This window comes from Meriones unguiculatus, chromosome 14 (assembly GCF_030254825.1).
Source record: "Meriones unguiculatus strain TT.TT164.6M chromosome 14, Bangor_MerUng_6.1, whole genome shotgun sequence".
Lineage (NCBI taxonomy): Eukaryota > Metazoa > Chordata > Mammalia > Rodentia > Muridae > Meriones > Meriones unguiculatus.
The window spans coordinates 69,206,834-69,267,781 of NC_083361.1; the positions used below are offsets into that span (position 1 = coordinate 69,206,834).

Genomic DNA, 60,948 nt, shown 5'->3' on the forward strand with positions numbered 1-60,948 from the left:
TCTAGGACTTTGGGTAGAGAGCTTTGCACCTTAGGCATAAAGCAGTGTGTTTGGTGATGTCTCCCGCAGTGACAAAGGTGGAACTGGACTGTCTGTGGAGGAAGCTGTCTGCCTGTAATGGGTTAGCGTGCAGTCACTAGAAGAGTGAAGCTTTTGCTTGCTCACATGGAGGTAGTCTCCAGCATATGTTATTAAGTGTAAGTGCAGGCTGAGAGAAGTGAGCATAAGCCATGGCAGGCAGTTATCCCACAGTCTTTAAAAACATGCATAAGGTGTTTCCTGGAGGAGCTGTGAGACCCAGCCTTCCCAGTTTTCTCTCTGTTGCTGTGATCAAGACCAAGAACAGTTTGGAGAGGAAGGACTTTATTGTAGCTTACACTTTTTGTTACTGTGGGCGGAGACCCAAATTTGATTCTCAGCATGCACATGGTGGTTCACAACTGCCTATAAATGCAGTTAAAGAGAATCCACTCCCCTCTTCTGACCTCCTCAGGCAGCAGGCGTGCACATGGTACATATACACACATGTGCAGGCAAAATACTCACACGTGAGAGAAAAGTAATAAATCTAATAAAAATTTAGAAAACAACTTGGGCCATCCCTGGAACCCACAGTAGAGGGAGAAAATGACTCCCAAAAGTTGTCTTCTGACCTCCACATGAATTCCATGGCACAGGTGTGCTCTCCCTCATGAGCAGAAGGTACATCTGGGCTGGCCTCATCTCTGCTCACACTGTTTTCTCTTTCAGGTGAACCATCTGAAAAGAGCAGTCAGCAGAGTAGCAGACGCTCCAGGCACTAGCAATGGCGCAACTGTTCCCTCTACCAAAAGGCACAGGTCCGTATTTCAGTGTGCAAAGTGCAGCTTTGCCACAGACTCAGAGCTCGAATTCCAGAGCCACATACCTCAGCACCAGGTGGACAGCTCCACAGCCCAGTGTCTCCTCTGTGGCCTGTGCTACACGTCTGCTAGTTCCCTCAACCGCCACCTGTTCATAGTCCACAAAGTGAGAGATCAGGAGGAGGAAGAGGAGGAAGAAGAGATTGTGGAAGTGAAGGTGGAAGCCACAGACCCAGAGGCATGCTCTGCAGAGGAGGTGGCCATGGAGACTAGAGAGAATGGACTGGAAGAATGTGCCAGTGACCCTTTGGTGGCTGACCTAAAGCCAAGGAGGTCGCTAGGCCTGACTCTGGACGAATACAGTGCCCAAGCCCCTCAGAATCAACCACAGGCCTCTCAGGACCAGAACAGCCATGCACTATCTCCTCAGGTGTGACCAGAGGCCTTGTAGCCATCCGTCAGGCTGTGGTGCCCTCCACCTGCTGTGCAGACTGTGGGAAATAAAAAGCTCTGCCCCAGTGTTTGTGTGGCCACTGTGCTCTGGAACAGTGTCTGTTCTGAGCTGTAGGTTCTGGCTGTCTCCCAGCCCCAGAAAATGTGGGGTCACCCAGAATCCCTCATAGCTCTGAATTTGTTTCTGTTATTTATGGCTTAATGCTGCTTCTTGGTACTCCAATTCTCATTCACGTCTCTCCATCCCCAGGCTACTTAGGTAGTGCAACCTCAGTGCTGTCAACTCAGCTTGCAACCTCTCAGTAGCTGTGCTCTGGGCTCCCTACCTGCTGTGTTCAGTTGGAGACACCTCAGAGTTCTATTTCCCTGCACACACCAGCTCTCCTTCCTGCCTTCAGAGCCCACAAAGGAGGGGAATGAAGGGTGCTGGCCGTTCCTCTGGGAACTCAAGCCCAGCCTGGCTTGGTGAGGTCCCTTGCTCGGCCTTTCCTTCCTGTCTTTTTTTGATTCTTTTCCCCAGAAACATCCTGAGGACTTCTCCTATCACACTGATCATGTCTCTGTGGGTGGGAGAAATGGCAGTACACTCCTGTGTGGAACTGAGGAGAACATGAAGTATGGCTAAGGCAGGCAGGTGCCAAGAGCCAGACCCTCTGTGGGGTCTGTGCCGGGTCTTCCTTCTGCTGCTGTCCCGCAACCCCTGACAGGCAGGGCGTGGGCACACAGACATTGGGATGTTTGTATTCTTGCTCCTGTGCCATTAGGGAGGCTGCTGCCTCAGGTAGGCCGGCCCTCCTCCTCTCAGCTACATTCTTGTTGCTCAGACTATATTTCAATAAAAAAAAAAAAAATCTTATCATGCAGGTAGGCTCTTGTAATTCTCTTCGGGTGAGCTAGCCCTTCCCTGCTCCACCTGAGGTTCTTCCCAGACAGCCCCGACTGCCTCATCTGAAGGAAAAGTGTTTCCTGGAAGCTCTAAATTCTGGAGCTCTGTTAGGAAAACCGGGGGTCTTGGTTCCCTGGAGATCTCTCTGGAGCAAGGGAGCAGGGCTGTGAATAGTGGTCGAGAGCTGCCTCAAGGCCTCTGGTCTAGTTGCATTGACCTTAAGGCCTCTTGATATTCTCTGGGTATCTTTCTGTCAGAGGGTTTTCAACCCAAGAGATTCTTGGTGAGGGCTGTAGAGAAGGAACTCTGTGACGTTCATATAGCATTCAGAGACAATTGCCACTGCCACAGCAAACTCAGACTTGATAGAGTTGAGATTAGATGAGAGGTGGGGCCTGCCTGAGCACAAGGAACAGGTTGTGGGAAGGTGTTCTCTGACCCAACTGGCCTGGGTTAGGCCCACCAGGATCCTGTGCAGCACAGGGAAGGGGTACTGGCTGAGTTCTTAGACTTGATCTTTCAAGGGAGGCATGACACTAATTAGGAATCCAATTGGATAAATATGCATAACCTTTTCACAATCGAGGACTTTCTCCCTTTTCTATCAAATGCCAAATTTTTAGTGAAAGGCTAATGGAAACAGTTAGTGCTTGCCTCAGATTCAGAGACGCTCTGCTGTCCATACCATTTTAATGAGCATTCTTCCTGGCAAGGCCTCCACCTTCCTGCTTCCCCAGCTGCCAGTTGAGAGAAGCCAGCCCTGTTGAGCAGGCCCGGAGCTAACCACTGTCCCTTTCCCAATTCCATCACCTACTCTGGTTTCTCTTGAGATCCTATCAATCTTTCACCTCATGCTAATCCCCATTGCAGGGAGCCTCTGCACACCCCCTTCCCCCATCATTCATGAGAGCAGGTTCTTAAGGAGGTAGCTAGAGGGCTTTGAGCTGTGTGGCTGCACTTCCTCCCACTCAGAAACCATGGGAGCTGGAACACAGAAAGTGGAGAAACTGTGGAGCGACTGTCCTCGTGCCAGATCCAGCCGCTTGGAGTGCTGAGCCATGGCTTGAGCTCTTGCTGCTCTTAAACAGTTCCTGGCACGCCTCGTCCTCACAGGCTCTTCCCCCTCAGAGCAGAACTAGGAATCCCCATCCGGCTCCTTCAAGACTTGGATGAGATCATGAGTGTGCAAGCACTCCCTAGTTTCCAGAATAGCCTGTGGATATGGGGGTTCTGTGCTTCTGGACCTGGGGGCTGGCACATCTCTCATCTGCTGCTCACCATGTGGGTTATCAGTTAAGGCTTGGCCTATCCATTATTCAGTGATGATGAAGTTAGCATTTCCAGTCCTCATCATGCCCAGTGTCTTGTTTAACTCTTACCAGAGACTTTAATTCTCCCAAGGCTCTCAGTTCTCCTTCTATTTGACAGAGAAGAAAATGGCCTCAGGTTAAATGACAGATACGGTGGGCCACCTATGCTGATGGTGCTGAGTCAAACCTGTCAGCCCCTGTGCTGCCTTAGTGACAGGGCTGCTCTAGCTGCTGCCAGCCCGTCAGTGGTGTGGAGCCATCCAGAGCCCACCCTTCTGCTCTCCAGTTTGAGCTGTGTGGCTGCACTTCTTCCCACTCAGAAATCACGGGAGCTGGAACACAGGAGGTGGAGAAGCTAAGGGTGGAGCGCTGTCCTCATGCCAGATCCAGCATCTTGGAGTGGGAAACCAGGAACTGCTATGGGAAGCCTGAGCCACGGCCTGAGTTCCTGCTGCCCTTAACCAGTCCCGAGCACCCCTAGCGTCAGATTCTCCATGGAGTCCACCAGTGCCTTGTCACCCCAAGGAGGGCCCTGCGTTTGCATATGCAGTGTCCCTGATGTGCGTGTTCACTGGGGTTTACTTTGCCATCTGAAACCCATCATTTCTGGAGCACTGTCTGGAAGAGGTTACCTAACTCTCCTGGGGAACGCACAGTCCCTCAGTCAGTATCTCCTGATCTCATCGTGTTCTTTAATGCACTATTGTTTATCATCTGAGGATGCTCGCCGTGACAGGTATTTATTTCCCTGCTGCAGCGAATGCTCTCCTGATCAAGTTAGAAATTACCATCCGAGCACACTGAGGCTTGACAAATGACTCGTATTTATTCTTTAACTGCTTTGTCTTTGTAAAATGATATGCCGAATTGCCATGGATTAATTGTTGTAAAAAAAAAATTGCCTCTTATATAAAACAGTCTGGGTTTTAAAAACTTGATGGTTGTGTTATGGCCCCTAGAATTCTACATTTTGCCTTGCCCCAGGCTGAGGAACTTCTGTCCTGTTCACCATTGTACATTTAGCACCAGGTAATTAAAAAAAATTTTTTTTTGGTTTGGAAAAAAAGATACATACACATTCAAAACCACAAGGCATTTGACAATACAAATGAATACACAATAAAAAGTAAACTTCCTGATGGAGGTTAGCCTCCAGTGCCCTCACCAGAGTTCCTCATTGTTATCTCTATCTTGTGTATCTTTTCAGAGCAATTCTATGCATTTATGAGTTTATTAATATGTATATTTATATATCTATTTTTAATACAAACAGTAGCATTCTATACGTCATGTTCTGAAGCTTGCTTTTTTCACTTACATAGTGTTACAGAGGTTGCTCAAAACTTAGGCCTTGGGCCAGTATAAGTCTTTAAAAGCTTCAAGACAATTTTTTTCCATCTAGTGGTGGTTTAAAAAGTGTGTGGATGAGTGGATGAATGTGTACACGAGTGAATAAACCGGCTCAATTAGTAGCACATCCATCCACAGAGTTCTCGGGCTGACCTAAACAAGGAGGACCTTCTGGGCCCTAGAATATGTCCTTTATCTTCTCCAAGATTGCCGCTCACCTTCATCAACACACACAGCAGCTTAGGCAGTGAGGACAGGACGCCTGGGGCCATGACTCCTAAATACATAACCTTTATTCAGGTCTCCGTTTAAAATGCCTTTTTATTGGAAAGGGATGAACCACTAACATGGCGAATGTAAAATGTGTTTAGAACCCCCCTTTTAGCAAGTGGTTAGCGCTTTTGCATCACCTTCCAGTCCTTTGGTGCATTCATAGCTGAATTTATGGTAAATTATAATTATGATCGTAGCCATTAATGTCCTAAAGTATTGGGCATACTAGACAAGTGCTCTACCACTGAACCACCTCTCAGGCTTCTTTTGTTTTATTGAGACAGTCTTGCTTTGTAGCACAGGTTAGCCCTGAATCCTGCTTCGGCTTCCTGGATAATAAGCTTATAGGCATGCAGCATCACACAGGCTTCCTAGCTTTTCTTGGGTACCGTCAGGAGCAGTGTAAGAGGATGGAGGAAGCCAGTAATTAAAAATGCTACTTCTTGATCCCTGTTTGACAGTCATTTGGCCTCAGGTTCTCTCTCATCTGCCGTGTGTGTGTGTGTATGTGTGTGTGTGTGTGTGTAAGCATTCTACCACCGAGCCATATTTCCCGTATATTTATGTCAGGTTTTTGCATTTACATACTGGGCTTTTTTCTGTTGCTTTTGCCTTTTGTTGAGCCTTTCCAAATTGAGCTTTCTGTCTATTGATGATTCTCAGGCATCTTCAGATCCTGTCATCCAGGCACTTTAGGGACCTACATCTGGATGAATTCTTGAGCTAGTTCATTGTATAGTATATTGGCCTGTAAAGATGCTTTCATTTAGCTGGCTGTGATGGTGCACACCGGCAATCCCACACTTGGGAAATGGATATAGGAGGGTCTGGACTTCAAGCCAGCCTGCATTGCATAGTAATTTTGAGGCCAGCCTGGACCACATGGGACTCTGTCTCAAAAAAATTTTTAAAAATTTAAAAAAGTGTGTGCATAGAGACAGTTTCAGTCTGCAGCATAGACTACTGTGAAATTCACTGTGTGGTTTATGCTGTTCTCAAACTCATGAGGCGCCATCTGCCTCAGGCTCCTAAGTGCCAAAAGGACAGGTGTAAGCCACCATATCCTGTGTGCTTTGATTTTCTTTTTATATTATTTTCAAATTTAAGTTGTGTTTAGTGCAAGAATACTATAAACCGATAAATATGTTATTGACTATCAAATGGATCACAAAAATAAGACAAGGGCACTTATGCCAATTCTAATTGGGAGGAGCCCCATCACATTAAGTATTCAAGTGACCATTGACCTGTAGTACCACTAACTTCAAAGGCCAGTGTGCTGTCACACATAGATAACCATTGTCCTGGTCCACTGGACCCAAAGTCAAAGTGTACTTGTTTGGTTTTTGAGATTAAGTCTGTGCTCCTGGCTGTCCTGGAGCTCACGCTGTAGACCAGGCAGGCTTTGAACTCACAGAGCTGCTCCAGCCTCTGCCTCCTGAGTGCTGAGCTTAAAGTTACGCTACGCTACTATCTAAGAAGCTCTGCCTATGTGAGTTTCACATTTCCTTCCTAGGCTAGTTCTGAAGAGATTTCTGGTTATGATTTCAAAATGGAGCCAAAGCTAGGTATGGCGTCACACGTCTTAATGACAGCACCGGGGAGGCAGAGGCAAGATCATGAGTTCACGGTCATACTTTCCTACACAGTGAGGTGGAGGCCGGCCTGTGCTACAATGATTCAAAAAGAGGAAAGAAAAAGGTATAATGTCCCGTGCCTGTAATCCCAGCTCTTGGGAGACAGAGGCAGGAGCATCTCTGAGTTTGAGGCCAGCCTGGTCTACAGCGCGAGTTCCAGGCCAGCTATAGCTGTATACGAAAGACTGTCTCAAAAACCAAGCAAGTGATGGAAGTGAAAGAAAGCGGTGGAAGGCCAGGTCTGGTGACACGGGCCAGTGATGGGGAGGAGGGCTGCGAGGTCAAGCCTGCCTGGGCTGGAAGCTGTGATAGGACTTGGTGTGTGGCTCAGTGGCAGAGCATTTGCCTAGTGGGTTCAACCCCTAACATTGGGGGGTGAAAAACAAAACATAATGGCGTAGGAGGCAAACGGGCAGGTGGCGGCTGGATTTGTTAGCGGCATCCCTTGCGTGGGCAGGAAAGGTAGCAGTTGCTACCGAGAGGCATTCAAAATGTTAGAAGAGTGAGAAGATAGCGACATATAGGAAAGGGAGACTTAGCCACTAGAAATTGCTTCAGAAAAGCCTTGGTAGCAGCAAGCCTGTAATCTTGGCTGCTTGGAGCACTGAGAGAAGGATCAAGTTCCAGATGAGCTTGGCTAACTTGGTGAGAAGGGAAGGGAAGGCTGGGGATACTGCTGAGTGTTTGCTCATATTCAGTCCTCAGGATGGGGCTGGGGAAGAGGATAAAAAGACTTGATAGGGAGATGAGAGAAATAAGGAAGAGCTGATAGGAAGAAAAGGGCCGGTTTGCCCTAAAAGGAGGAGCCAAGGTTAGGAGGCTTTTCTAGGCTCCGTTGAAGATGAGTCGGTTTACTGGGCTCAACTAACTGCTCCCCTGTGACCCCGGTTACCCTTTCCTCTGGAAGGAGCCTGGGCGGGTAGCAATGTGGCAGTGTGGTGGGCGATGAGAGCATGTAGGCTAGAGAGAAACCCAGCTGGGTCGCCCTGCTCTGGAGATCCAGATTCCCCTTCCAATCAAACTAGAATCAGAGTGTCCTCTTGTTACCAGTAATCCTTTAATTGGTGTCCACTTACTCCAACACAGCTGTGGCCACATCTCCAGTCCCTGGATAGGAACATGCCAGACTGGCCAGCTCATCCCACAAGGGCAGGACCCAGAGGCTCCACCCTCTTGGGAGAGAGGCACAGCTGCCTAAGCTCTTGGAGGGAGATCAGACAAGCATTCAAGAGGACTGTGCTATGGCCGGTGGTGCAGGCCTGTAATCCAAGCCGCTCAGGGGCTGAGGCAGGAGGATGGACAGTTCAAGGCCTGCCGGGCCAACAATGAGCTCAAAGGTAGCCTGTATAGCTTAGTGAGAACCCTGACTCGAAACACAAAAATCAGAAAGAAGCCAGGGATATAGCTCAGTGCTGGAGTGCTTGCCTAGCCTGTGTGGGACACACACACACACACATTTGCACTGCAATCACTTGAAGATCAGCTTGAAAGGACAGCCTACAGTGTGAGGTAATCTCATGGATCGAAAGAGCAGCAGATCTTGGTTCTGTAGACTTAGGACTTGACTTAAAAGTAAAGAGAATGAAAGAGGAGGCGATAGAGGAGGGGAGTGGAGGCTCACAGATGAAGTTGGAGTGCTGATGTTGAGCCAGGCCACCAGTCTGCACATCTTGGAGAGGAAGCTAGTGATGTCATAAAAGAAAACCCTAACTGAGCTTGGACCCAGTCCTGTGCCACAGCTTGTGGGAAAGGTCAGCTGTGCAAGCTTGAAGACCTGAGTCCCGTTTCAAAAACCCACATGCCTGTAATCCCGGTGCTGGGGGATGATGGGAGTGGCAGCAAGAGGATCCTGAGGACCCACTGGCCAGCCAGTCCAGCTCAGCGAGCTTCTAGGAGACCTTGCCTCAAAAAGTAACCGCGGAGAGACAACCTCTGGCCTCTACATGTCCTACAAGGTCAAGTGTGCACACAGGCACACCTCACACATTTAAAAAGAAAAAGAGCCGGGTGTGATGGGGAGCATCCTGGAGGCAGAGGCAGGCAGAGCTCTGAGCTGGAAGCCAGCCTGGTCTCCAGCTCAGCCGGTTCCATGTCAGACAGACACCACATAGTGAGACCCTGTGTCAAGAGCAAAGCAACAGCAAGGAGGAGATGTCCTGTGGGCGCTGTGTCTGCACATCTGCAGGCGTTTATGCCAAACGAGGAGTTAGGCTTCCATGGGCCCAGATTGAGCTGCCTTGGAATGGAGTTTTACTTGGAATGAAGGAAAAATGAGGTGAGCCGCACATGGCAGAGGCATGTCTTAGCCTGGAGCTAGGTGTGCAGGGCCGGGCGCCTCCGGGATGAGCATTCTAACTAGTGCTGAGGTCCAGTGATGGCAGTGTGGGGACGGAGGAACAGGCGTCATTGAGGTAAGTTCCCTTCTTGTCAGCCCTGTTTGGACACTGTCGGTTTCCTCCCTTGCGGCTGCGGCCTCAACTTACTCCTGTCCCAATGTGGGGGACTCACTCTGCTCTCTAGGAGATGGAATTAGCCCTCAGGCACTAGCATCTGGCCGTTCTTGTTGAGCATAGCAGTGGGATTGCTCTGCCCTTGTCTGGGAGGCCATTGTCTGTACTTTGTAACCCAGGTCAGCTAACCCATCACAGCTTGATAAGGGAGCCGGGTCTCTTTGAGCTCTTCTGAGAAGTTCAGCAGTGAAAGGAAGGGTCAATATCTCAGGGAAAAGCAAACGCTTAATAGCCTTCACAGTCTGTAGGGAGGGAAGCCCGGCAGGAGGGGGTAGAAAGCTGAGGGCAAATTGCTGAGAAAGCAGGATTCTGGGAGCCTTGGAAGGGAACAATAATACACTCTGAAGCAGAGGTCGGTGTGACACAGGATGATAGCGCTAGCCTGTTCTTCAAAAACAACATCACTTTGCGCTGTGGGGCTTTTGTTTAGTTTTCTGCTTCAGTGTCTCCTTGCGTAGCCCAGGTTCACCTTGAACTTATAGTTCTACTCTGCTGTTTTCCCTTTGTTTTCTGTGAGGGGCCTCAGCATGTAGCTCAGGCTGGCGCCAAGCTCATTAACAGTCATCCTGCTTTCTCCCTGGTGCTGCAGTTACAGGCAAGAGCCCCCAACCCAGCATTCCCCCCTCCCTCACGCTTTGAGGGAACAGTTGGCCAAGGTGAGTGAGGCAGGCACAGGGGGAAGTCAGAATTTAATTTTTGTTTATAATTACTATTTACAAAGGTTTGTTTTACTGAATGGCGGTTCTAAGACAACACTTTGCTCCAGCTGTGGATGGCAAAAGGAGCCATGGCAGAGGCCAGATTTTAAATAGGGATGGGAGAGAGTTTGCCATCATCTCAGCCACAGGAGCAGCTCGCTTTCTTCTTTAATTAATACCTTTCTGATTTGAAGTTTATGGGTATTTTGTCTGTGTGTATGCGCACTGTGTACACGCCCACAGAGGCCAGAAGAGGGCGTCAGATCCCCCGAAGCTAGAGTTACAGATGGTTGTGAATCACCAGGTGGGTGTTGGGAATTGAACCTCGGTCCTCTGGAAGAGCAGCCGATGCCCTCAGCTGCTGCATCATTTCTCCAGCCAGATTTCTGAATTCCTCCTGTGGCAGGAGGTACAGCCCCACAGCTTTTGCTTTTGGCTTCTCCCGTTTCTTTGCCCCTTGTTTCTCCTTGAAAGTCTTCTCTTCCTGATCCATCTCCTGGCCCATATTTTTTTTTTTTTTTTGAGACATGGTTTCACAGTTTAGTTTAGGCTAACCTAAACCTCACTATATAGCCCAGGCTGGACTTGGACTAATGGCAGTCCTCTTTCTTCAGCCTTTTGAGAGCTGAAATTACATATGTGAGCCACCACACCCCACGTTGTGGGGTCTAACTTGGAAGAATTAGAAGAGGAAAATGAAAAGGTCAGTTTTTGAGACTGTGAAATAGATGGCCAAGCTGCTGAAACCTGGGGCACCATAAACACTGGTCCTCCCCTGAGCAGGATGGAGTCCATAGTCAGAGTCTAAGTCAGGCACCTATAAGATGGACTTAGTAGAAGGTCCAGGGGCAAGGACCTGACTCAAGATTCCTGACTCAAGCACAGGTTGTCTTAGTCAGGGTTTCTATTGCTGCAATGAGACACTGTGACCAAAAAGCAAGTTGGGAAGGAAAGGATTTATTTGGCTCACACTTCCACATCCCCGTTAGTCACTGAAGGAAGTCAGGACAGGGGAGGAACCTGGAGGCAAGAGCTGAGGCAGAGGCCATGAAGGAGTGCTGCTTTTTGGCTCGCTCAGCCTGGTTTCTTATAGAACCCAGGACCACCAGTCCAGGGGTGGCCCAACCCACAATGGGCTGGGCCCTCCCCCATCAATCACTACTTAAGAAAATGTTCTACAGGCTTGCCTGCAGCCTGATTCTATGGAGGTATTTTCTTAATGGAAGTCCCGTCTCTACGATGACTTTTAGCTTGTGTCTAGTTGGCAGGAAACTACCCAGCTCACAGGTGAAGTTACTGTCCGTCCATCCCCTGAACATTATGTTCCTATGTGTGTGGAGATGGGAGCTGGGGGGGGGGAGATAAAGAATAAATGAAAGAGCACAGGGACTGGAGAAGGGAGGTTCAGAGCTGTTCCCAAAGACAAGCTTAGGCCTGGGCGGGCGGGGGAAGGATAATGGGCTGGCACTTTAGAGGCAGAGGAATCCCTGGTGACAATGCTGGAGTGGCAGGCAGTCAATTGCCTTGCTAAAGGGAAGGGAGGGTGAAGGTCTCCGAGAGGACAAGGTCAGTTACCTGCTGCCAGGCTGAGTCACCAGAGAGGGTGACGGCGGGACTGGAGCCTGGTGAGCAGCACTCAGTGTGCGATGGCTGTTTTTCTGTTTGGGGGTTTAGGTATTTGTTTTTCTTCTGTTTTTATTTTGCATGTGAATGTTTGCCTGCAGGTATGTATGTGCCTGGTGCTGGTAGAAAACAAAAGAAAACATCAGATCTCGGAGACTGGAGTTACGGATGGTTGTAAGCTACCGTGTGGGTGCGAGGAACTGAATCCTGGCCCTCTTAGAAGAACAGCAAGTATTTGTCACTGTTGGAGCATCTTCTAGCCCCCTTCCCTTTTCTAAGACAGGGTCCCCTGTAACCCAGGCCGGCCTCAAACTTCTTTATAGCTGAGAATGACCATGAACTCCCGATTCTCTTGCTAGTACGTCCCGAATGCTGGGATTACTGGTATGTATGTCTCTAGGATCCCAAAAGAGCAGGATCTCTGGGGTGCACTGAATCAGGCAGCTCTAAAGTCAGGAAGAGACCTGATCTCAAAAACTACAGAGAGGAGGCCAAGGATGGTGGCGCACACCTCCAGTCCCAGCACTCGGGAGGAAGAGGCTGGTGGATCTTTGTGAATTCAAGCCCAGCTCTACGTAGCGAGCACCAGTCCAGCCAGGAGTAGTCAGACTGCCTCAAACCAATAATAAAGCGGGAAGCTGGCAGGATAGCTGAGCACATAAAAGCTTGTTGCCAGGCCTGACACACTAAGCTTGATCCCTGGAACCCTACATGGTAGGAGAGAACTGACTCCCTCAAGTTGTTCTATCACCTGCACACACATTGTGGAAATACCTGTGCCCACATAGACACTGAGCGCTGGGAAAGATAAATAAATATTAAAAAAACAAAACCAAACAGTAAAGCAGCCAGGTGGTGGTGGTGCACACCTTTAATCACAGCGCTGGGGGACAAGGAGACAGGTGGATCTGAGTTTGAGGCCAGCCTGGTTTGAAGAAAACGTTCCAGAGCGGCCAAGGGATAGAGAGAGAAGCCTTGTCTCAGAAAACAGAAAACAGAAAAAGTGGAGAGCAATTGAGGAAGCCAGTTGACACTGGCTTTTGGTTTCACACGCGCATACCCGTATGCACTCACACACAGAAACACCAGGAAAGGTGATCGTGGCACCCACAACAAATTCAGGCTGCCCTCTCTCACCATTCATCCCTAAGAGCAAGCACTGACTGCTTCCCGCACTATTGTCTCCTAGGACAAAGCCGGAGCCCCTGCTCCTCCTGGCTCTCAGCACCACCTACAAAGCTCCAGCAGTGGGTTTTTGAGATTCTGTTTTTTTTCTTCATGCTTGAGAGACTCACAAGGACAGACTATAGCATTGATTCTGTACCCTCAGCATCTGGCATAAAGCCTGACGTGTGCTAATTATGACTGTTAAAAAAAAATCTGCTGAAGAGCCATGTGTGGTGATGCACAGCCATCATCCCAGCGCGTGGAAGGCTGGGAAGGGGGATTCACGGATTCCAGGCCAGCCTGAGGTGCACAGTGAGAAAAACCAAATGGACAGGGGGCTGGAGGGATAGTTTAGCAGTTAAGATTTGGTTCCCAGCACCCACATGGCAGCTCACAACCGCCTGTAACTCCAGTTCCAGGAAACCAGATACCCTCTTCTGAACTCCAAGGGCCCTGCATGTATATGATACACAGGCATGAAGTTCATGCAGTCAAAATACCAATAAACATTAAAAAAAATAAACACACACACACATACACCACAAGCAAATAAAAACAAGCAAAACCTCCTTGCATTCTGAATGAACAAGCAAAAGGTCAAGGATCACAAACAGATTACCTACTCCCCTTTACAGAGAAAAACTGGAGTCCAAGGATATCGCCCTCAGCCACAAAGCCGCTCTGGGAAGTTGCATTACTCTCTGGACCTAAGCCAGTGCACACTGGACAACACTGTGCATGCTCTCCCTTCTGTTGGTGGACTGTAAACCTCAGGGGACAGGTGTTCCCTGTCTCTCCATCCCTGAGCTCTCTGACACCCCATGATCGGCTTTGCCCCATCATCAGGGACTTAGATGAAGTAATGTCTGTTTAAATCTTCAGATCACAAGAAAGAAGGGCAGCATGAGAAAGATGAGTTTTAACTAAACCAAACAAAAAAGGATTAGATTTTTGCCTCTCTGGGCTGGAGAAATGGCTCAGTGATTAAAAGCACTGACTATTCCAGAAGCCCTGGGTTCCATTCTCAGCACCCACAGGTGGCTAACAACCATCTATAACTCCTCTTCCAGGGTATCTACGCCCTCTTTTGGTCTCTGTAGGCATTGCATTCACATAGTATACAGACACGCAGACACACAATTAAAAAAATAACTAAATCTCAAAAACGTTTTATAGATTGTGCCTTTTGCATAGAGAGGACTTTAGAAGCCCAGAAAACATGGGGAAACAGTTGCTCACATTGAAAAGTTTTAGACTGTTCTCACAGCGCGCTAAACTAGGCCTTCAGGCTCCATCCCCTGCCTGGTGACTGCCTTTCTGCTTCTCCATCTCCTTTCTATGTGGGCGACATGTGCATCTCCTATATTCCTGCACACCACTGCTTCTATGTGAAATACTCCGTTTTCCCCCAGCGGAAGTAACCACTGTCTCTCTGTGCTTTTATGCCCCTCTCTCTAGTTCTGCAATCACGCATTGACCCTTGTAGCAAGTGTCTTATGTGTTCATCTCTCTTACTATATTGTAAGCTTCTTGGCGGCTGAAGTCATGCGACCTCAATCCTAGCCTGACATATGAGCGCTCAAAAGATCCAAACAAGAAACCCAAAGTTTCACAGAAGTTGGCAGATATTTGAAGGCTGGTGCTGTGGCTAGAGGGATCGTCACCCCAGTATCCCCAGAGACCCAAGAACAAAGACGAACGGGGCCCGGAGTCACAACACAACTCCTACAGCTGAGGCTCAGGGATCATTGTTGAAGAGAGGGGGTGGAAAGAGGAACACGAAGCTTCTCTAAGACCTTGTCTCCTAGAAATGTCAGAAGCTTCATAGACATGAGGTCTCACCAACATGGCTGCCCAAACATGGCCTGAACAAGGAGAACACAAGTGAAGATGCTAACATGGAAGGGGGAAATCTCACAGGGCCTCAACCCTAGACAAAAACCTCCAGGCAAGTAAGGAATGCCAAGAGCAAGACAAACAGCCTTCCCCAGGGAAGGGTGCCAACTGATTTCTCCAATACCAATGGTCATCCCTGAAAACACATACCCGTGATATCATGCAGAACAAGCAGAGTGCATTCATGTATGTTAAGGAATGCATATATATACACACACATGGATGTACAACAATTAAAGAAAAAGAGGCCATAAATTTGAAATACAACAAGAGGGAGTACAAGGAAGAGTTTGGAGTTAAGGAAAGAAAATGGAAGGAAATGATGTTAACATAAAAAAGAAAGTTTCTGCTGCCAAGCAGATCTGATGACCTGAGTTTTATCTCCAGGCCCTTTATGGTGGAAAGACAGGAGAGACTTCCATAAGTTGCCCTGCTGTATATAGGAGTGCCGTCCAAACCAAACTGCCGCCATCTTAATCAGGTCAGCCACGTCTGCTTGCAAAAGATCATCTCAGCTGGGCTTGTTGACTATTGAAGGAGGTGTGGGGAGGGTCACAGGTCTTTCACCCAAGTATTCAGCTGCTTCTCCCAACTGGTTGAATGCTATGTATATATGTATGTATGTATGTATGTATGTATGTATGTATGTATAAGTATGTATGTATATATAAAAGTATATATAAGCATGTGTGTATGTATGTATGTATATATACACATATGTAGGTGTATATATACATACATACCTACATATGTGTATATGTTTTGGTAAATCAGAATGATGGCACACCTCTGTAGTCTTAGCACTTGCCTTAAAGCCAGGGCTGAGAGAGAGAGAGAATAAAAGGCTGTTTTGGCAAAGAGCTTTAATTGGCACAGGTTGGGTCTGTGGTCAGGGACAGATAAACCTCCTGGGGTCACTCCCAAAAGTAAGCGCCAGGTTTAAGCGGCGCTTGGCAGCTTGCTCTGGAAAGTTGAAGGATATAATAATTTTTCTAGGCATTAGGACTTGGCTCATTTCCGCCTTCTGACCTTAGGAAATGGAGCCTGAAGGGGAAGAGGTTGGATTATTCTAGAAGCCTTTGTTGAGCCACTAATATATGCTAGATGCTGGTAAGGGTTCCTGGGGACAGACAGAATGTGTACCCAGAAATTTTGGGCTCCTTTGGAGAGAGGGAGGTCACTGATAGGGGTGACAGTGTCTGTCTGAGGTGTCTAAATTTGTCTAATGACCCGTGGAGGTGGAGGTCAGTGGGGCCACTTTCAGGATCTGTCTCCCCCCGTCCTAGGAACTCCTCGCTGCCCTCTTTCTACAAGTTTCTCTGAGAACTGGAAAGGAGCTAGAAGAAAGTTGCGGCGCAGCCCGGGGTTCTAAGCACCCATCCTTCTGTCCCAGAGCTGGCATGCGCAGCGTTTCTCTGCAGGCCTCCCTGGCTCTCCCTGGTCAGGCTTTAGAGCCGCGCTGGTTGGGGGAGGGACAGCAGCAGGTGACAGCAGCCCCGGACTATAAATAGGGGCGCGCGTCAGCGGGCGGGCAGGAGCCGGGGCTGGAGGCAGGGGCAGCGGTGCCATGGGGTCGCGGAGGGCTGTGGGCCGGGGCTGGGGCCTGGGTGGACGGGCAGGGGCCGGTGGCGATGGCGAGGACAATGGACCGGTGTGGACGCCTGGCCCAGCCAGTCGCAGCTACCTGCTCAGCGTGCGGCCGGAGACTAGGTGAGTGGCCCCCCTGCCCCCCCACCCTGCCCACAGTTGCTTCTTTGCTCCCTGGGTGGTGGCCTTGTGTGGTCAGGTTCTCAAGCGCACCCCGAAACCCTGGAATCCTGGTGACACCTGTGCCCTTAGACTTTCTCAAGGCCCTGAGTTCTGTGGACAAAACCAGGCCAAAAGGGACCCTTATTGTACCCTTTTGACCCCTTGAGGCCCAGCGGGCCTCAAATGTGTGGCCGGAGAGAGGAGAAAGGCCCGGTTTGGGATGATTTTACAGGGGCACTAAGGCTTTCCTTATCTCCCTCACCCACACCGGGCTACTCCCAGGGCTGAATTCCACAGTTAGTGATAAGGAGATCCAGAGTGGCTGAAATTCCTCAGGCTTCAAAGGAGGGGAAACTGCTGGTGGGTGGGTGTGGGGTAGCCAGTGGAGGCTGTTTAGGTTAGAGAGACAGAGATCAGCCTTGAGATAACTGAAGTTCCTCCCCGGGGCCTATGGCTTTGGCCTTCCAGCACCGTGTTGTGTCTGGTTGAGAGGAAGGGGTGCCAGGAGATGGCTGGTGGCCCTGTCTGGGAAGCCAGGGGAGGGATCTAGCTAAGGCTTGAAGCTCTGAGGGAGTCAATTGCCCTGCCCAATGGAGACCAAGTGGGGGTTGAGATGCCGCCGAAGAGGTAGAAAGACTCCTTCCTTGGACTTCTTGGAGTGAAAGAAGTTTGAAGGCTTTGTTTCTGGAACTTTGCAAGGATACGCAGGCAATAGGAAAGCTTTCTGCTCAAAGATGCAGGCACTCAAGAATGAGTGCATTGCCCCAGAGACAGAAACCTCCTGCCCTTTGTGGGCAGCTCGGCTTCCCTCTGCTCTTGTGCCCGTTTTTTCCCAAAGGGAAATGTGACAGGGTGGCCCTTGGAATAGGCGTCACCTCTTAGTGCCAGAATCTGGCTTGTGTGTTGTGCTTCTCTGAGACACTGTCTCCAGACTTCTGCCGTCTGCTCAAAAAAGAGCACAAAAACAGACACCAAGGACAGTCAGGAAAAGTCCTGGGCACTTCCTCCTGGATCGCCTCAGTCCTATTGACCTTGGAGTTGGATAAGTTCAAATGTAACCGGAACCTGTTTCTGCATAAAACTCGGCAAATGGTGTCACATGTTTGAGGCTGCTCTGAGGGCTGGTGTTAGTGACTGAGTCAGACTCTACCAGGCTCTGGGGCTGCTGGGAGTTATGGTGGAGCACCACGTCCCCCAGTGATGGTCTCTGCCTGTGTAGTCCTCCGTGAAGCTACCTCCCCCAGTGAAGAGCCTCACGTTTAGCTCACTCGGTCTCAGTGACTTTGACCCTTACCTCCTTGGCCCCATGACTTATCCAGGCATTGCTTCTGTCTGTGTCGGGTCTCTGTCAATGCCAGTGGAACAAGGCGAAGAAGAGGAAGCAGGGTTCTTCTTGGAGATGGAGGGGGGGAAGAAAGAACGGTCTGAGAGCCAGGCCATGGGGAGCGGGTTCAGGATCTGGGCTGTTGGGAACAGGGCTGGAGGCTGGGGCATGGAGCTGCTTCCTGGTGGAGTTTGGGTTAGACACAGTGTGCCAGGGGGAGGGCTGGAAGTAAAAAAAAAGCCAATCTGGCTTGGGTCCTTGGCCCTTAATGGGGATGCTGTTAGAAGGCTGTTCTTGTTGGGTATCTGAAGGCTCCGGACAGGAGAAGCGGGAGAGACGTTTTTTCTAGTCCTGGACTTGGGACAGTTTCCTCCTGGACTTTTCCACCTTCTGCCAACTGGCTACAGACCCCCCACGGGTCCTGACAAGAGCAGCCAGATTTGCTTGGCTTCTGGAAGAGCCTAGGGCCAAAAAGGATGGTGAAGTGGGCTCTGGTGGGTGGGGGGAAGGGGGCGGTTCCCAGGACTGTGGGAAGGTCTGTCTTGTGCTGGAGGAGGAGCTTCCCAGTCTGCTGCCTGTGGGGGTGGAGAGAGCCCAAGGAACAAAGAAGAACAGGGGTCCCCTGAGGACTCTCCTAGCTGTGTCCAGCTCCAGGCCAGCTGAGGCCTGACTACCCCAGGGTCCTGGCTGAGAGGCAAGTTCTGCCCTTACTCGTTTTGGCTCCACTATATTCTGTGGTCTGCCTTTCTGTGAGTCTGCTGTGAAACCTTTTGATTTTGTTTGTTTTTTGGGGACAGGGTTTCTCTGTGTATCCCTGACTATCTTGGAGCTCGCTCTATAGACCAGGCTGGGCTGGAACTCACAGAGGTCCACCTGCCTCTGCCTCCCAAATGCTGGGATGCCCTGCTCGCTATGGAGCTCTTTTTTCTTTTTTTAATAATTTATTTAATTTTATTTTCTGTGCATTGGTATGACGGTGTCAGAATTCATAAAACTGGAGTTATAGACAGTTGTAAGCTTCCATGTAGGTGCTGGGAATTGAACCCAGGTCCTTTGGAAGAGGAATTAGTGCTCTTAACCCCTGAGCCATCTCTCCAGCCCCGCTGTGGGGTTCCTAAGGGGTCCCTCCCAAGGGTTCTGAGGCTGGGCTTTCCGTGGGAGCTGTGGACAATTGCCATGCAGCTGGGGCTCCAGAATCTCTATGTATCATATACTTCCTGCCTGCCCCACGGTCCCTGGAGGGTTTCTAGTCTCAAGTCAGTTCAAGGCTCTTCCAGGCCTCACTGAGGTCAGAGGCGGACACTCCCTCTTGGCTGTGCCATCTGATTGACAGTTTCTTTGCTCATCCAGCTGTGAGGACCTCACCCCTCGAGGAGAGTAGCACCCGGGCAGGCTACGGAACTTTAAAGCTGAGAGTAAGCAACAATGACTGACCAGCAGGTCCCTGGCCTCTTGTTTCACAAAGGCCCCGCTCCTGGTGGGCTTGTAGGAGTAGAAGGCCTGTGACGCAGGCTCTGCTGTTCTTGGGTAAGGCAGGTTGTCTGGGATGTTAGGGAAAGTAAGGCACTGGGCCAGAACTTTCTGGAAGCCTTTTATGTCCCAGGATAGATAAACAGCAGCAGGATGGGAGGCACCCAGCTTCCATGCCTGTCTGGATCCTTTAGGGCTCTTCTCTCTGGACCCCGAATTCCTGTTCTGCAGTGGGAGCACGGGGAGAACTCTAAAGCCCTTCGGCTCCAACGTTAGATGTGTCTGATACCCCATGGCTCGGCCCACCCTCCACACACCCAGAAGCTCCTCTGTTCTAGTCAGCTAGGCCCCAGCAGACCATCTGGCCTCTGACTGCGTCTGCGCACATCTGCATATCCTCCCCACCCCATACACAAAATTAAAAATGATAGAAATCAGACCAGAGAGATCGTTAAGAGCCTGTGCTGCTCTTTCGGAGGAGTGGGTCTCGGTTCCCAGCACTGCCTGTAACCCCAGCTCCAGATCTGATGTCTCTGTCCTCGTAGGCACCTGCACACCAACACACACACACTTTTAAAATAATAAAAAATAGACCGGGCAGCGGTGGCTCACACCTTTAATCCCAGCCCTCAGGAGGCAGAGCCTGGTGGATCTCCGAGTTCGAGGCCAGCCTGCCTGGTCTACAGAGCAAGTTCCAGGACAGCCAGGGGTACATAGAAAAATCCTGTCTTGAAACAAAACAAAACAAAACAAGCAAGAAAGCAAACAAGCAAATAATAAATAAAATCTTAAAAAATAAACCTTAACAAACCAACACATAAGGTGATGTTGAGAGACGTGGGACCAGGAGGCAAAATTATGCAAACAGCCCAAGAGACGTGGAGAGGAGACTCTGTCCCCAGCGCCGTCTCTTGCCCACGAGGAGGTGGAACCTGTCATTTTCCGTTGTAAATTAGAAAGCTGGCCCAAAGCCTCTCCTTCCTAGGGAGGAGGTCCAGACTCAAGGGGGAAAACTCTCAATGCCAAGGACAGGGACAAAGGCAGTTTGTGGTCAGGAAAGGAGAGAGTTGGCCAGTACCTTGGAACTAAGGCAGGGTCTGCCCACAACGCCCCCAGAGGATTTTTAAAGCTCAGAGCAAAGGCACCTACAGTGTGTGCGCCTTCCCTGACTGGAGCGGCAGCTCCCTCTGGGGGGAGGCGGGGCAGGACCCTTCCTGTTTGAGAAGCCTTCCCCCTTTCTCCTTCTCTCTTCGTAAAAACCGTCATGATTACCCACTGTATGCCTAGCACTCTGTGAAGAGCCAGAGAAGCTGCAAAAAGACGTAGATTCAGAGGCTGTGGAGGCAGGGTTTAGCTGTGCAGGAGGAAAGAGAACTGATAGCCTTGGATGTGGCCAAGCCAGTTAGGGAGGGCTTGGCTGCTGTACATTGGAAGGGAGGGTCGGTGTTGACCTCAAGTTGATCCGCACATCCTTGCAGTGGACATGTCACAGCATTTTCTGCAGAGTAGTATGTGAAGCCAGGTATGCTGGTGTATGCCTGTAATCCCAGCACTTGGGAGACTGAGGCAGGAGGATCGCCATGAGTGAATTAAAAAAAACCAGTTACACAGTAAGTTCGAAGTTGGCCTGTGTTACATGAGACCCTGTCCCCCCCCAACCTCCAAACCAACCCCATAAGCAAACAGAGTAACAAAAACAAAACAAAACCCGAACAACAACCTAGGAGAAGATCATGTGTTGGTGGTGGTGGTGGGGAGCGTTAAGTGTGTAACTGTCAGGATGTAGATTGGATCACAGTAAGGATAACGTGTAAAAGAAGAAGAGAAAAGTGTTGGTTGGATTTGTGCGGCAGGGGAGAAGAGTTCAAGTTGGCAGGTTTTGAGCTTACGAGTTTGGAAGAATGCTGGTGGCATCCCAGACCCAGGTGCAATGAAAGAGAAGCTTGTGAATTGTCAACAGATGGAATCACATGCTTTCCTGAGTGCCAGTGAGCAGGCTGCAGGTGCCGTAAAGAAGGGTGAGGTGAAGGAAGGGGTGAGTATGGGTAGGATGGTTCCTGACATCTCCCAAAGACCTGAGGTCTGGAGGAAGAGGTCAAGGATGTCTCACACCACAGCGCTGGTACCCCACTTCCGTGTGGGCCTCACTCCTCAGAGGATGCAGGCGCTAGTCTGTGCCCCAGGTCTCTAAGCAGGACGGGATGCTGGCTCAGGGGAGCTGGGTTTCTCTAGCTCCTGCCCAATTAATTAACTGCTTCGTTTTCCTCCCCTTTTGCTCTCCCAGCTGGTTTGCCTTGCTCTTTAACCATACTTTAACATATTAATGGTGGGTGTTCTCCGAGCCACCTGTCTTCTCCGAAGGCCCCGGCCCTTTCTGGGATTTTTAGGAATGCTGCTGCTCTTTCTCAAAGGCAAGAATTGAAGCAGCAGCTACCCACAGGTCGGGTATGCTGTGGGCGGGGGAACAGGCTTGGCCTCCCTCTGGGGAAAGCAACTCTTGCCTGGTGTACACCTTTCTCTCCAGGCACAGTCCCCAGGGACCTCCCTTCTGCCTAACTGACTTCCTGGACTCTGCTGCCTTTAACGAGCTCTTGGTTTCAGATCTATTGGTGTCCAGCGGTGAGGACACTTGCTGCTAACAGGAGCTGCCAACTAAGACAGCTGGTCCCTTTTAATAGAAAGGCCCTTGGGCCTCAGATGGTGGCCGATTAATACTTGGTGACTGTTGTTGATTTTGCCTCCTCCTCTCCTTGCTTCTGGGCCTAATGATTCCATTTACTGTTTTTGCTTAGCTTATCAAGCAACCGGTTGTCTCCCCCCAGCTCTGGAAGGTAAACGCACCTTGCATCTCGTTCTCCGACTGCTTCTGAGGGGCCTCAAGGGGCCACTGGGTGACTAACCAGGCTGCATGGGGCAAAGGGAGGTCTGGACAGTGATGAGGAGGGTGTAGGATGGTACTCACATGGGCATGGCCTTCACGAGATGCTTGCATGGGCCTGGGAGTCAGGAATAGAGGTGTGGGCAGGAACTGCCGGGCTGCCTGCAGCGATAGCCCTCAGCCTGTGGGGACAGAGCAGACAGACAGCCGCCACACAAGCCCCACCTTCCTGGACTAATGGCCCAGGCCTTTTTCATTCCGCCCCCCACCATCCTGTAACTTCATCTGCTACCTTCTCTTCCTTTAAAAGCTTCTTTCCACTGACTCCTCCAAACCCTCAGAGCTCTGTGAGACCAGAGACCACTTTACTGTCCTGCGTATTCTCCGACTCTGGGCCTCAGCTCAGAGCCTGAGCCAGTCTCTGTGGTCGAGATTTGCTGGCTGAAAAGCTGCCCTTTCACCTGCCAGGCTGGGGGACAGCTCTTCGGCCCTGGCTGAACTGACTGTTACAGTCAGAGTACAACTGTTCCCTGGCTACTTCTCATCACTTGGGTCCCTTCCCAGAGTGAGAGATTTGGGGAGAGTTGGCCACTCTTTTTTTTTTTTTTTTTTTCTTAACACAGGGAGATTTCTGACTAGCCAACTGGTTTCTGAATAGTTCTTAGTGAGTGCTTGCTCCTTGATGGGGATGAACATGGAGGAAACTTTGGTCTGGGAGGAAGAGAGAGCCCAGCTGATTCAGAGTGACATGTGGAAGTGCCAAGAGAGAAGACCTGGGCGTGTTCAGGGGAAGGGACATGGCATGAGCCTAACCAGAGGGGAGGGTTAGGCTCCTTTGAACATCATGGAAACCCACGACTCTGGAGTTCTCTCAAGATACGTATTAGCTCATGATACTGTTTCAAAATCCTGGAACTGGAAGAATTTGGAAGTGTCGTGGTTGCAGAGATGGTTCCCAGATGTGTGTGGACTTCCTGGTTTCGTACATGTCTGGACAGGATACACCTGGCGTCTACTCCACAACAGAGTGGAGGGTAGGGCAGAAAGCTGTGTGGTGGTCAACATGACAATAGAGAGTGACGTTCCCTGTCCCAGCCTGGTCTACATAGGAAGATCCAGGCAGCCAGAGCTACACACTGAGACCCTGTCTCAACAAACAAGCAAAAAGTTTCAGAGGGAAACACAAGGTAGAAAGATGCCTCAGCAGGTCAAGGCTCCTACTTGGCTTTCAAGCCTGGTGATCCAAGTTCAGTCTCTAGAGCTCATGTAAAGGTGACCTCTGACCTCCACATGTGTGCTGGGCAACCTGGGTCCCGACCCCTCCCATTCACACAGTCTCATGTTCTCTCTCTGTCTTTCTCCACATACACATATACACACTTTCTTTTTTACACATACACTTATCTCTCTCTCTCTCCACACATGCACACACTCTTGCTCTCACACACAAAGTTAATACAAAAATTCATAAAATAAAACCCCAAGTCTGCTCCAAATAACAAGAAAAAAAAAGTTATTTAATGTAACAAGGATTACCAGCAGTTGGGCTATAATTTGGCTTAGAAATTTCTAGAAAGTTCTTCAAAGTCAGAAATTGGTATTAGTATGATAGCAACAGGAAATATTTTTAAATCAAGTGCAATGGTGCATAGCTTTAATTCCAACACTTGGGAGGCAGAGGCAGGTGGATTTCTGAGACTTTGAGGCCAGTGTAGTCTGCAGAGCAAGTTTCAAGAATGCCAGGACCACATCGAGAGAGATCCTGTCCTAAGGAGAAGAAAAACAGAGAAAAAGAAAAGGAAGAAGAAGAAGAAGAAGAAAAAGAAGAAGAAGAAGAAGAAGAAGAAGAAGAAGAAGAAGAAGAAGAAGAAATTAGAAGAAGAAAGAAGAAGAAGACGGCAGAAGAAAGAAAAAAGAGCAAAACACTTGAAACATTTTCAGGGTTGTAAATCAGAGCTGCTTGGAAGGCTGAGACAGGCAGCTCGCGAGTTCTAGGCTACACAGTGACATGCTGTCTAAAAAAGAAAAGAAACATTTCCAGATGTTAGATCCTGAACGTACAGGGAGTTGAAAGTCTAGGTTCCAAAAGCTTCGCTACTTCTAAATGACTTAAAAGGAAGAGGAGTTTATCTCTAGGACAATTGATTTCTCAGCGAGAGGGTGCTGCAGAATGTTACCTGTAGGCCTGGTCCAGGGTTCAGCCTTATCTAAGGGACATCCCCATCCTGGGCAGATCTTACAGGGAGTACTCCTGCTAACTCTCCAAGTGCCTGGGAGTCTGCATTCCTGGACACCTTCAGTCCAGAAGTCTTACTTGATCTGAAACACTTCCTGAGCTGCAGACTTTCTCTTAGAACTCAAGTGTAGAATAATGCCTACCGAAAAGATCCATTGGACACGGAGCCTCCTCCCTGCAAAGTAGGTAGGGTTAACCTCTGTTTGCTTTCCCACACCTCTCACTCCCTACCTGGAAAAGAGTCACGGGCAAGCAAATGTGGATGTGGGGGTCGACCCCTTCCTCTGAGACCCAAAGAAAGGCAGCTCGGAGCGATTTGTCTTTCTCCACCATTCTTTCTGCTTCTGTTGATGTTTCCCTCTGCTGCTCACAAAGGGTGTGCACCCAGGGAGGGGTGGGGGGCTGGGCGGGCACTGCTTGTGTACCACACAACCTGGCTATGTGGTTGAGCTTCACGCCTGGGAATGCACTGCCTTTGCTGGCCCGTGAAAGGATTTGGCACAGAGGTCTGTTTCCTGTGCCCAGGGAGGAGTGGACTGTGCGCCCTGAGGGTTGCTGCTGAGTTTGGGGTAGACACAGTAAGACTGCAGATAAAGCCGAGCTCTGCGAAAAGGACTCCATCACAAGGGAACCCAGAGTTCTGGCTTTTTCAGGAGCCAGTCTGTCTGTGGAGGCAGTTCTCCAGCTGCCAGCCTTGTTTGCACGTCAGCATGTGGGGGTCGATGGATGGAGCGGAGAAATCACAGCCGGCTTGCTAGTGCCAGCCCCATAGCTCTATGTGGCATCAAGCATTTGATAGTCCATAGAGCAGAGTCCCCTTCAGGGCCAAAGCCCCTGGCATTGCCAGCTCATTCTTCATCTACCATGGCCTGTGCTCACAAGTGCTGGCACTTTCCTTCTGAGCCTGAGCTCTAGGGTAGTGTTCCATGCCTTCAGGACCTCTGAACCCTTGAGGGCTGGCTAGTTCTTCCTTCCTCGGTGTGGCGGTGCTATGTTCAGCCTTCATCTCTGAAGCTTGGCCCGTCCACGCGTGTGTCTCTCCCATGCACCGGCTTCCCTGGAGATGAGCATGGAGAGGGAAGCCAGCTACCCACTATCCCCCAGTAAGAACTTGATGGGGCGATGTAGGATGGTAGCCTGGTGTTCTCAGGAGCCTGAACTAATTGTCAGCTGCCTGCCTTCTGGAATGGCCGTGGGTCAAGGTTCCATTCAACCCCTTAGCACCCACCTCCAACCTGGCCAGGGAGCCTAGGCCCTCTTGAATGAAGGTTTGCCCAGGAATGCCTAGGAACTTTGGTCACAGGATGACTGACAAACATGGTAAGACTCAAACTTAGGCAAGGCAAGGCCAGTGTGTATTTTGTAGGGAGGACTCTAAATGATTTTTTTTTTCCTCCCCTAGGAGCACCTTCTGCTCCATCATTGCTCAGCTCACAGAGGAGACCCAGCCACTCTTTGAGACCACGCTCAAGTCCCGCGCTGTGTCTGAAGACAGTGATGTCAGGTTCACCTGCATTGTCACAGGTAATGAAGCTGTTGATACAGTCCCGAACAGTGCTTATGCATTGACAGTGTTGGGGTACTTTTTAAAACTATTTTATTTACATTTCTTATGCCTCTACCTTCTTTCTCCAGCCCAGTCCCTTCCAATACCCCAGCACTGGGTAGGAGAAAAAGGTTGGTGTGGGAAAAGGGGCCCAGTTCTCTTTAGCTACTTCCTGCTGGTTAGGGTTGTTGGGTTCCTTGGGGCAAGTCCAAAGTTCATTTCAGGAGATATCCAACTTGTTCTCATCCAACTGCATCAACAGCAACCAGGAACAGTGGTGGTGGTGGTGGTGGGAGGTAGCAGTCTTCTCCCTCGGAGCCCCCTTTCTCTCTCTGGGCCCTGGCATTTGTTCCTCCCCAGAGTCCACAGAATTAAACTCTCTGCAGTTGGAAAAGAGCCCCTCTCAGAGCCCGCACAAGGCACATAGTTTGCTCCTATGGGGATAGGAGCCCCGTATCCCACACCAGGAATTAAAACAAACACATGTTTATAATAACGTACGGAGTTTTTAAAGACATCAAAACTTTCTGCTAGCGAGCAGGGTTCCAGGAGGCTAGAATAGGTCTGGAGGGGAAGGTGGGTTGTGAGTACCAAACCAGTCGATTTGCCTTTTCCCCAGTTTAAACTCTCTTTGTATGAACTGGTGTCCCTGTTTCTTCTTCTGGAAACCGTGTGTGTGTGTGTGTGTGTGTGTGTGTGTGTGTGTGTGTGTGTGTGTGTGACATTGCTTCGGGTCTTATCCTTGGCACTACGTGAACCTGGCACAGTGGTTTGTGTCTGTAACCGCAGCACTTGGGAAGACAAGAAGATCCAAAGTTTAAGGTCGTACTAAGTTCAAGGCCAGCCTAAGCTGCATGAGACCCTGTCTCAAAAAACAGAGAACAAAGACAATGAGCCTCCAGACTGTACTCATCCAAGCATCTTCCCCTTCAAGTCCCCCCATGATACTGATGAGTGGCCTTTGAAGCCGTCTTTTGAGCATTCCACTTAACAGTTGAGCTGGTCTTGGCTTGGGAGTCTATCCAGCCTGAGAGGCAGTAATGTGTAGTTATTCCAAGTGTAGATCCTGGAGACAAGCTGTCCGGCTTGGAATCCTCACTCCACCTCCTTCCCGGTATATGGCACTAAGTAGTTGGCTTCTTTGCATTATGAGCCTGAGTGAATTAATTCATCCATCGTCAATGGAAGAGCACCTAGCCCACGGTGAGAATCAGGCAAGCGTGTGGAATCAACACTTCACCTGTTCGCTTCCCACCGGGCTCCCTGCCAGGCTTTAAGGAGGAAGTCCTGAGGTTCACCTTAGACCCGGAGGTGACGAGTGCTGGGGCACGGTGGCTCCAGGGATTGTTCCTTTCCCGTGCTTCTCAGCACAGCCGCCCTCTGCACCACCCTGACCTGGTCACCTTCCACTGTACAGTCACCATTTCAAAGGGTCCAGACTCACCTCCAAGAACCCTTTTTTCTGTTTGTCTGTTTTGTTTCAGGTTTTGTTTGGTTGCTTTTGGTTTTTCTTCAGTTAGTCAAAGGCATGAGTATTTTCCAGCTGTCACATTCCAGGATCCCGGGGGGACTTGTTTAGCTATGTGGGCAGCTAAATAGCTTCTTTGGGATTGTCTTTTCTGTGGGCAGTTGTTCTGATTAGCAGGACTCCAGCACATCTGCTAGAGGGTCGCCACCTCCCCTGTATCCTTCATCTTTGTATGGCTCGGTGTGTTGCAGCTCCGTTTTTCCCAACCCCTGTGAAGTGAGTGCTATTGTTAGTCCAGCTTTGCAGAGGAGGAAGCGAGAAGCTCGGTGAGCCATCCAGGTCATGAGGACCTCGTTGCTTTTGCCTTATTCACTGCCTGTGGCTGAGTCTCTGGCACTGCAGCACCAATGGTTTCCTAAAAAATAACTTTACTCCATACTTTCCCATATGCCATTTCGTGTAGAATGTTTTTACTTATCTTTGAAGAAAATCAGGAGCTGGGGATGTACTTCAGTTGGTAGAGTGCTTGCCTAGCGTGTATGAGGCTGCTCCTTCAGCACTGTATGAACCTGTGGTTTACACAAGCATTCCTGTGGTCCCAGCACTCTGCAGGTGGAAGCAGGAGGATCAGGAATTCAAGGTCATCCTTGATGACACAGCCAGTTTGAAGCCATCTTAGGATACATGAAACCCTGTCTGCAAGAAAAATAAAAATTATTTTAGTAAAGTAACACCTGTACATAGTTTAAGGTTTCAAATTACACTAAAAGATATATATCAAAATACAGCAGTTTTCTCTTTCCACCAATCTGGGATTGTAGGCATGAGCTATCCTATCTGGTTTGTTGCTGTTGCTGCTTTTTGAGGCGGGATCTTACTGTGTACCTCAGCTGCCCTGGAATGCTCTGTAGAGACTAGGTGGGTCCTGAGTTCACAGAGAGCTGCCCCTCGCTGCCTCCCCAGCTCTGGGATTAACGGCGGGTGCCACCGCACTCAGCAAGTGTTTGGTTGGTTGGTTTTGTTTTAGGACAGTGTCTTCATGGTTAGCCGAGGATGGTCTCAAATGGAGATCTTCTTGCCCCAGCCTTCTGAGCGCTGGGATTACAGGTGTACACGCATTCTTTCTTTAAAAACATTTTAAACTCCCTTCGGCCTCTACCCCTAGATACCAATCCTGTGCCCTCTGGGGATTTTTTTAGGCTAGTTCTCAGTTTCTGCCACTTCTGGCTCAGGCTTGGCTCTCTTGAGTGTGCTGTCACTTTCTGCTTGCCTGGCTGCTTCCTGTTTACAAAGTTTTGTGGTTCCCATCTCTCTTCTTGCTTGTTCTCCTTGTGTGTGTGTGTGTGTGTGTGTGTGTGTGTGTGTGTGTGTGCGCGTGTGTGTGTGTGTGTGTACTCTTTTGCATGTTCATTCTGTCTCCTAAAGGCTGCTGCTGCTTTGCCTGGCCAGTTCCTTCTGCTCCAAGGCCTGCCCTGAGGCCGTCCTCGGGGCCTCCAGGAGAGAGTTGAGACTCCTTCCTCCATGGCACAGTTATATTTTCCACATATTTCTTTCTCCAAGATCTTGAAATCTGCAAGGACAGGGTACACACGGGACTTGTTGGTGCCTCTCTAGACCTGCCACAGAACTCACTTGCCACATGACCTCCCTGATGCCAGCCCACGTCGATGGCAAAATTCGTATCTTTTTCTCTTGGCTCATTCAACTCCAGCTTGGTATCGCTTATGGGGACCTGCTTGAGTATCCTCAGGAAGAGCAGCCATTGGGTGTCATAGCTTCTCAGAAACAATGTGAGCTTGCTATACACCAGTCTGGTGTATAGAATCTTGGGGCATTTTATTAAATGCTCCTGATCTCCTCGTGAGAATAAGCCTTTTCCTGCCTCAAGCTCAACCCAAAGAAGCAATTAAAGAATTATTATTATGCCAGGTAGTGGTGGCACTCACCTTTAAACCCAGCATTCAGGAGGCAGAGACAGGCGGATCTCTGAGTTCAAGGCCAGCCTGGTCTACAGAGCGAGTTCCAGGACAGCCATGGCGACACAAAGAAACCTTGTCTCAAAAAACCAAAAAAAAAAAAAAAAATCATTATTCTTATTATTATTCTGTATATGTGTGTGCGTATGTGTGATTGTGTGTGTGTGTGATATGTGTGTGAGCATGGGACTGGCCCCTGTGTGAGGCTGCTGCTGTTTCTGTCTTAGCGAAGGTGGGGTGACCACATCAGTTTCTCTTCTTCCCTTCGAGGAGCAGCCCCTCCCCCAGCAAAGGTGGGGTGAGTCAGCCCTGAGTCTGGGGCCTTGCCAGGCAAGGATGATGCTCTCCCGCTGGTTGAAACCTTGTCCTGGCAGGAAGACTCAGCCCAACCAGGGAGCATCGGGAGGGAAAGCTCTGCAGAGCTGGGGAAGGAACACAGACCCGCAGGCTGCTTTTCACTTATGGTGGGAGATTAGGAGACAGCAGGCCTATGGCTGAGCAATCGGATGCCTGGCTTCTGCAGGCCTCTGTAGGCTGGAATGCTACTGTCCCGAGATCGCTCATTTCTTCCCTGTGTGGTGGCCCCCCTCCTCTACTGTCTTCAGCTCTGGGGTACATTCTATGTTGGGGTGTGAATATGCACAAATGTGCATATTCACATGTTAAGACAAAAGAAGGAAGCGTTAAAGGTAGGCAGGTTGAAGCCAGGAACCTAAACTGTAGTAAGAACCACCTTTCTTAGAAAAGAAAAGGAAAGAAAAGAAAAGAAAAGAAAGGAAAGGAAAAGAAAAGAAAGGAAAAGAAAAGAAAAGAAATTCTTCTTTTTGGGCAATAAGTCTGATATGATAACTTAGGAGTAAAATTTTATATATTGACCACAGAATTCTCATTGGAAAGAATGCTGGAAAAAAGGAAGTTGGCTGTGCCGTATGCCAGCCATGCAACCCTGGGTAGTGGTTCCCTTAGCTCCTGTGGGGCTTCTTTTTCCCCTTTATGCAGTAGGGGTACACCTGCCACTTTAGAGCAGAGAGGGTTTTGAGTTTGGCTCCTTCTGCTTACTCCCGCAGCAGTCTTAATTCGTGAGTCCCCCCTTTTTGGGAGGGGGGTTCAAGACTTGGTTTCTCTGTGTAGCTGTGGCTGTCCTGGAACTTGCCCTGTAGACCAGGCTGGCCTTGAACTCGCAAAGATCCTCCTGCCTCTGCCTCCAGAGTGCTGGGATTAAAGGCGTGAGCCACCACTGCCTGGCTTTCATTTTCCTTTTTTTAAAAAAAAGCCTTTAAGAAATGTTTGTGTGTGTGTGTGTGTGTGTGTGTGTGTGTGTGTGAGAGAGAGAGAGAGACAGAGAGAGAGAATGTATATACATTATATATACATTCACATTATCTGGGGAATAACCAGCATGTTCCCCAAATAAATTTGTCTTCAGAGCCATTCCTGCTATGGAGCCCCAAACTGTCAGCTCGGTCCCCACTGTTGGCAGAATCATCAGAAGTTCCTGTGGAGGTGGGGGTACAGCTGTGCCAGCCCTTCCGTGTCCTCCTCTTTGCCCCGTGCTTTTGTCCCACTCCAGCCCCTCTGGACAGGAGTGGCTGAGGGTGTCCTGGGCAGGTCATGAGGCAGAAGGCTCCATGGTGGGTGAGATCATCCTACAGGGTGGTGGGAGCACCTGTGCCGGCCCTGGCCACGTGCACCGTGATGTAACCAGGGGCTTTAGCGCACAGTGGAAACACGGGGTTCGGTTTACAGCCAGCCCAGCCCAGCTTGTCCCTGGCCGAGCCAGCGGCAGGCTCGCCTCCCTTGCTCCCTGCTGCTGTTAGCAGTTCCCTGGCGTGCCCTTTGCTTTTCCTCATTTGTCACCGCTGTGGTTCCTGTGCCAGGCTTGCCTTCCTGCCCACCTTTTGTTTGTCTACTGTTCCGTTCCTCCTCTACTGGCTCACCCAACAGGCTGTTACTAAGTAACGACCATTAAGGAGGCGCTGTCTTAGGTAGTGGGGAGAGAGGGGTGGACAAAGAGTGATTTCTGCCCACTTGGGCGTAGAGTCTAGTAGGAGAGCTGGCCAAGGAGCTCAGCTATTACAGCATCACGAAGGGGAGGGTGCAGGTAGCGCTGGACATCTTCTGAAATTCTGCTAGATCAAGTGGCACGATCTCCAAGTCTCCACCAAATCCCCAGCCAAAGACTGTTTCCTTCTCTGGATCCTAAGCTCTTCCTACTATTGATGTATCCATCGGTAAATATTTACTTCCTGTGGGTCGCATACCAGGCATCATTCTAGGAACTGCGGACACCAGCAGTGAAGAACACAGATCAGCCCCTGCGGTCATGGGGCTGCTATTCCGAGATGGACAGGATGTACATGAATTAACCAGCCCAGCGTATCACATGGCAGTGTTTTCTAGGAAGGGGTAAACGGAAAAAGGGACGGGAAGAGTTGAGGGGAGGGAGCTGCAGGCTTGCGAAGGATGTCGGAAGGCCTCTGTGAGGAGTTAGTTGGGAAAGCAGGGCTGCCCAGGAGCTGAGGTGTGGCCTCCTGAGTCCGCAAGACCTTGACGCATGGCAGCATGCAGAGGGGAGGGGGACAAGAGATAAGGCCGGTGCAGCAATAGGGTTCAGACCTCGTGGGCCTCCGAGAGATGGGAGCCCCGGGATACGGTGAGAATGTGGACATGCGTAGACAGACGTGACAGCTTCACTCTGCTCCGTGTGCTTCCAACGGGTTGAAAAGAGGCCGGGACAGAAGCGGTGAGGTCAGCGAGGAAGGTCTCCCGGGGTCCAAGCAGGAGATGAAGTTGCTGGGGACGAGGCTGTGACAGGAAGTGGTCAGATTCTGGATCTGTTCCAAAGGGAGAGCCTGTAGGACTGCCTGACAGAGTGGGTATGAGGGGGAGAAAGGAAAAAAGATTACTCCTGCTTTGGCCTGAACAACGCTGGGGCGATGGATCGTCCAGCTACTGGGCTGCGTGTGGATCGGCTTGGGATAAGAATACGGAGTCTGATGCTTTGCACACCTGCCTCCTGTCAGGCCTTCGGGTGCAGGTATGAAGTCAATGTGCAGGTCAGGAGATGAGGGGTGAGGGCTGGGCTGGAGAGGGCAGCCGCCAGGGTCCTTGCCGCTCCTAGATCGGCTCCAGCCAGTCGAGGAAATGAGAAGTGAGGCCTAAGAAGTGACCAGTGGGTTAGCAATGTGCAAGTCACAGGTGACCTTGATGCACAGTTCTGGCGTAGCAGAGGGATTAGGAAGATGGATTAGGAAGAGAGGGATTAGGGCCGGAAGATGGGGAGAAAGAGCTCTGTAAAAGACTTCCAGGGGCTTACATGTGGTAGCATGCAGCTTTGTCCTGGCACTCAGAGGCAGAAGCAGGCAGATTTCTACGAGTTCAAGGCCAGCCTGGTCTACAGAGTTCCTGGACAGCCAGGGAAAGATCTTGTCTTAATAATGATACTGCTGCTAATAATAATAATAATAATAATAATAAACAAAAGGTCCTTTTTATTTATTTTTCTTTGAGACAGGGCAGTGTCTCATTCTGTAGCAAAGGTTAGCTTGAATCTGCATGTGTGTACCGCCATGCCAGGTTTAGAACCGGGATTTGGAAGTATATCGGCTTCCCTCTGACGCCCATCAGTTTATTTCCCTGTCCCTCACTGTCCACGAGCATTCTCTACCCTTTAGGCTGTGTCAGGACCGAGCTTCCTCAGCCACCCTTTAGACTTGTATTTCCAGGTGCTGAGGAGTGGCTCAGTCAGTCAAGTGTTTGCCATCCGAGCATCAAGACCTGAGCGTGATCTCAGTGCCCACTCGACCACCTAGATGGAGGAGAGACGGCAGGATCTCGGGGAGCTCCAGATCCAGCGAGAGCATATTCTACCTAAAATAATAAGCTGGGAAATTTTGGGTGTTGATGCATATGTGGAAAACAACAGAGTATTGACCTCTGGCCCCCACATACACACATACACACACACATATGTGCACATAGGCGCACCCCACAGACATACAAAAATAAAAGTTACGTTTCTGGACACAGTGACTGGATTAGCTTAGCTGCCTCAGTGTACGTTAATCGGCCGATCAGCTGTGTCCAGGAAAGCAAGAGGCACGTGACTGGGTAGCTAGAAGCTCGGCTCCATGAATAGTCTGGGAATCCCCAAGGAAGGGACTGGTAGCTTCTTTAGTTGGCTTTATTACAGTGACTGGGTAGGTAGCTGTGAATGGGTGGGTAGACGGGTCAAAAGTAAGTGGATAGCCAGGTGGTGGTGTACACCTTTTATAATTCCGGCTTTCAGGAGGCAGAGGCTGGTGGATCTCTGTGAGTTCCTGGTCAGCTTGATCTACAGAGTGAGTTCCAGGACAACCAGGGCTACACAGAGAAACCTTGCTTGGGGGTGGTGGGGAGTGGATGGATGGATGGGTGGCTGTTTTAGTCATGTTGTCAAAGGGTGCAGCTTAGGGGTTTGGAATGAAAGGAGGGTCACAGCAGGGATGGTAGCGGCAGGGTTTGGCAGAGGAGTTCTATGAGGTGGAGTCCTTTCTACGCGTGAGGATGTTGGATGGGCCGCTCTAGAAGGAAGCTCATTATTCCCAGTTAGCAGTTGCTGGTAATTCCTCACCCCTTTCCCCCAGAAAGCTAAGAAATCTCTTCCTCCTTGTTTTCTTCCTTTCAGCCAGAAGGGAAAATGCTTTTTACTCTGACAGATCCTACTTTCTGAAGCTGAGCTGAGCAAAAGGGATGGTACCTCCCAGAAGGCCTAGGGCGCTGGCACTGTCCAGCCCCTTGAGCAGTGCAGAAACCCTGCCTCTGGGGCCTCTCCCACTGCTTTGGACCTCACCTTACCATTCTTCAATCTCTTGCTTCCTTGCCAGGATACCCAGAGCCAGAGGTGACCTGGTACAAGGATGACATAGAATTGGACCGTTACTGTGGCTTGCCAAAATACGAGATCACTCATCAGGGCAACCGTCACACTCTGCAGCTGTACAGGTGAGGGAGAGGGGCCTAAGTGGCCCCTGCCCTCCCGAGGGCCCTGCCATCAGACACGGAGTCAGCTAGGTGGAATTCCCCGGGCTCGCTCTGCAGTTAGAGGGCAGGGCTCCGCTCCTGAGCTGACCTACCTGGTGAGCTGTGCTGGCTGCCAGGGTCTGGGATCTCCCCAGGCCAGGGTAGGAGTGCTTCTGACAGCCACGAACGAGTGCAACCAGAGGAGGCCTGACCCACAGAAACCTTTTCCATGAGGTCAGCGGCCAGAAAAAGCAACGGTGTCATCATCGCTGCTCTCGGGGGCTGTGTTGGTCACCTGCTTCTGAAGGGAGCTCTTCTGAGCCCCAAGTCTAATCCCTCCCAGGACAGCATGACCTTGGTCAGCTGCCACCCTCTTGTGGCCTCAGTTTCCTCTATTGTAACTGAGGAAACTCATGATGTCTAGGGTAGGGCAGGACATGGATTGGGAGGGAGCCTGTGGTCAATGCCAGACTCTGGCTGTGGGGAGGAGGGCTCTCACCTCCCACTGGGGAGAGATGGTGCCTCATGCTCCTACCTCTAGGTGTCGGGAAGAAGATGCTGCCATCTACCAGGCCTCTGCCCGGAACACCAAGGGCATCGTGTCCTGCTCGGGGGTCCTAGAGGTGGGCACTATGACCGAGTACAAGATTCACCAGCGCTGGTTCGCCAAGTTGAAGCGCAAGGCTGCAGCCAAGATGCGGGAGATTGAGCAGAGCTGGAAGCATGGGAGGGAGGCGTCAGCGGAGGCCGACACCCTTCGCAAGATCAGCCCTGACCGCTTCCAGAGAAAGCGCCGACTGAGCGGAGCCGAGGAGGCGGTTCCCTCAGCTCCAGTCAGGGAAACGGAGGAGGGGTCCTCAGTGGCTTGGCAAGAAGGAGAGACGGAGTCTACTCAGCACCCAGGTTTGGGTCTGATCAACAGTTTTGCTCCTGGAGAGGCACCCACCAACGGGGAGCCTGCCCCAGAGAATGGGGAAGATGGAGAGCATGGCTTGCTGACCTACATCTGCGAGGTCATGGAGCTGGGGCCTCACAACACCCCTCCCAAGGAGTCTGGGGCTAAGAAGAAAAGGAAAGACGAGGAATCCAAACCAGGTGGGCAGAAGCCAGAGTCAGAAAAGGCAGATGGCAGCCGGTGCTCTTCAGAAAATGGTGTCCCCAGTTTGGACAAAGCCAGTTCCAGCAGAAGAGAGAAGAAGAAGCCCACGGATGCGCAGCTAGCTCAGACCCAGCCCAGAGGCAGGCTAGCGCGGGGGCCTGGGCCTTCTGGAGTAGAAAGCACCAGGAAGATGGCCTCTGTTGTGGGCATTCAAGACAAGGTCCAGGATACCCCAGCCCCTGCCCCGGCCTCCGTCCCGGCCCCTGTCCCAGCCATGGCCCCGGCCCCCACCCCTGTCCCAAGCCACAGCTCAGAACAGGTGTATTTCTCCCTGAAGGACATGTACATGGAGAGCACCCGGGCGGGCAGGCCCCAGGGAGAGGAAATGCCTCCACCTCCAAGTACAGGAGTACCTGGAGAAAGGCCCTCAGGGAAGGTACCTGTCGAGGCTAGAGGTGAGAAGGTACCCACGATCCCCGGCCAGCCCTCACCTTCCATGGTTCCCCCGCCCATCAAACCTTTGAACAGGAAGAGATTTGCTCCTCCTAAACCCAAAGTGGAGCCTGTTACCACCTCTCCCTCAAGTCAGGCTCCGGAATCTGTGTCCCAGACCTTAGGGAAGGCCCTACCTCCAGCCTCTGCCCAAGTCCCTACACCCCCTGCCCGACGGAGACACAGCACCCGAGACAGCCCCTCGCAAGGGCGAGCAAGCCACAGGACTCCAGGAGAGGTGAGTGTAGGCATTGAAGGCCTAGCGGCTGCTCTGGGAAACTGACCTCATGGAAACTCTTGCTGTAACGGCTTGGCAGCTAGTGAGTGGTGGGATATTAATAGACGGGGTGGGGGAAGGAATGGAGTGTCAGCCAGGAGCAAGGGGCCATGGGCACGGCCCTTGCTTGGCCACACTCCAGATAGATGCATGCAGGCAGCAGAGCGGAGCTATGTCTCTTTTTGTCTGAGAGAGTAGGGAAGTTCCCGGCTGAGGGAAGAGGAGGAGGAAGATACTGTCCTCTGGGCAGAGGAAGAGGGATCGGTGGAGAGTTTTTGTTTGCTTGGTTGGTTTTTTTTTTGTAGCCATGCTGAAGCTACGGTGTTCGTGGGGAAGACATTCTGGAGTGTGTAGCATCGTACGGGACATTCACCAAAAGGCTTAAAATACTGTGTGTTTTAATCCAAGCACTTGGGAGGCTTAGGCAGGAAGAGCGTGAGTCAAGGCTAGCCTGGGATACATAGCAAGACCTTGTTTCAAAACAAAACTACCCCTAGCACCTTCAAGACTGCATGTCTAAGGAGTACTGGTTTACTCTGGTTTCGTTTAGGGTTTTGGGATATGGTGTACCTATGGCTTGCTAAGGCTGACAACCCTTAGCAAGGTGAGCTCTTGGGCAAGCAATAGTCAAAATGGTAATTCATTCCCCTCCCACACACCCACGCCAGAGTCCACTGCGAGAACTGGGAGCCGAGAAGACATGGTGCATGTGAAGTGTCGAGGCATAAAGTAAACCATGGTGGCAGATGGAGGGGGAAGCTGGGAACAGGAGCCAGTCATGTCTAGGGAAGAGGTAGCCCCGAGGAAAAGGTGTTTCATGTGGAGGAGAGACAGGGGAATCCACCCGCCCACAGGCAGAGGCAGATGGGAGCCAGCGGTACGGAGCTTAAGGATCAGGATTGAGAGGATGACAGGGTTTCAAGCTCCAGGCGTGGAGGTGAGGAAGATTCCCCCAGGACTGAAGTGTTCCACCTGTGGGCAGAAAGAAGGAAGACAGTATTCTGATGAGCGTGGGTGGGAGCAGATAAACGGAGCAGGTTTACAGGAAGACTACGTTACTGTTCATCGGAACTTCCGATTTTATTGTGCCCTGTATTTCTCTTTACTAGATGTAGTGGTGATAGGCTCTGAATTGGGCAGGAACCAAACCGTTTCTCAGGGTAGAGGAAGCCAGAGTCCTGGCTCCCTCCCATGAGTGAGGCTTTCTGTGGGAAGGAGTGTTTCACCAGCGCGTGGGCAGGACAGATGGTTGGAACAGTGAAGGGAAACACATCAGGGACCATCAATTCAGCAGCTTAGGGCAAGGCCGGGAGGAGGATGTTTGGTGGATAAGAGAGATGGACTTTCCCTTGGAGAAAGAGCGTTCAAGAAGGAAGGAGAGCTCAGGGCTGACTGGGCTATGGTTTTACTTCAGTGACTGCTAAGGTCAGGCTGTGCACCAGAGGGACAAATCGTGGAGCGAGACAAATTGTGAAGACCTCACGCCATATTCTAAAGCTTTGGTCACTTTTGCCTACCTTCTTTTCGGCTCCTGGTGATGTCAGCCCCTCAGTGGCCCCAGGAAAGCTTGCTAGGGACGTTCTGTGTCCCTGACAGCCACAGGCTGAACAACAGCCTTCCAGAGAAACGGCCCCCGGAGGCCCCAAGGGAACTCATTTAGGAAGTGACCAGGCTAGCTGCCAAGTGTGTGTGTGTGTGTGTGTGTGTGTGTGTGTGTGCGTGTGTACCAGGCTTCTCTGCCCTTAGGCATAGGAATCTCACAACCAGGTGGCTGTATCCTCCAGGCAGGCCTTGGGGCAGAAGTGCCAGCTCACCCTCCCCTGGGTGGGGACAGTGCAAGGCACCTCAGAAGCTGAGTTCTGGCTCTACTTCTGCCAGAACCTTGTCTGGCTTTTATTTTATGTATGTGTTTTTTGTGAACTTTAAAACATTTAAATATTCACATGAAAAAATACATTTAACATGTAGATATATGTGTTTTTCATTTATTTGTGTGTGTGTGTGTGTGTGTGTGTGTGTGTGTGTGTGTGTTTGTCACCAGGCGTATGGAGGTGGTTGTCTCCTGCTGGCTTGGCCCCAGGGATGAAGCATTGGGTCCCTGAGCTGAGTTATGCACAGTTGTGAGCCACAGTTGTATGCGGGTTCTGAGACTTGAATCCAGACTTCTGCAAGAGCAGCGTCTGTGAGGCGCAGTGGTGCACACCTTTGAGCCCACCACTTGGGAGGCAGAAGCAGGTGGATCTTTGAGTTGAATGCCAGCCAGGGCTATTTAGAAAGACCTTGTCTCCAACAGCAAAAAAAAATAAACAAAAAAGCAATATTTTTAATCTCTGAGCCATCTCTCCAGCTCTTTTTTCCATTGTTATTATTATTATTGTTGTTATTATTATTATTATACTACCACTACTACTATTATTTGTGTGTGTGTGTAGGGTAGTGTGTGTGGAGGACAGAGGACAACTTCAGGAGTGGGTTGTGTCCTCCCGCTATGGGAACCAGAAATTGAGCTCAGGCCATCATGCTGGCACACTGGGCCCTTTTATCTATCTGCTCAGCCAACTTGCTGGCCCTAATTTTGCTCCTCCTCCTCCTCTTCTCCTCCTTCTTAATTTCTCACAATTTCATGAGCATTTCTCCATGACTTAAAAAATTTCACATGATTGTATCTTTGTGTCCATGGCAAGACCATTTTAACTACTTCTTCCGAATACCTGGACCTTCACAGGTTAAGAGCACATGTATGAGAGACCTCAGCCGATGCTTTGAGACATGAACATGTCTTTCCCCTGTTTTGCCCAAGGATCCCCTGGAACTGGGGTTACTGTGGTTGTGAGCCACCATGTGGGTGCTGCGAACTGAACCTGGGTCCTCTGCAAGAGCAGCCAGTGCTCTTAACTGCTGAGCCAGCTCTCCCGTCCTCTGAGCTTATCCCTTGATAGAGCTGGGTCCTGGGAAATAAATGGTTATCCCGAGGGTGGGACTTCCCACTCACAATCGGGGCGGTGTCTTCTGGGGTGTGCATGAGCGTACTTTCTGAGGGGTGGTGGAGGTCCGGAGGTTGCCTACTGAATCAAGAGGTCTAGACTGTGGTGAGTGACAACTGCAGTGGCCCTGAGACAGAGGCGGCGTGCTATGATGTCAAGTCTCCTCAAGGCATTTGAGGAGAGGCCACCCTTGTTTGGCGTCATGGATTTGTAGCCAGTGATATACTATTAGAGGAAAATATTGAACAGAATTATTTGAAATGTAAACCTGAGTTTGATCCCCACATGGTGGAGGGAGGGATTTGAATCGTACAGATTATCCTGTGATCTCCATGTCCTTTGACATCTTCATCCTCTGACCATCCATGTGCATGTACACACACTGAATAAAATACACCTTGGCTGGGCATTTTAAGCACATCTTTAAGCCCAGCAGGAGGCAGGCAGATCCCTGTGAGTTCAAGGCTTGCCTGGTTTACATAGTGAGTTCAAGGCCATCTTGGGCTATGTGAGACCATGACTTAAAAAGTAAAAGCAAGCACATGGAGAGCAAGATTACTCTGTCACATCCTCTTCAGCCTCACTGTCTTCCCACTGAGGAGAAAAGAGGAGTAAGAAGAAAAAGTCTAATGCTCATCTGGGCATTAAAGCCATGGGATGAAATTTACAGAAATACATATATGACAGCTTAATTCCACTCGTCATTTTCAGACAAGAAAGTTAAATTTGGAAAGTTGAGTGCCGTTGACAGTGCTGTGACACCTACCACCTTGACTCTTTGGGCTTTCTAGAAACAAATGCTGTTGTCGATCAGCTCAGTAAGGCTGTGCTGGATATTTCTGACGCCAGCGTGCTCAGAACAAGTCTGGAGTTTTTGCACACGTGGCAAACAGAAACTACAGGCAAAGGTGGTTGGCTTGTGATGAAAACGCGGGATAAAAGCACCTGGTTATTTTAAATGATAAAAATGTTTAAAGCTCACCACGATCTAAAGGATACACAGCCTTGCGGGAAGCTAGGAGATGACCAGGAACATTTTCTTTTTTAATTGGAGAGAGAGGAACTGTTGCTGGGAATACTAGTCCAGAGAGCTCTAACGCTCCCCACCCCCAAAAGGCGGAAGGAAGAGGAGTAGGATAGAGAATAGACTCCAGAGAGGAAGAAATCCTTCTTGTGTGATGACAAAAGTGATAGTGTGTGTAACTGGGCCAGGGTATTGCTCATCACAGAAGAAGGCACTTTCATTAAAAACAAACAAACAAACAAACACTCAAAAAACCTCAGATAGCAGTCCAAAGTGGACTCATGAGAAATACAGGGGGACAGGATCACTGAAGGTGAAGAGACCATGGGAAATAATGAAAAAAAAAGAAAGAGTCACAAAGAAGAAAAGATTGTAGCAGAGAAGCCTGGAGAGATGAGTGGGCCCTTACTCTCTGAGAATTCAGGAAGAGGATGAGACGGGATGGAAGGAAAGCCTGCTAATGTATTTGTAATAGAGAAGCTTACATGACACCACCCAGGCTGGCCCTGCATCATCCAAAAAATAGATTCATTTTAACGTATGTTTTGCTTAAATGTCCGTTTTGTACCATGTGTGCAAATGTGTGCCCAGATGGTGGGCCTGGTGACCACAGAGTCAGAAGAGGGCATAAGAGGAACTGCCACTGGAGTTGCATTACAGACAGTTGTGAACTACCCTGTGGCTGCTGGGAACTGAACCCAGGTCCTCTGCAAGAGCAGCGAGTGCCCTTAACTGCTGAGCCATCTCTCCAGCCCCAGCTTGAATGATTGTCTAAAGAAATATTCTGTGTGTCTTGGGAATAGCTCAGCCGATACATTTCTTGCTCCACAAATAGGAGTACATCTGTCTCTGCCCCCAGAGCGCTAGGAGTAAAGGCGTTTACCATCACACTTGGTTTAGTGCTTTGTTTGCTTTAAAGGATTTAAAAAATTATTTTCAGTTGTGTATGTGTGTGTGCAGATACGTGTGCATGAGGCCAGAGGTGTTGATTTCCCTGGAGCTGTTACAGGCGGTTTTCTGTCACCCCATGTAGGTTCCGGGAGCCAAACTTCGGTCCTCTGCAGAATAGCAAGTGCGCTTAAAAATTGAATCGTATCTCCAGCCTTTAATGTTTTTCTTCTTAGAACGGAGCAACATGGACTTATCATTAAGAAGTGAGACAGAACTCCCAAAAGTAGAAGGGCCTCCAAGGGAAGAATATCCATTATTTGCCTTCTGTTTCTTTTTGATGAGCAATGATTGTGCTACCTTACTATTTCGTGTAGCCACAAGTTTTATTCCTAAATGATATTATTCGATTAAATCTCTCTCACCCCCTTTCTTTCTTTCTCACTCCCTCTCACACGCACATACACACACTCTTTATTTTCAGACCAGCTCTCCCTGTGTGGCTCTCTCTGGAACTCAAGATGGAGACAGCTGCCTGCGTCTGTTTCTCAGGGGGAGAATTAAAGGCCTGTCCACCATGCCTGGCTGTTTGGTTTTGAGGCAGGGTCTCAAGTATTCCAGGTTGGCCTTAAACTAAGTTTGTAACTGAGGATAAACTGAACTTTTGATCCTCCTGCCTCAGACTCCTGACAGCTAGAATTACAGGCCTCAGCGCACCTAGTTTAGACAGTGCTGGCCACGCAACCCGGGGCTTTCGCCATGCTCTGTGGGCACTCTACCACTTCAGCTAGGCCGCCAGCGTGGCTCGTGGCTTGCTCTCATGAGTGACACCATCAGAGAACTTTCTCCACCTGCCACCTTCCTGCTCCATTTGTGTACAACAGCTGTGCTTGTCCAGACAAGTCCTACTGCTCTTCTGATCGTCCACTCTGAAAATTCCACTTGGCTCTAGTCTTGGTTCCAGGATTCCATGTTGACATAAGATAAATGCATTTAGTGCTTTCCACTGTATCTTTACGCCTCTCTCTCTCTCTCTCTCTCTCTCTCTCTCTCTCTCTCTCTCTCTCACACACACACATTTTGTTTTGTTCTCTGAGACAGGGGTTTCTCTGTGTAGCTCTGGCTATAATGGAACTTTGTAGACCAGGCTGGCCTCGAACTCATAGAGATCCACCTGCCTCTGCCTCCTGAGTGCTGGAGTTAAAGGTGTGTGCCACTCACCACCTGGCTTTACATTTTATTTTATTTTTCACTCTCCCTTCCCCCTGGTGTGTGTGTGTGTGTGTGTGTGTGTGTGTGTGTGTAGGTCAGAGGACAGCTTTTGGGAGTTGCTCCTTGCCTTCTATCCTGTTGACTGAGAGTCATTCTCCCTTTCTGCCCTGCTGTCTATGTCAGGCTTGCTGGCCCGAGAGCTTCTATTCTGTGTGTGCCTCTTGTCTTACAGTGGGAATGCTGATCACAGAGGCACCAGTGATCCTACTCGGGTCATCACGCTAGAGCATGAGTGCTTTTACCCTGGGAGCCATCCTGCCCGGCACTGTTGTCTTTCGGGTGGAGCTAGTTCATACTGTAGTGAGCAGTGAGAGGGCAGTCTCCCTAGTGTGTGGGCACCTAGCACAGGGCTCTGCAGTAGCAGTTGTTGTGATTCATTGATTTCCTGGCATGGCCACCATTCAGAGTTCTCTGAATCTCTGTTTGGAAGACACCCACATTCCCGCATGCTAGGTGCTATCGTTGAGGCCATTATCAATACACATTTTTATATTCTCTCAATTTATAATTCTGTCAGTTATTATGTAAGAGGCCACCATGGTTGGTTGTGCCTGTGATCCCAGCACTTGGGAAGTTGAGGCAGGAGGTTCAATAGTTCAAGGGAAAAGGAAGAAATAAAAAAAGAAAGAAAGGAAAAGAAAAAGAAAGACAAGCGGGGGGTGTGTGTGTGTGAAAGTAGAGAGGAAGGAAGGAGAGGGGAGGGAGGGAGGAAGGGAGGGAGGGAGGGGTAAATGGAGGTTCTGGGAGCCCTGGGGCAAGAACAATATCCTCCAAGAGACAGAGGTGAAGGCAGGGTCAGTCATGAGCAGAGCCTTTGGAGATGGGCATGTTTCTTCAAGGGAGAGGGCAGGAGGCCAGATGAGCCTGGATTCTGGCTATTTCTTAATCTGGTTTCTGGGATCAGGACATGAGGCTTTGGGATTCTGTGTGATGTCTCTGCCAAACCTTCAGCATGGCTAAAGAGCCCAGTGGCAAGATTGCCTTCAGAGCAGTTCTGAGTGAGGTCGGAGAAAGCAGGGAAAACGTACTGCAGAGAGCCTAACATACAATTAGTTAAGGCTTTGCTTTTGGCCATGTGTTCTCAGGCTCTGGAGCCCCAAGCCGTGTCTGGCAGCAGCAGCTCTGAGACCATCTCTGTGGATCACAGCGCCTCTGGAAAGCAAGGTGCCACGGAGCCCATGGATACGGAAACTCAGGAGGATGGGAGGGTTCTTGCTGGTGGGAGAACTGGAGGCAGGAGGAAAGCACAGACGGATGGAAAGCCGCAAGTGGATGGAAGGACTCGGGGAGACGAGGCACAGGCTCCCCAGAGGGCACAGACAGACGAGAAGGCACAGACGGACGTTAGGATGCGAGGAAGTGAGAGGCCGCACTCAGACAGGAGTTCACAGAAGGGCTTGGAGACAAAGAGAAGGGAGGATACCCACGTAGTAGGACAAACACAGGCAGACGAGAGGTTGCAGGAAGACCTGAGAGATGAAAGGATGCAGGAAGAAAAGGAGGCACAGTCAGTGGGCAGCGTCCCCACAGCTTTCAAAACCCAGTCAGAGCAGCCGTCCGCGGCCAGCCTCAGCTCACCGCCTGGGACCCTCAGACTCTCACCAGCAGAATGCCTTAGAGCTCCTCGGGTTATGGAGTGTTTTGAGAAGAGCCCGGAAGCATCTTGTATCCAGGAAAAATCCGATTTCATGCTTAGGTCTGAGGACACTGCACTAGGCCCCCTGTCAGGGAACCACACGTGTCCAGTACAGCTGCTTCTGGAGGGCAACTCAGAGCAGCTGGGAAGAGAAACACACCAAAGGCCAGAGTGGTCAGGTCTGGTCAAGGCCAACCAAGAGGACAGCCTGGTTCATTGCTCCCAGAACGAGCAGCCTGGGGAAACACAGTACATGGATCTCCCCGGTAGGTGCTCAGCTGGCTTGAGTCAGGAGGTGCCCGCCATGCCTTCTTTTCCCAGAACTGGCCCGGCCGATGGACTTCAGGAGGGGCTGCCCGGCACCATGGCTTCTCAGCAAGTTAGCACAGAAGACCCCCTCCCCTCCGGGGGCCGGGATGTGCTGAGTTCTGCTCCCAGTCTGCAGCTGGGGCCAGGGTCCCCCACCCAGGGTCACCCAGCAGAAGCCATGGCTACCAACAGTGAGGGAGCCTGTGCCAAGGAGCCAGATGTGGAGGGGAGGTCCTCAGGTACCCGGAGCTGTGACCCTGGCCTCATAGACTCCCTGAAGAACTACTTGCTTCTGTTGCTCAAGCTATCCAGCCCAGAGACAAATGAAGCCAGGGCAGAGTCCCAGGAAGTGGCTGCCTCTGGAGGCCTAGCTTCCTCCCCTACCCTGGGCCCTACCATGGAAGTGGCTGGGCTGAGTCCCAGGACGTCGAGGCGCATCCTGGACCGCGTGGAGAACAATCACTTGGTGGAAAGTGCGCAGACCCTGCTGCTGAGCCCCTGCACCTCCCGCCGCCTTACTGGCCTCCTGAACCGTGAGGTACAGGCTGGCCAGCAGGCCCTGGCTGCTGCAGCCCAGTGCTCCCGGGGCCCATGCCCCAGCCCCCTCACCATCCCCGCCATCGTGGTGGGTGAGGAAGGATCTGACGCTAGTGAGGGAGAGGATTCCAGGGAGAGGACCTCCCAGGAAACTGACAAGAATGAAACACCTGGACAGGTGGATGAGCAAACAGTGGAGGGCAAACCCCAGGAGCCCTGCCAAGAAGAAGCGGCCCCAGGGGAGGCTTTGACAGGTCTCCCTGCGGCCACACCTGAGGAACTGGCTCTAGGGGCCCGGAGGAAGAGGTTCCTCCCTAAGGTCAGAGCGGCATCAGATGGAGAATCGAACAAGATGGAAGAAAGGGAGAGCCCCACAGTCTCCCCCCGGGGACCCAGGAAGGGCCTGGCACCCGGGTCCCCAGGGACTCCAGAGCGGGAGAGACGTTCCCCTACCCAGGCCCGAAAGACCAGCATGTTAGAGGTGCCTGGGACAGAAGACGAGCCTGCAACAGGAGACCCGGGCTCCAGACCCAATGCCAGTGGGCTGGACTCAGAGCCTGCCTCCAATGAAGGCAAGCAGGAAGCTCTGGCCAAGCCAAGGAAAGCCAAAGACCTGCTAAAAGGTGAGTACTGGGAGGAGAAGGCTGCCAGGAAGCTGTGGTGACCACGGCACTCCCATTCCCAGCACTACCCCGTGAGGTAGAGCACCTCCCTGCCAGAGAATAGCAGGTTCCCTTGGCAACAGCACCTCATGAGCTGTCAGAAAGGCCTGGTGCTTGCCAGGCGCCAACGTGGCATGACAGAGGTAGCAGCCCTGGTGTTTGGAGGGGAGAGACCATCTGCCAGGTGAGCTAGTGTGGGGGACTCCAGAGTCAAGGCAAGGAGAACTTTTACTTCTCCTTGAAAGGTCAGCCTGGGCTACACAGGGAGACCCTGTCTGCAAACCAGACAACAAGAACAAAGCAAGCAAACAAGTGGTACAACAGCACAAGACCTAGCTTCAGTGGCATCCTAGTTCCACCATCACCACCTCCCCACTTTATAGACTCTCCTGTGGTTACCCCATGGTCACAATAAGACTCAAGAGCAGGTTTGTAGAGACAGTAACAGAATGCAAAAGCCCTTCTTGACTGCCTGCCACTGTTGGTGTGCTAAGCTTGGAGTCCCTGCCTGGGCTGGGGTCGGAGTGAGTCTCAGGAGGCAGCCAGGGCTATGATGTGCTGTTTGCCCTCAGCCTGTTCTCCAACGATACCCAGGGATGCAAGGGCGTGGCCAGAGCGGGCGCAGTGGCGGGGATGCAGCTTCTCTCTCGTAACAGAGCTCCTGTTCTCAGCCCCACAGGTTATCCGGAAAATTCGGGTGGAGCAGTTTCCAGATTCTTCTGGTAGTCTGAAGCTCTGGTGCCAGTTTTTCAACATTGTTAGTGACTCCGTCTTGACGTGGGTGAAGGATCAGCAGCCAGTGGGCGAGGTGAGCAGGAGGTAAGCCATCTGGATACCACCACCTCCTGGCTGGGCTTCCCAATCACAGTCCTGACGTTTTGAATCCGTCCCCTCACTTCCTCCTCACAACAGCCCCAGCGAGGGAGTCTGTTATTTCATGTGGAGATCAGAAAATTGAAGCGTAGAGGTCTTAAGTCATGGGTCCCAAGTCGCACAGCGAGTAAGTGTCACCTGTGTGACTGAGGACCAGTTTCTGACCCTGGAACCTCTTACCACCTCCCCAGGGCTCCCAGAGCCTGGGCCCCCAGCATCCTGTGAGAATTGGGTGGAAGGCCCTGTTGTCATGGCAATGACCCTCACGAGAAGGGTCTCTGCTCTCTGCAGTGCAGGGGACGAGGGGCCGGCAGCCTTGGCCATCGTGCAGGCATCTCCCGTAGACTGTGGCGTGTATCGCTGTACCATCCAGAACGAGCATGGCTCAGCCTCTACTGACTTCTGCCTCAGCCCCGAGGGTGAGTGTCCTGCTGCTGGGATCTCCCCTGGCTTTGCGGGTGGCAGCGCTGTGCTGTGCGGGGCTGATACTCTGCCTGGACAGACAGCCTGAGCACAGCAGTGTTTTCTTCTTCTCCACGTAGTGTTGTCTGGCTTCGTCTCCAGAGAGGAAGGTGAAGGTATGTTGCCCCTCTGGGTAGGAGGGTGGGCCTGCACTCCCAGCCCCGCCCTTCGCAGGGTTTCCCTTCCTAAATGTGCTCGCTGCTGCCCTTGGCCTCCCAGTTTAAGATATGGCTTTGTGGCGGGTGGGAGGGGAGGGAGGGCTGGGGAGGAAGTGGGAAGGAAGGTCTGATGTTTTAAAGACTGTGGAGGAAGATGGGGGGGTGGCACTTGGCAGGAGTTAATGCACCCTCTGCTCCCCTCAGAGTCCTTGAAGGGCAGGAGGGCCACCAAGGCACCAGGGTTCCCCACAGTGCCCTGTGGACTTTGGCATTAGAGTCACAGGTAGCACAGCTTCTCAGCCCCTTCTTCAAGCGTCCTGAATGTCTAGGAAAGACTTGGAAATTTGGCATGTTTTGGCACTCTTTGGTGATTGTGAGATACACCGTCAGGTCAGTTGTTGGTTTTGAGTTAGCATTTCACCATGTAGCTCTGGCTGTCCCGGAACTCATTACGTGGATAGGCTGGTCTCGGACTCACCTGCCCTACCGCCTAAGTGCTGAAGGTGGGTATCATCATGCCTGGGAACCCCCAAAATTTGACAAGCGCTTCAAGGGTCTGACTTCAAAGGTTTGGAGAGTCTGCTGTACAGACTTTGTTCCGTTGTCAAGTAACATTTAATTTCTATCACCTATATACCCATATCTGGGCTAGGCATGGTGGTACATGCCTGTAATCCCAGCACTTTGAGCCAGAGCCTAAAGAATTATCATAAATTTTGGGACAACCTGATCTGTGCAGTGATTTCCAATCCATCCTGGATGACAGAATGAGAGATGGTCTCAGCAGTAGCAAAATAAAAGAAACCCAAACCATCAACCCTATCAAGAATTCACTAGGAATTCTTTAATATCATCAAATGTCCTGTTTGCTCAGTTGTGTCCATGCGTTGGTTTGAATCAGGAGCCACTAATTCATTTGGCTGATACATCTCTTATCTTGTCTAATATGTCACTGTTCCTGCCCCTCATTTGTGTTCTCTCTCGCCATTCATTTGTTGAAGTCACCTGAGACACAGAATTGTCTGTGCGTGTTTATATGTGAGTACGTACTTGGACCTATGTGCATAGATGCTAGTGATCAGCTCTGAGTATTGCTCCTCCGGAGGATTGCTGGTTTTTGAGACAAGCACACTCACTGGGTCTCTCCGGTTTGGCTAGCCAGCAAACCCTAGCACCCTTCCTGTCTCTGTCCCACAGTGCTAGAATTTACAACCGTGTACCACGACTGAGATGGGAGTCAGGCCCACACGCTTTAGTGACGAGTGTTTAAAGGACTGAGCCCTCCGTCTCCGCAACCCGTGCAGAATTCCTCATAGTCTAGATTTTGTTCATTCTATCCTCATACGCCAAATTCTTCCATCTATCTGCTTCTTCTCAAGTGATAATCAGACTAGAAAGTCGTGTCAGAGTCAGGGGTAATGCTTTTGTTTCTTTGTTTCTGTTTTTGGCAAGAGTAGTGAACAAATTAGATGTAGTGTTACATGCCCATGGCTATAGCCTTTAGGAGGCTGAGGCAGGAGGATTATGAATTCGAGGTCTGCCTGGGCTGTATAGTGAGCCATTGTCTCCCCGAACAAAACCAAGTGAAAGCAGTGGAGCACAGGAGTGCTGATCATTTCCTTCTCATCCTCTGCGGAAGTGGCGGTTCCCTTCCCCTTTAGTAATGCTGACTGCACGCTGGCTCCAGCAACCCCACTTTGCCCGAGTCCGTCATCCCTTTGGGAGTTATAACAGGGTTTGAAATCCCGTCACCCATCTTTATCCATCATTTGAAAAGAAATGGCCATTGGTTGCCGAGATACAAACCTCTGAGGGAAGAGGAAGGCTTCCTGCTTGCTTTTCCCTGCACCTACTAGTTTCAGAAGAACGAGCTCATCTCTGGGAAGCCTCCAGGGGGTCTAGTGAGGCTTGTTTCTTTTTCTAAGGACACTGGGAGGATTTTTGTTTGTTTGTTTGTTTGTTCGTTTGTTTCAATTACCATTATGAAGTAGTGGGGTTTTTAATATGTGATATGTTCAGTATCGTACACCAATTTTTCTCTTTGTTGCTAAAATTGCTTCAGTTTTGGCCAAAAAACAAAACAAAAAACCCTTTGACTAGTTCTTACGCTCTTTTGATAACTCTCCCATAGTTTGCATTGTTTTGTCTTTACAGAGGTAGGAGTTGAACCCAGAGCCAACATATGCTCAGCTTACTGAGCTGTATCTCTAACCCCCTTTTCTTACCTTCTATTTTGAGACAGAGTCTCAGTAAGTGGCCTACACTGGCCTCAAGTTCACCCGCAGTAGCCCAGGCAGGCCTGGACCCTGCGGTCCTGCCTCAGCCTCCAAGAACCTAGGAAGAAAGGCCTGGCTCCAAAGCCTGGCTTCCCAGGAGTCCATGGTCACTTCCTTGTTTTCTGGTGGCACTTCCTATTGAGACTTGGGTCAGATCATTGCTTCAGGGAGCGCTGCTTCCTTTTAGTGGGAAATGGTGCCTCATTACCATGCCAAGTACTAGCGGGTTCTTACCGCTATTGAATTAGTCCTGCAAACCTTTTTTTTTTTTCCATCAAAAATGTTGCTTGAAATAAAGTCATTGATTTTATTTGTTCAAAACACTTAACTGCGCGAGGTGATTCTGGTCATCTGTGCTGATTGTAAATGCCACAGAAGACACCAGCCTCTGCAGGCAACACACTCACTGTGCGATGGGTACCACAGGGACCCTGTTAAGGGGCAGGAGTAGAATCAGATAGCTTCTGTCCCAAGCACCCTAAAGTTTGACAGGGGACTCACAGCTTTGCATCCTAGGGGCAATCACAGATTAAACAGTGGATGCAGCAGATGGGGAGCATGGGGACCGTTGGAGCCCTCTCCTTCCCTGTGGACCCTACGTCAGGCGGGAGATGCGAGCTTCCCTGTTTGTCCTGTTCCCCCTCAGTTGGAGAAGAGATTGAGATGACCCCCATGGTGTTTGCTAAGGGTCTGGCTGACTCTGGCTGCTGGGGGGACAAGCTTTTTGGGCGATTGGTGAGCGAGGAGCTGCGAGGGGGTGGACACGGCCTTCAGAAGGCTTCCCAGGCCAAGGTCATCTACGGGCTGGAACCCATCTTCGAATCCGGCCGCACGTGTGTCATCAAGGTATCCAGCCTGCTTGTGTTTGGACCCAGCAGTGAGACATCTCTTCTGGGCAGAAACTATGACGTCACTATTCAGGTACTGTCCCACCCTCCTCCCCACCTTGCATCCCTTCCTGCTACATCCTCCCCTTCCCCAGCCTGGGTTCTCTTGGAAGCTCCATGCAGAGATAAAAGCCACCTCTGTTTCAAGCTCATAAGGCTTCTAGGGTAGGGCTTCAGGGACTGGCTGAGCGTAACTGTGAATCCAGACCTTTGGCCTCAGATAACTTGAGAGTCTCAGAACCATTTGGAACCTACTTTTCACATTTTCCTGTGTGTGTGTGTGTGCGCCCATGCAGAAGAATGCTGCGTACCCTGTTCTATCACTCCCTGCTTTGTTTACTTGAAACAAGGTCTCTTAGTAAACCTGCAGCGAGGCTGGCAGCCAGGAAGCCCTAGCAACCCAGGTGCGGAATTGCACATAGCCAAAGCTGACTTTTTTACATGGGTCCTTTGGATCTGAACTCAGTTCTTCACACTTGTGCAACAAATGCTCTTACCCACCGAGCCTTTTACTCAGCCCCTAAATCCCTAAATCACACAAACACACACATATCTATCTATCTATCTATCTATCTATCTATCTATCTATCTATCTATCTATCATCTATCGTTTTTTTGAGACAGGGTTTTTCTAGGTAGTGCTAGCTGGCCTAGAACTTGCTGGGTAGACCAGGCTGATCTTAAACTCGAAGAGATCCACCTGCCCCTGACTCCTGAATGCTGAGACTAAAGGAATGTGCTACCACACCCAATGAATTCATTTTAATGTTTGAGTTGTGTGTGTGTGTGTGTGTGTGACACCAGGAAAACAGTGTCAGACCCCTTGAGCCTGGCTAGGAGGTGCCATGTGAGTCTGGAAATCAAACCTAGGTCCTCTGGAAGACCAGTCAACTACTGATCTATCACTCCAGTCCCCAAATTATCAGCTTTGTAGCAGAAGCCTTCCCCCAGCTTCAAATCCAATCTCACTGAAGTCTTATTATGTGAAGTCTAAGGGAGTAAGGTGGGTGGGGTCTGCCCCGTGCTCTGCAGTGGGGTCCCTGGGGCATCGTCCGCTGGCATGAAGGCTCCAGCAAATCCAGCTGAGAAACCACTTCGAAAACCTCAGTTTGACAAAAAGCCCACAGCCCATTGTTATTCAGAAGGGAAAACTAGGCACAAAGAAGAAAGCTTGAAGCAGTGAGCCCTGCTCTCGCCAGGCCTGGAGTTTTCCCTGTAGCCCCCTGGCAGGAGACCATTCACACCACAAACTGGGGAGCTTCCTTTTTGATGAGATTTTTTTTCTTCTACTCCAAAGGGATGCAAGATCCAGAACATGAGTCGAGAGTACTGCAAAATCTTTGCCGCTGAAGCTCGGGCAGCCTCTGGCTTCGGGGAGGTGCCTGAGTAAGTGTACCAAAGGGGGGGCCCCGTGTAAAGATAGTGATTTCACGCCCTCCCAGGGTCCTCCTGAGTCCCAAGCAGGTACCGATGGCTTCACAGCCACCCCACACTCAGCTCGGTGATCCTGCGTTTGGATCCTGCATTGCCTGTGGCAGAACTTCAACAGCAGGTTCCGGGGCTCTGGAGAGAGGGAAAGGGGTGGGTATGCTGGGCAGCTGGGAGAGATTCCAATGTGGCAGGTGGGCAGGGTGGGCAGGGTGGACTTTCGACATGAGCTGCAGATGCCTCTCGTGCATCTGGCCTCCTGCTGGCGTCAAGCCTTGGCTGACATCCCTTGAATCCTTCCTGCCGGGTCCTTTCTATTTGCACATACTTTTCTTAGCCCTCACCCAAATACAGGCTGCCCGGGGTTGTAACAGGGTTTAATTTTAGTCCTGCTGACCCAAGAGAAACGGGCCCGACTCTAAAGTCCATCATACTCAGAGCTGAGAACTCTTTCCAGGAAGGTCTCTTAGGTAAAGAGTGAGCAGGGCAGGAGGAAGGCGCTGTCCCGGCCCCTCTCCGGGCTTACTGCAGGACGCCACTGTCTTTAGGATCATCCCCCTGTATTTGATCTACCGGCCTGCGAACACTATACCATACGCCACCCTGGAGGAAGACCTGGGCAAGCCCCTGCAGTCTTACTGCTCCCGGCAGTGGGGCTGCGCTGGTGCCCCGGCAACACCGAGCAGCTCCGAGGCCATGCAGAAATGCCAGACCTTCCAGCACTGGCTGTATCTGTGGACAAATGGCAGCTTCCTCGTCACAGATTTAGCAGGTATGAGGGCGGGCGGAGAATGCGCAGGCGCGTGGCGTGAACGCTTGCGGAGAAGGCAGAGCGTGCAGCAAGCCCGCTAGCTCACAAAGCATTCACGCTCCTTTGCGTTTCACAAGGATTTCATAACTCTGATTGGGCAGACGCTCTTTTGCCTGTAATCTTTAGACATACCAGGGCCTTGGGCAGCCAGTTAATAACCGCAGTTACACCTGAGGGAGTCCAGACCCAGCTAACATTGAAAACATTTCTTTTGTTTTATATATGTTTTTTTTTTATTATGCAAAGTTATATAAAATAGTTTTATGTTCTTAGGACAGGTCTTTCTGCACAGGCCGGACTTGATAGGTAGATTAAACTGGCCTCCTGTCTCCGAGTGCTGAGATTACGGGTGTACCCAGCGACGCCCCGTTTCCAGGCGCGTTTCAGGGAGCACAGTTCAAGCCGCTTACCGTTTAAAAATGGGATCTAATTCAAAGTTCCCAGCCAGCTTTCTGACAACTTTGTCCCACGCTTCCTTCCTTTTGACTTTCTCGCTCCCCAAACCTCCCAAACTCTCTGCTACCACAGCGCAGAAAGCTTTTTTGATATCCATGGTGTCGCATGCTTGCAGTCCTGGAATCCTGAAGCCAAAGCAGGGGAACCTCGAGTTTGCAGCCAGCCTGGGCAGCAAGTGAGACTCCATCTCAAATACAGACAGGCTGGAAGTAGAGACAGAAAGATCAGGAGTTTGTGGTCATCCTTGGCTACATAGTGAATCTGAAGTTATCCTTGGCTACCTGAGAAGTATGTGTGTGTTTGTGTATGTGTGTGTGTATACACACGTGTGTGTGCATGAAGAGCTAGATGATATACCAAGCAATTATCAGTCAATATATTTAAAACACAGCACACATCTCTCATCCTAGCCCTTGGGAAACTGAGCCAGGAAATTAGCCTGAGCTACGTAGCAAGACCTTGTTGTAAGCAACAAAAACAACAAACACCAAGGCAATCTGAGGGGAAGCCAAGCTCAGAGAGAGTCAAGACGTTGACTCTCTCTGGGCTGTGATTGCCTTCTGAGGGTATGGTGTCTCCATACTCCTCGGACCTGTGATGAGCATGAAGACCATGCATTCGGGAAGGCCTTTGGCAAGACTCATGCATGCACAAGGGGTCATTCCTATGACCTAAAGTGGAATGCGATAAATGCTAAAAGACAACTCAAAGGTGGAGTCCTCCACCTGGGGACATCGTAATGTCCACAGGACGGGCACTGTTGTCCTCTCTTCTACAGCTGAGGGTTAGATAGGAAACGGCTCCTTAAATTCCCACAGCTCAGGAGTGAGAGAGTTGAAATGGAAATCTAGATCTGCCTGACTCCAAGGCTCATGTGCTCCACCCCATCACACGGCCATCCCCAGCCCTTGAGGGAAAGGCAACTCCCTAGAGAGATGCTTGGCTTAGAAATGGGAAGAGAGGATCATAGGCCGGAACCTGAATGCTGAAACCCGGATGGACGGACGTGGGTGAGAGGCTTTGCCCCTGCCCGCATTGTGCCGGGCTGTGTTCCCCAAGGCTGCCTTTACCTGGAAGATCCCTGCTTTCTCAGAGCGGGTGCTGTCCTTGTGAGCGTGTGAAGCCTGCCTCATCTGCTGCTGTGTTTCTGCCGGCTCTCATTCTCACATCTCTTTCCTGGATGGATGGCTACCCCGTTAAGAGGAAGGGGAAGGTTTGAGTCCAAAGCCCGGTGTGCAGACTGGCCTGACCTATGAAGGCGGGCTTGCATAGTCGGCTCCGGTAAGCTCCTCTCTGAGGAGACAGCCTGCTGGAGACGAAGGACCCTAGAAGCTGCCAGGCTGGCATCAACCCCTGCTTCTTCTCCCCAGGGGCTGACTGGAAGATGACCGATGTACAGATCGCTACCAAACTCCGAGGGTGAGTGGTTCTTGGGGACAGAATGTCTAAGAGGGCCTTCTCAGGGCATCCCAGCTCCTAATGACTCTCCAACTCTGAGGTCCTGGGCCCGGAGCTGCATAATCCCAGTCAGGTGACCTTGTGGCCATGCGGTAACCGGTGACACCCGGGGACACTGATCCTCCCCTCCCCAACACCCTGACCATAATGCCCATACGAGAGGCTTCCTGTTATCCTGTCCCTCTTTCTCTCTGAGAAGATTACAGGATACAGATATGCAAGGGTCCCAAAGCCACACAGCTACAGTGGGTCTAGGGGGCGGGGGCTGGTAGGGTAGGGCAGATTATAGCAATTTACATGGAAAAGAATGGCCCATCTGATGTGTCGGGGTATAATGAACCTGCTCAAAATTTGAGGCTGGGAGGGAACCACCGGAGGCAGCATCATGGGAAGCATCTTGTCTCACACAACACTCTGATGTCAGCCATCCCAAAGCCATACGGGCCTGCTCAGCTCTTATGTTTGGCTGCAGATACCAAGGCCTCAAGGAGAGCTGTTTCCCTGCCCTGCTGGACCAGTTTGCCTCTTCCCACCAGTGCAACACCTACTGTGAGATGCTGGGGCTGAAACCCCTCAAGGGCCCTGAGGCTGCCCACCCTGCAGCCAAGGCCAAAGGCTCCAAGAGTCCATCTGCTGGCAGGAAAGGCTCCCAGCTGAGTCCCCAGCCCCAGAAGAAAGGCCTTCCCAGTCCCCAGGGCACACGGAAGAGTGCTCCAAGCTCCAAGGCCACACCTCAGGCCTCCCAGGCAGTCACTGTTCAGTTATTGGGACAGCCTTCTGCCCAAGAGGGAAGCTCTAAGGCCCAGGGCTTGCGGTAGCCCCAACAGGAGGCTGGGGGCCTCTATCCAAGAGTAGACCAACCAGGAAGCAGCTTGAATCAGATGGAGACATTTTCAATTCAGGACTAACCAGAGCAGGTGCCCAAAGGAAGGCACCTCTTGGGGACCTCTCTGAGTAGTTTCACCTCACTGGAAGGCTTTGGGCATGGCACATGACCTGTTGGCCTCTCCTAGCATCATTGTCACCCAGGGCTCCCAGGCCTCGAGTGGGACCCACCTCCAAGTGCCTGGTGGCCTAGGCCCTCATTGAAGTTTACACTTGCCACTGCCGGAGGCTCCTCTGCATGAGTCCTCTGCATGAGTCCTCTGCATGAGTTCTGCACTCTGACCTCTTTCCCCAGCCACTCCACAAGCGAATGCTGCACGCTGGGGCCTGCGGGCCCACGTTTACCTTCTCACCCCTGCTTCTCCTGGCTCTCCCACTGTCCTCAGGCCACTAGACTTCCTGTGGGGTCTAGCCTGGTGACTCTCAGGGTTTTCATCTCCTTTCAGCTTCTTTGCCTCATTCATCACAGCCACTAACCTGTCCCCAGTCCAGATGGGACCCAGGGCCCTCCTGGAGCACATCGTGTCTTTGAGCAGTGTTTTGTTGTTGTTTTGTTTTTTGTTTTTGTTTTTGTTTTTTTTTTTGATGATGCCCGTTCTTGTCACTCTGACACTTCCTTGTTTCCCATGCTTCCTTGCGCACACTCCCTTCCCAGACTTTGAATCCGACGCCGTCCGCTGCCTGCCCTTCGCTAGCTTTTGCGTGTCCCTTTGTCCAAGGACTCCTTCCATCTTGACGGTGAAGCCTACCCTCTTATGTCTGGGTGAGGAACAGCCTCTCTAGCTTCACTCCACCCCACTGTCCCCTCCCCTGGTTCTCTCAGGTTCTTTGTTCATGAGGAGGGAGGGGGCATGAGGACATGGGAATGGCTCCAGGCAGAAGGATAGCCTTGACTTAGAGAGGCCTTGCGCTCTGTTCTGAAAGCAACACCACAGCTCCATCCTGAAGGAGTGGAGGACTGGGACTCTTCGTCACGAGGGAGGGGGACCCGGGGTATGCCAGAGGGTTGCGATGCATTCGTGAGCTTGGGTGAAGAAGGATGCTCCTGTGCCTACCTCCAGCCATTTGTTCTTGATCCTGGGGCTCAGCCCCAGATGCTCAGGTGTAGGTTTCCCAGGAGATTTCTGTGCTGGGTCCAGCACCCTGGGTCCTTCCTAGACACCCCTCCTTCAGACCTGGGACAGGTAGGTCTGGAGCTAGCCTGCTCCCTTGTTACGCAATAAAGGCAGCATCCGTGTGTCCTGTTTGTTGCCCTCACCTGGTGTGGTTAACGGTTAAGAAAGGTCAGGCAGGCTCTCTGTAGTCCCTGGGCCTGGGGCAAAATGAATCACTTTTTCCTTCCCCTCTCAGTTGTCTGTAGCCACAGCTGGGTAGTCAGTGCTACAGTGCGACTGAGCTGACGGCTCTTGCCCTGCAGAGGGCTGTCTGGGAACTCAATCCCTTTGGAACTGAGCCCTCAACTTGCCAAAGAGACCCAAGAGGGAAGAGCAGAGCTAGGGGCTCAGCAGAAACTCCCTCATCTCTGCCGCAGCCACAGCAGTAAGAGGAGCCCAGCAGCATGGCCTCTGCCTTTCCTCCTCCTCAGCAAGTGCTCTTGACCTGCTTCATTCCACCCTGCCCTGCCCAGGGCCTTGCCGTGACTGACAGGCCCCCCTCCCTTAGGTTACATGCAACTTCTCTACCTCCTCTCTGCTCAGGCAACTCCCCACTTTTTCTTCTTGTCTCAGCCCCCAATTCTACCAGCCTGCATATCGGCATATCCAGTGAAAGCTGAGCCATTGCTCATGCGTTCATTCATTCAGCCAACATGTACTAAGCACCTACTGTATGCTAGAGCCCACACTGGCAGCTTTTGAAAGGCAATGTGCATCAGTCAGGGAGAGAATGTGTGTCTTCGAGGATGTGAGTTTTAAGCAACAGAAATTATAACTTGGACCAACTTAATCAAGAAAATGGTTTCATGAAAAGGATGTTGGGGTAGCTCACTCAGAGCTATTACAAACCATGAGTTTGAAGTTAGCCTGGGATGTTTGAGATGTTTCAAAAATAATCCCCAGCTGTTGGGATACTGCCTCTCACACCCCGTGAGTCCCTGAGCCCCAGGCCAGACGGTCTTGGCTGGCATTTGAATTTTGGTGGAGGGCCTGCTGGGAGCAACAGCTACTGGGAGCTGCCTTGGGAGAGGCTGCTCTGAGCTCCTGATCCTCTTCCCCCAGCCCCAGAGCACTGGTCACAGGTGTGCACTCCCATACCCAGGCCAAGACCATGATTCCTCCCAGAGGAATGGAGAATGGAAGGACAGGAAGGATTTGGTGGGCAGAGCTGAGAGATGCACCCTGATACAGACACAAGCGTTTCTTCGAGTGTGTTCTGTTTGACTCCCGCATCGGCCCAAACCAAATTCCCTGCTACATAGGCAGTACCCAACTGCTAAGTCTAAGGGCAATGAAGCAGCTGCCACGTGCCAAAGGCAAGTGCCACTGGCTATGGCTTTTCAGTTTCATCATGACCCCCACCTTGAAATTCTGCACTCTGTGATCTAACTGGTAAGGCCAACTGAATTCAACCAAAATTATAGAACCTTCTGGATTTTGGCCTCTTGGGCTCGGTTCTCAAGTCTGGCCCCTCAGGAGTCTTGCCTGTGTGACACAGTGGTGCAGAAGCACTCCAGGAATCTGCAGCTTCGTCTCTAGCCGTGCCTCGTGTGATGAGGCGGCAGGTTTGCTTTCCCGTGTAGAGTTCCTGCTGGCTGTGTCTGTAGCCTCTTTACGTATTGCTCAGGGTATAAGGACCGGCTGCCTTGGCTTTCAGTTGAGCCTTTACTGTATCTTTGAGGATGAGTATCTTCCTTGGGGACCTAGAGGCCAGCCAGAGTTTCCCAGAAGGGTAATAGTTACTTGTTGGCCAGAGCATCGTTTGGTTTCAAATTCAGGACTCTCCTACCGTACTTTTCTTGCTACTCTTCACCGCGAGCTCTCTAGCACTGCCACAGGCTCCATGCCACTCCCCAGTGTGCCACAGATAGACATTTCGAGTACCGGTTGGATCTGGCAACCTGGTGGCAGAACCAGTTATATCCCAGCTGGAAACCTTTGACTCACTGTAGGCTCAACCCAGAGCCGGCAGTCTTCTAAATCGATCAGTCAAAAACTGCTCACATTTTCAAGTCACGCGTTGCTCATCTCCGACACGCACAAGCACGCGTGTGTGCACATGTGTGTAGATCATACGTTGCAGTAAAGCATCTGTGGAAACGGCTGATCCCCTCATCCTTCTACAGATCACAGATGTAACACAGGTCTCTGGGAGGAGGTTGGAAGGAAGTCTCACACCACGCACATAGCAAGAATAAGGACTTCCTTCGAAGAGGCTATCAGTTGCCTCGCTTCCTCTTCAGGGAAGATCTGGAAAAAGATCTTTTACCTTGGCAGCTTGAGACCGGCCTGTTGGTCCAACCAAAGACTTTAGCCACAGTAAACACTAGGTAACACTTGGGGGCTGCCAGGCCTTTCCCATTCCTAGGACCCGGCCATTGCTGAACCACACAGCCCCAAGTCTGGTTCCTACTCCCAAGTCCTACACCCACCTAGCTCTCCATTACTGAGGTCAGGGTGCAACCCTGCCAGCCAGTACCCCAGGGGAAGCCAGCGGAGCCTCACCCACTTCTCAGCCAGGGGGAGATCATCTCCTTCATCCTCCCTGAAGGCAGAGGCCGGTGGGGTTGGAGGCATGCCGGGGACCCAATAAATAAAACATTTTTGTCTCCCGAGCGCTTGGGATTCCTGCCTTTTGTGTGTGTTGGTCTTTGTGTTAAGAGCATGTATGAGGGCCTTGCTATGTTTACCAACTTGGTCCCAACTCCTGTGCTTAGACGAGTCTTCCATCCCAGCTTCCTGAGTCACTGGGACAACTGCTGCCAGCTCTCTTGGTCTTTAATATAATCTAGCATAGACCAACATTTGGTCCAGATTTGTGCTGTTCAGGCCCCTCTAAAATGGGAAGAATTATCAGGTCCATGAAGTTCTACACAGAATGGAGATTCTCTGGTGAGTGTGTGTATCAGTAAATAAGACCTGAACCAGAATTCTGCTCTGCTCATCTTGCTGAGCAACATTTCCTAAGTTTCCGCTGATTTGAACAGCATGTTTTCTCTATTCTACCCAGCGGCTTCTGGGCACAGTTTCTTCTTTTCCTCACGTGATGCTGCCTCTGTACCTTCAGCTGCAGAGGGCAGACTCTGCTGGCAGAGCAGAGGGAGGCCGTCTCCTTCCGCCAGAGCACGAAGGAAAGGCTCCTGTCAACTTGTGTTCATGTACTCTGAGCACCGCTGGGCGAGGTGGTGGTGATTTCTGTGACTGGGTGAGGCTGAGTTTCCACTGCAGGTGGATTTCCAGTTCTGCAGAATTGACCCCTGGGCTTATTTTTGAGGAGTGTCAGTAGCTACAAGCCGCATACCCACAGAAAGTTCCCTCGTTTCACTCCTGTGGAAGGGAAGAGAATCTGAACTATCACCAGTGAGGGATGGTAAGGTGGCCCAGTGGGCAGGGGCATAGCCTCCAGCCTGATGATCCAGGGTAAGAGAGAGCAAAGTCTTGCGAGCTCTCTTTGGACTCTTTCCCACACATACTAAATGTAATAAAGATAAATTGCTAAAGATTTATTTTTATTATTTGTGTGTGTGTGTGTGTGTGTGTGTGTGCACGCGCACCCTTGGAGGCCAGAAGAGGACATCAGAGTCCCTTGGAGCTGGAGTCTTAGGCTCTTGTGAGCTGCCTGATGTGGGTTCCAGGAACTGAGCTTGCATCCTTTGGGAGAGCAGCAAACACTCTGAATTGCTGAGGCATCTCTCCAGGCCCCAAAGGAATAAAATATATATATATATTTTTAAAGATAGGTGTCCAGTGACTTTCCTATCCTAAAGTATGAACACGAGTTTCAGTGAGCTTCACTCTGGGTCACCTTCACATCAAACTCCAGAAGCAAGCCGTGACTTCCAAGGGAGGTATGAAGGCGTCCAAGTTCTTTACCCTGCTGTCTAGTGAGAACATATGTGTGGGGTTAAGCTGTGCCTTCGCTTAACAGAAACTGTCTATGTCAGGTAGGAGCAGAGTTCTTCATGGGATGAAGAACTCCCAGTCTTCTTCATGGGATGGGTAGCCCTTTGAACGACAGTCTTAGGAGAAGATGGTAACCAGGACGTCTGATGGTCTTAGCAACTCAGTGCCATCGCATGCTCCCTTTGGATGACTCGGATCCAGCAGCTGCTTCTTGCTTCTCTGAGTTTCCTCTCCAGAAAGAAAATCTTGCCTTGGGTCTTATGTTTCCCTGAGGCTGGGACATCGCAGGTACTGTGAGGTGGAGGAGGGCTGATTTCTGTCTCCTACCCCAGCTCCAAGGTGGGATAGATGGGATAGACAAATGGCCAGTGTGGGACGCATAGTAAAAGTCCTAGCTCATACTGCATGTGGTGGTTTGAAAGAAAATGGCCCCATAGGCATAGGGAGTGCACTATTAGGAGGCAGGGCCTTATTGGAGTAGGTGTGGCCTTATTGGAGGAAGCATATCACTGGAGGTGGGCTTTGAGGTCTCAGAAGCTCAAGCCAGGCCCAGTGGCTCACAGTCTCTTCCTGCTGCCTGTGGATCCAGATGTAGAACTCTGAGCTAACTCTCCAGCACCATGTCTGTCTGAGTGCCGCCATGCTTCTCGCTGTGCCGATAGTAGACTAAACCTCTGAAACTGTAAATCAGCCTCCTGTAAATCAGCCTCAAATAAACACTTTC

General features: G+C 50.8%; 2 protein-coding genes across 7 annotated transcripts in view; both read left to right on the plus strand.

Moving 5' to 3' along the window:
- The window catches only part of Znf592 (zinc finger protein 592), a 56,200-nt gene extending 51,424 nt beyond the window's left edge, over positions 1–4,776 (plus strand). The window contains exon 10 of the mRNA XM_060367438.1: positions 751–4,776. Within this exon, the coding sequence (XP_060223421.1) occupies positions 751–1,278 (528 nt within the window). The 3' untranslated portion in view covers positions 1,279–4,776. The remainder of the gene's footprint in view (positions 1–750) is intronic.
- Positions 4,777–16,160: 11,384 nt separating this feature from the next.
- Alpk3 (alpha kinase 3) lies at positions 16,161–56,413 on the plus strand. 6 transcript variants are annotated; one of them, XM_060367430.1, is made up of 15 exons: positions 16,163–16,355; positions 21,981–22,019; positions 25,705–25,826; positions 34,158–34,275; positions 34,835–36,122; positions 43,415–45,434; positions 46,145–46,292; positions 46,638–46,765; positions 46,889–46,924; positions 47,395–47,469; positions 49,889–50,163; positions 51,427–51,515; positions 52,106–52,329; positions 54,195–54,243; positions 54,755–56,413. In XM_060367430.1, exons 1-15 carry the CDS (start codon positions 16,213–16,215, stop codon positions 55,098–55,100), a joined length of 5,100 nt encoding a protein of 1,699 aa, XP_060223413.1. In that variant the 5' UTR covers positions 16,163–16,212; the 3' UTR covers positions 55,101–56,413. The 6 variants fall into 6 exon arrangements, 5 of the variants coding, with proteins under 5 accessions (XP_060223413.1, XP_060223414.1, XP_060223415.1 ...); XM_060367431.1 differs by lacking the exon at positions 21,981–22,019; XM_060367432.1 differs by lacking the exon at positions 47,395–47,469 and having other exon boundaries at positions 16,164–16,355.
- The last annotated feature ends 4,535 nt before the right edge of the window (positions 56,414–60,948 follow it).

Bases quoted from the DNA above. Each gene is read 5' to 3' on its own strand.
- Alpk3 (XM_060367430.1), top strand. From the start codon at position 16,213: ATGGGGTCGCGGAGGGCTGTGGGCCGGGGCTGGGGCCTGGGTGGACGG. The intron at 16,356-21,980 runs GTGAGTGGCCCC...GTTTTTGCTTAG, and splicing joins AGCGTGCGGCCGGAGACTAG to CTTATCAAGCAACCGGTTGT. The intron at 46,925-47,394 runs GTATGTTGCCCC...TTCACCATGTAG, and splicing joins CTCCAGAGAGGAAGGTGAAG to CTCTGGCTGTCCCGGAACTC.